The sequence below is a fragment of the Heterocephalus glaber genome, unplaced genomic scaffold (assembly GCF_053883595.1).
Source record: "Heterocephalus glaber isolate CG9 unplaced genomic scaffold, H.glaber_assembly_v1.0 deba00000281, whole genome shotgun sequence".
Taxonomy (NCBI): Eukaryota; Metazoa; Chordata; class Mammalia; order Rodentia; family Bathyergidae; genus Heterocephalus; species Heterocephalus glaber.
This window is the reverse complement of record NW_028258139.1, coordinates 2,572,255-2,644,343: the sequence shown is the minus strand read 5'-3', so window position 1 is coordinate 2,644,343 and position 72,089 is coordinate 2,572,255. Positions and strand designations below refer to the sequence as shown.

The following is a 72,089-nucleotide window of genomic DNA, read 5'->3' as shown; positions in this document are numbered from 1 at the left end:
AGGCCATTTCATCCATGTGTATCCTTAATTACACTTTCAGTTTCTCACACTAGAGAAACTATTCGGTGTTTACACATGTGTGTCCTATTGATTTTACTTAAGAGTATGGCCTCAATATGCATCCATTTAGCTATAAATGTCTGTAGCTTCTCCTTCCTTACAGCTGAGTAGTACTCCATTTTATAAAAAAACCACATCTTCTTTATCCAGTCTCCAGTTGATGGGCACTTGGGCTGTTTCCAAGCTTTTGTTATTATGAACTGTGCAGCTATAAACATGGTGCACATATCTCACTGTGGTATGATTCTTTTAATTCTTTTGGGAAGATACCCAGCAAGGGAATAGCTGGGTCAAATGGGACCTCTAGTCCTAGGTCTTTGAGGTATCTCCATACTGATTTCCACAGTGGTTGCACCAATCTGCACTCTCACCAACAATGCAGAAGGGTTCCTTTCTCTCCACACCCCTGCTAGCATTTGTTATTAGATGATTTCTTATTAGGAGCCATTCTTTGTGGGGTGAGGTGGAATCTCAGTGTTGTTTTCATCTGCATCTCTCGAATGACCAGTGATGTTGAACATTTTTTCATATATTTATTTGCTGTTTTTACTTCTTTGTGTGAGAAATGTCTGTTCATTTCAGATGCCCATTTTTGAACTGGGTCTTTGAATTTGGGAGGTCGGATTTTTTTCAGTTCTTTATATATTCTAGACGGTAGTCCTTTGTCTAAGGTACAGTTGCTGAAGATTTTTTCCCACACAGCAGGTTGTCTCTTAGCTCTGTTGGCAGTTTCTCTTGCAGTGCAGAAGCTTTTTAATAGGATGAAATCCCAGTTGTTGATTGTTTGTGCAAGTTCTCATGCCACTGAGGTTTTTTCATAAAATCTTTTCCTATACCAATATCTTCAAGAGTTCTACCTAACTTATCTTCCAGCAAATTTAGTGTTTCTGTCCTAATATTTCAGTCTTTAATCCACTTTGATCTTAATTTAGTGCATGGTGACAGGCATGGTCTAGTTTTAATCTTTGGCAGGTTGAAATCCGGTTTTTCCAACACCATTTATTAAATAGGCTCTCTTTCCTCCAATGAGGATGGTTGGCTACTTTATCAAAAATGAGGTGGCTGAGCATAACTGTAGTTGTTTCTGCATCTTCTAATCTATTCCACTGATCCTCAGGTCTGTTTCTTTGCCACATGCTGTTTTTATCACAGTAGCTTTGTAGTATAGTTTCAAGTTGGGGATTGTAATACCCCCAGCCATATCTCTGTTGCCTAAAATTGCTTTGGCTATTCTAGGTCTCTTTTGCTTCCAAATGAATTTTTGGATTGTTTTCTCTAGTTCTGTGAAATATATTGTTGGAATTTCAATTGGGATTGCATTAAATCTATATAGCAGTTTTGGAAGTATGGCCATTTTCACTATATTGGTTCTTCCTATCCAGGAATAAGGGCTGTCTGTCCATTTTCTTATATCCTCCCCAATCTCCTTTTCGTTTCTTTTCTTTCTTTTTGTTTTTTTTCAATCTCCTTTTCTTAATGAATATTTTAAAAAAGACATCTGGAGCAGGGCACAGTGATACATACCTGTAACCACAGCACTTGGGAGGCTTAGGCAAAGGGATCAAGAGTTTGAGGCCAGTCTGGGCAACCTAGACTCTGTCTCAAAGAAAAAAAAAAGACGTTCAGATATTGATTTTCAGCTCAGAGGAAATCAACTGCCACTTTCTTCAGTTGTTCCAAATCTAGGTTCACCCAACACCAGTCCCTTTTACCATGTCACCCAGGCTGGACCCAGTGAGATCATAGTCATAAACCCAAGGTGCACTTGTAGCATTGTTGGTGCCATATCTGCCCTGGCCCTCAAGATGGGCCCCTTGGATTTGTCTGGAAAAAGGCTGGTGATGGTGTTACCTCCCTGTGACAGGAAAGCATAGAGATCACGGTGAAACTGCCACTCAGAACAGACAGGCTGAGGGTGAGGCGGCACCTTCAGGACACAGTGGGATTATCACTTTTGATAAGTTTGTTGACATTGCCCGAGGGATGTGGTACTGATCTTTAGCCAGAGAAGTCTCTGGTATTGACAAAGAGACCTTGGGGACTGTCCAGTCTTCAGGCTGCAGTGCTAACGACTGCAATATTGGGTGACATCAACGGTGGTGCAGCGAGATGCCCAACTAGTTAAGAAACATAAAGGAGAGCTGGGGATGTGGCTCAGAGTGCAAGAGATACATGCTCAGGTTGAATGCCAGCTATTTTCTAGGGCTGCATGAATTTTCATTTTCTGTGTTTACCACCAGGAATACCCTTCTCACATTCCCCGTCCTTATCTCTGTATCTATTTGGCCTTTTATCCCTCCTTTTCAGGATTCCACTTATGACTGGTGTACTCTGGGAGGCCCTCACACTCCTTTAAAAGCTGAGTGGACAGTGGGTGAACTCCCTTCCTTTGTCCACACTAAGGAATTTCTATCATTCCTGGAGCAGTTTGCTCCTGTTTCTAATATGGATTGATGAGCTCCTTATAGGCTTGTCTTGGAAAAATCTCTCCATCTTGTCATATTCAAAGGATTGGAAGTGCTATGCCAGCAACTGTTAAGGAAGAAGCCTATCCAGCTTCCCACAGCATAGTGAGCCCATTATCCTTCCCTTAACACAATGACAGTGAATTTCCCTCAACCTTAGTGCTATATAGCATGTTGGCTGTCCTTGGGAACACACATGGGAACATCTCAAAAAAAAAGTCTAGAACTGATCCTAGAATTAACCAACTCTCAACAAGATTATTTCAGGAGAAAAATGTAACTTCAGGTACTAAGTAGATGATGACTATCTCTGTTACTTTTGCCATTGGTGAGACAAAATACCCAAAATGTTAAAAGAGGAGATATTGATTTTGACTCGCAGTTTGTAGGGGTTTCAGTCCATAGTTGGCTGGCTCCAAGGCAGGGTGGCATGGCAGAGGGGCATCACAAAGGAGAAACAGTTCATGGCAGGGAGAAGGCAAAATCAGCAAGCAGCAAATGACAAGCAACAAGAGGTGACTCTCTTTCTGTTCCTTATATCCTATCCAGGCTGCCCACTCTTAGGGCAGATAGCACTCACACCCAGGGTAGGGTAGCCTTAATCCTAGCATCACACCGTGAATCAATCCTAGCATCACACCCTTGATCCCAGCATCACACACCCTAGATCCAGCCACTTTCAAAACCCCCCACCTATGCCCACATGAAGCTTTGCGGCGGCGGGTGTGTGTGTGTGTGTGTGTGTGTGGTGGTGGTGGTGGTGGTGGTGGCATCTAGATATAAGCCATAACAATGAGTTTCTTAGTAAAAGCATTACCAGCTAGCATGGGACATAGCTCACATTAGACAAAAATCAAACATGGACTAGTTCTGAAGTGAGAATAAAATGAAAGTTTATTATGAAAGTTTATTATAGGAAAAAAAACCACAATTCACTGCTGATTATTATACAGACAAAACAGTACCTAACAAAGGGTACATTTCACTTTTATGAAGTCTCAAAAGAATGCCCCTTCCTTCCTTCCTTCCTTCCTTCTCTCCTTCCTTCTTTCCTTCTCTCTCCCTCCCTCCCTTCCTTTTTTCTTTCCTTTCTTCTGTCTTTTCTTCCTCCTTCCTTCCTTTGTACTGGGGATGGAACCCAGAGCCTTCTCACTGAGATACATCCCTAACCCTTTTAAAATTTTTTATTTTGAGACAGGACCTCACTAAATCATTGGGTTGCCCAGAATGGGCTTGAACTTGTGATCTTCCTGGCTCAGCCTCCCAGAGTGCTGGATTATAGGAGTGTGTTATCATGCCAGGCTTATTTATATATTATTTTGTTGTTTTTTAGGAGGGGCAGAGCTCTTTGGACGTGGTAGAATTTAGTTATTGAACAGATGTGAATTTGTGTATGGCCCAAAATGTGCTCAGAAATGTGTTCTATTTCCCTCTGGGTGGAGATCTTACGATGGAAATGTATTACAAAGAGGTTAAATGAAAGAGGGTCCAATTTCGGTCAGACCCAGGGTCCTCTTCGCTTGCACCAATCTGTCTCAGCTAGTTTGCCTGGGGGTCTCACCTGTCTCTGGGACCACAGAGACTTGTTTGCTCAATTGACAGCCTGATTTACTTTCTCCCTCTTATTACCAAAAGTTGCACCAGCTTGCTTGTTTTCTCTCAAACTGCCTCATTGTTCCTCGGCTCAAATATATTTTAAAATTCCTCTATTTTCCCATGACATTTAACTAAAGATAAAACGAAGACCATGTGTTCTCTGTGTGTTCATTTGCAGTTTGCCATCAGAAGAAGTGAGCACACCGGAAATAGCTAAAGCTATTGGTGATCATGTGAAAAGCACGATCCATTTTGAACTTCTGAGAGCACTGCTGAATTAAAGCCCAATTACACGGTGATCAGCAAAAGCAGGTGTAACTGAATAATTATAACAGAATGGCTAAGTGGCATCCATGCTTTGAATGTCCAGGATTGGAATAATTTTCTCTCTAATCTAATTTTTGAATTGCTTTATTCTTCCCCCTTACTCCCAATAAACCAGGAAGAATTGTGTGTGCCATAATTCCTATTCTCTGGTATTTATGACCAATATATTTTGTACGGTACTACCTAGCAGTGTATCCAGATTCTGCAGTCTCTTGGATCTCGACAACTGAGCTGTTATAAAGAGTTTGGAAGCCAGAGAGCCTTCACTTGATATTACACTCCAGGCTACACACATAATATTGCTTTTTACCTGTTACCATTAGCTGGAGAGAACTTCAAGTATGTCACAGATTGGATTTTAATGAGGGAAAAAAAAACTGAAGAAAGGGAACAACTGAATGTACCTTCAAGATTTTATGGAGAACATTTTCTATTCTGATTTGATTTGGTTTATTGCACCAAATGCACCACATCTCAAGCATATTTTGTTCAAATAACATTTAGAAAATACATTTTAATGGATGATCCCACATTGACCTCTAGAGCATTCTTTGTGTGTGAATACGTGTGTGTGTGTATGATCGGTATTTAACCTAGGACCTTCACTCTGCGCCACATTCCCAGACCCTTTTTATTTTTTATTTTGAGAGACGGTCTCGTTAAGTCCCTAAATTCCCCAGGTTGGGCTCAAACCTGTGAGATTGCAGTTCTCCTACCCGAGCCTTCCAGAGTGCTAGGATTACAAATGTGCAGTCTCAGTCCTTTTTTTTTTTTTTTTTTGGTACTGGGGATTGAACTCAGGACCTTGTGCTTGCAAGGCAGGCGGTGGAACCACTGAACTAAACCCCTGGCTCTCATTCTTGTTTGATATGTCCAATGTAATTATTGGCATTTAACACTCATCTTGAGGGTCTTTGTAGATGGATCATGTTTTTGTGACCTGTACTATTATTATTTTGTCCAACAAATGCACAGAAAATGTTTAGCACTATATCAGACTGTTGAGTTATGAAATTGGAAAAATATATGCATGAGTTCATTCATAGGATGCTGAACACTGATTGGCATATGTGTCTTTTCTGTGTGCTTTTGATGATGTGTTTCTGCCTTCAGCACCCTATTCCTCTTGGAGTCTTGGGGTCTAGAGTCTCAATGCTAAATTTAGCAATTCTGAGCCCACCGTCATGTTACATCTCCTGGGGCTGCTCTCTCCCCAGGCACCCAATCACTCCAACATAATCTCTCTCTCTCTCTCTCTCTCTGACTTCCCATTTCAACAAGAAGATACAGGAAAATAAATTGTATTGTCTCCAATATGCTGTTTCACACATCTGTAACTTTGCCTCACAAAACCAGGGAGAAAGAGCTATCAGTCATTCAGTGCAAAGGGCCTATGCATTCCCCCATGCTTTGAAAAAGATCACTGAAACCAGGCAAATGAATATTCAGCTTCTCTTGCAAAATACTTGAATTTGTTCATGCAAATATGGCTCTATCAATGAAAGATGATTAAAGTGCTTATGAAAGAGTATCAACTCTCCCTAACCTTCAAATTAGCTTATCTCCTTTTTGGCATGAATATCTTGATCTATGGACCAGAAAGAACCTTGGATATAGTTACGTAGCAACCTGCTTTATATTACAATGAGGTAAGTAAGTTTGCCCAGAATCCAAAGTATATCAAGAACAGACACCTGGCTAGGCTTAACCAAAATCCATTAACTTAAAACCCCTATACATCAAGGTTACTTTCTTAGGTGTAAATAAATCTAATGCTTTAGAGAAGATAAATACTTCCAATTTTCTGAGCCTTGGCTATATTTTAAACCCTTTCTACAATTGACTGTGTTTGTTTTTTTCTCTTTGTATTTGATCTGTCCAGTGTTGCGTTGATCCTTCCACTTCACGAACATTTGCCCAATCACTGCATCTTGTCCTTCACATATTTGACGCTGGCTTGGTATTCTACGCTTGACTTCACCTTCCACTGGCTCATGTTACTGTCACTTCACACTTATCATTTATTCTCTGAATCTTTAGCATGACTTTGATAATTACTTTAAAAAATCAGCCCATAGGCTGGAGATGTAGTTCAATTGTGGAGCAATTTGAGGGCCTTGGGTTTCATCGCTAGCAGTTTCAAAGCAAAAGCAAAAGCAAATACAAAACTCAGTCCACAAAGATGAAATGCAAACTATTGTAATTTAGTTTAGACTTTTCTGTCCGTTTCTACTTCTCTTTGTGTTTGACTTTCCTGTGAAACACACTTCTCAGATTTCTAAAGGTCAGAGTTAAGCCAGTCCTGCAGCTGGTATAGAGTTGGAAAGAGTTATTAAGAGATTTATAGTCTTGTCAGCTCAACTGTGCATGTCTGTAATCACAGCTACGTAGGGGGCTGAGGCAGGAGGATAAGAGTTGGAGGCCAGCCTGGGAAACTTGGTGAGAACTTGCCTCAAAATAAAATAAAAAAGCGCTGTGGGGATATAGCTCAGCACTTCCTGGGTTCAACTCCCAGTACTACCACTACGAGATCCACAGATCAAGAGAGTGAGAGAGCAAGAGAGCAAGAGGAAGAGGGAGAGAGAAGGAGGAGAGGGGGGAGAGAGAGGAAGAGAGGAAAGCAGTCATGATCTTGTTGGTCCTGTCTGTGTCCTGGAACACACCCTGCGGTGATTCGGGCGGGGCTCCTCCTCATCAGCCAGCTGCCGGTGTTAGGTGAGTGTCCACGTGTGTTTAGGCAGGAGGGGCCTGCAGCTTGCCTTTTTCTGTTCTCGTCAGCATTAGTGGGGGTAAGAATAGTTTACTGGAGGCAAGAGGATTGTGATCGTAAGAGCAACCTGGCCTTTATAGCAAGACCTTGTCTCAAAAACAAACAAAGACAAAAAATGGATAGATGGAGTTACATATTAATACAAATATATAATAATTACACATATTTTTCTCTATTGCCATAAAGCCACATACAATTCTTTTGGTACTGGGGATCAAATTCGGGTCCTTGCGCTTGCACAGCAGGCAGCAAAACCACTGAGCTAAATCCCCGGCCACATACAATTTTTGACAAAAATGTTAGAAGACAAGTTTTGAGTTTTTTGTTTTTACTTTCAAATAATTTCAAATGTTCAGAAAAATTGAAAAATCAATACTTTTGTATAACCTCACAGAGTCTGGCTCTCACTTCATCCCCATCCACAGTACAATTACTAACATTTTTTGAATCTTTTGAGGCTAATTTCTTCTCCCCCGAAACACTTATTTGTGTTACCTAAAAACAAGGACATTTTCCTGCACGACCAGGGAATATCCATCAACACCTGGAAATCAGCACTGACACAGTGCTACCCTTTAATCCATGGGCCTTATTCAAATATCTCATTGCTCTGAGGATTTTCTTTAGGGGGGGTACTAGGAATTGAATTGAGGACATCACAGTGTTAGACAAGTGCTCTACCACTGCCACCGAGTGATGTTCCATCCCTTTTCATACCTAATTTCAAGATAGGGTCCCCCTAAGTTGCCCAGGCTGAGCTTGAACTCATGATCTTCCTGCCTTAGCCTCTAAAATCCTGGGATTATATGTGTACACCACCACAGCTGACTGAAGATCTACATTATTTTATTCATTCATTTATTCATTCATTCTAAAATATCTGAGGGTCTACCATGTTGGAGCTTGGTGGAGAAGGAGTTTCCTTTGTTATTTTTATTTTCTAGTCTGGGTTGGAATGTATTTGAAGTTTAAATACATTTTTTATTTCTCTTTTAAGCTGAAAAACAAATCTTCAACCTCAAAGATTTTAATTCAACAAGTCTAGCATGGGCACCAGTGTCAGTGTTTTCTAAGGACTCCTCAGAAGACCCATATGTGCACCCAGAGTTGAGCCATTATGATTACGTTAACCCCTGTCTCACTAGGAAATCAAAAGGTCAGTATGGGGGTCTGACAGGTTGTGCTAGGGCCACTTCTGGAATGAGTTTCTTTTCTTTGCAGAGACCAATGATCCTTGGAATCTGAATATACCATGGCTGGGGAGCAATTGGACCATTGGTCTCTAAGCAAGGACCCTGGTGCTACTTGCAAAAGTTACTGTTTCTCCCCAGAGAAACCTGGTGGGAGGCTATTAAATGTTATGTGATTTATTTCACATGTAACATGATGCCATTTTGGGCATGGCTTTTTTGTTTGTTTTTTTGGGGGGGTACCGGGGATCAAACTTGGGTCTTTGTGCTTGCGAGGCAGGTGGTGGAACCACTGAGCTACATCCCTGGCCCTGTTTTGTTTTTTTGAGACAGAGTCTCACTATGCAGTTGAGGCTGGCCTTGAACTTGCAGCGATCCTCTTGACTCTGTTTCCCAAGTGTTGAGATTACACGTGTGTGCTATCACACCCATCACCTGATCGGGTTTTTGTGGGAGTAGGTGTAACTTCAACAGGCCACCAACACTGCTTGAACCTGTCCAAGGGAGAGGCACTTACCCTGTGAAGAATAGCAAATAGACTTCACTCACATGACATCCTGTAGGGGATAAAAACAACTCTTAGTGTTAATAGATAGCTTTACTGGGTAGATAGAAGCCTTTCCTACTCAATCTGAAAGAGCCATAAAATATTTCCTTGATTGGGGCTGCTGTGATCACACTGGAGCGATAACAACTCCTCCTGTCTCTCAAATAGAACGAGGAATAGCAAAAGTCCTTGGTATAAAATATTATTTACCCTCAGCCTGGTGACTTTAATCCTTAGGTAAACTTTAAAAAGCCAATGAGACTTTAAAGTGTATCCTAGCTAAACTCTGCCAAGAGACTTCAGAATCCTAGCTCTAGTTTTTACAAATAGCCTCACTAAGAATCAGAGATACTCCTAGTACTAGAATTAATATGACCCCTTACAAAATGTCATACAGCAATGTGGTCATGGACCCCGAAGATGCTAGATCAGTTCTTACACCCATCTAAGAATTTGGGACCCACATCTTGCCTGCTCCTAGTCCCCAGAAAACTCAGTGTCCACCCAGGGGGACCAAGTGCTCCTTAAAATTTTGAAAGAAAGGGCTCGTGCAGGCTGATTAAAACTAAGATGGAAGGACCCCATTTCAGTGACCCTGGCCACATTTACTTCAGTAAAGGTGGCAGGAGTCAACTTCTGAATTCACCTTTCTAGGATAAAGCTTGAACTATGAGAGGCAAGAGAGTATCCAAAAGAAGAAAGCTACTCTGGTAAACCTCTGAAGGATTTACAGATCTCTTAAGAGCAAGACTCCAGCGGGGCTCAGATATAGGTAAGTGGTCATTAATGACCCCTGATTCACCACAGCTTAATGGGCACCTGCCTTGGGACTCCTGTTTTGAATTGGGTCCATAGAGTGGGTAATTTAGCTCAGGCTGTGACTCTCAGGCTCTTGATAGTCTATCGAATATCCCTCTCCACCATGCATTCCTCTTTGAGGGAGCTCGGGAACAAAACTCATTCATTAACTTTGAAGTGATCATGTGGGAAATAATCTCTCTAACTGCTGGATCTGTCATAGTCTGCCTTTTATGATAGAACAAAAAATATTCTGACCTATTCCTTGAGATGCCTTGATCCTCTTTAACCTAACCAATACTACCCACAACTCAAGACCAGTTGTGACATTAGATTTTAAGACAAGTAACTATCCATCCTTTGAGCTGAGCCCACACATAAATTCCTGGGAATCTCTTTTTCTCCTTTACCTTTCAAACAACCACTCTTGTTGCTTGTTCTTGTTGCTCGGCTAAAATATTCTCAATATCAGCCTCCAGTATCACATTACTATTAATATTTCATCAATAGTGGCTCTGTTTAACCAAACCAACTGCTAATTTAATTATGCTCATAGGTGCCTATGTTATTATAGTCCTCAGATGGGACAAACTAATAAGTGCTCTGCCTGGCAGGGGTGACTTCAGTCTCCTGGAAGGCAAGATATGATTGTCCACTGGGCATCCAAGAAATATGGTTTACTAAGCATCATTACCAAGGGAGACTCTTATCCTCGGGTTATAGCGCTGCCATCATTAAGTGAACTCAACTTTTAATCCATCACTTTAATACTACAGCAAATCAGGATGTCTGTAGTGAGTCTTCTTTGCTAGCCCACTCAGACCCTATGGAGTGTACTTTCACCTTCAATAAATCTATACCCTCTCACAAAGAATCAACAACTGGGATCTCATCTTACTAAAAAGCTTTTGCACAGCAAAAGAAACTACCAGCAGAGTGAAGAGACAAGCCACAGTGTGAGGAAAATTTTTGCCAGCTGTTCCTCAGACAATGAACTAATATCTAGAATATATAAAGAACTGAAAAAAAATCAGATCCCCCAAATTTAAAGACCCAGTCCAAAAAATGGGCAACTGAAATGAACAGACACTTCTCAGATGAAGAAGTAGAAATAGCAAATAAATATATGAAAAAATGTTCAACATCACGGATCATTCAAGAGATGCAAATTAAAACAATGCTGAGACTCCATCTCACTCCAGAAAGAATAGCTACTATCAAGAAATTAACCAATAACGAATGCTGGTGGGGCTGTGGGGAAAAAAGAATGCTTCTGGACTGTTGGTGGGAGTGTGGACTGGTGCAACCACTGTGGAAATCAATGAGGAGATTCCTCAAAAAACTTAAACTAGCAGCTCCATTTGACCCACCTATTCCACTTCTTGTTATCTTCCCAAAAGAATTAAGAACATCATACCACAGTGATATATGCACACCCGTATGGATAGAGACACAGTTTGTAACAGCTAAATCTTAGAAATAGCCTAAATGCTCATCAATTGATGAATGGTGTGTGAACATGTGTCAGGGTGAACAGGTGTGTTTTACCTATATTATGTGCCTTGTCTCATTTTTGTGTATTTATAATTTTTTGTTACATGTTTTCTTTTGAGTTTTCTTAGCCAAATTCAATACATTCTCACATGAAAGTCCACTTTCACAACTTTGGGAGGAGGTTGAAAATGAGTTATCAGGTGATTCAGCTACCAATGATGACTTGGATCATGTAAACCAAAGAAGTTAGCAACATATGACAGATAGAGAAGTACAGAATGGAGACCTTGATTCAGATGAGGAAGAAAAGAATAATGTAAATAAATATTTCATTAGTTAAAATGATACAAAATTGTCATATATACCTGAATGAGCCAACATTAGAACTAGGTCAGAAAATGTTATTAGGTTCTTGCCAGGGATGAAATATTGGATGGAATGCCAACACTGTGATTCAGTGTTGGAAATTATAGTGGATAATATGCTACAAGATGATTTGAAATACACTAATAATAAAATAAAAGTTAAACTTTCTGTATCAGTAGTAATATGTAAAAATATATTTATCATGACATCTCATCTGAACCAAAAGCCTTCGTAGCAGGACATTATCATTCTAATGTCAGAATATAAAGGCTTCGTGGAAAAGTGATAGATGTGGCGTTGATATTTTTAGAACAATGAGGACACTCAAGAGATTTGATTTCTTTCAAAATTGCCTGCTTTGACAACAAAAAGACCTGCCAAGAAAGAAAAAAGAAAAACATCTCACAATTTGGAGGCTATTTACTCATTTTTTTTTTGGTACTGGGGATCCAACTGGGGTCCTTGCGCTTGCCAGGCAGGTGGCGGAAGGACTGAGCTAAATCCCCAGCCCTGTTTACTCATTTTTTGGAAAGCTTTGTTTCAAACTATCAAACAATTTACACACTGTCTGAATATATGACAATTGACAAACAATTTGCATCATTTCATGGTTGTTCAAGGTCTTGGCAATGTATGCCAAATATACCTTCCAAATAGGGTAGAACGATGTATGCCCTGATAGATGCAAGATATTTTATACCTTGAATTTAGAAATTTATCCTGAAACTTGGCCACCAGGTCTTTATTAGTGCAGTAATAAACCATCTGACATCGTGAACAGACTTATTGCACCTCTTCCAAAAAGTAACCCAAATGTCGCATTCAAAAATTGGATTGTGGGTAACCCATTGGTGTTACATTTGCTAATAAAGACACCAGTTGACCAGCACAGGAACTATTCTCAAGAACAAAGTGGAGATTCCTGAAAAAATGTTGCAAGTTCACAGTAGAGAAATGCATAGTAAAAACTTTGGATTTTGGAACAGTGTAACATTGGCCTTCTATATGGTGAAGAAAAACAAAGTAGCATTGGCAGTGTCAACATCACACTGTGATGATCAGATTGGTAGTGAAGCCAGGCGTGGAGGTGCACACCTGTATTCCCAGCACTCTTTGGGCTGAGGTAGGAGGATCCTGTGAGTTCAAGGTCAGCTGGTGCTACATAGTGAGTTCAAGGCTGGCCTGGACTATGTAAGGAGAACTTGTCTCAAAAATACAAACGACAAACAAACAAACAAAAGATTGATAGTGAATCCTCCACACAAATAAAGGCAGAAATGATCACATTTCACCACAAATTGACAGGCAGAGTAGATATTGCTGACAATTTTGCAGCAACTATGATGTCACTCAAAACATGAAGCGTTGACCAACGGTTGTGTTTTACTGGATCCTAAACACGTGAGGCATAAATAGTTTCATAGCTGACAAAGAAAATAACAAGCACAAAATATCATAGAGAAATTTTCTTAGTGGATTGGGCCTGGAACTGATAAATGATCAGTTACAACAGAGGAAGAACAATATGTATCTGCCCAAAGCACTCCACAAAAGAATTCTGGAGCAGACCGGTGAACAGGCAGGTGAAACATCATAAGAACCTCCTAAGGAAACAGGAAGATGAGCAAGATGTCAAGTGTGTCCTACCAAAGAAGATGGGCAGCAAAACACCCGTGCTGTCAGTGTAAGTGATACTTATGTATGGAACATGCTGTTCTCATGTGTGAAAACTTCCTTAGGTGTGATAATTGAAGTAAAGATTATTTTTGTGGTAGTTTTATTTGCATTCTCATTGTAGTTCACACAGGAATTTATTTCTGTTGTTACTTTTTAGATTTAGTAAGCAAAAAACAGTTGATGTAGAAATTGTGTTTATTCTAAACACTCAGGATGTATTTGATATTTTATTTTATTGGTATTTCATTTTCCTGCTAAGTACACATTGTATAATATAATAGGAAGCTCCTGATAAAAGAAGAAGACAACAGAGGTGATAAGTATGTGACCTGCCAAACAGGAAAAGAAAGCTAAGCACACATGCTGTCAGTGTGAGCGTGACTTGCGTATGGAACATGCTGTGGTCATGTGTGAACACTGCCTCAGGTGTCATAATTGAAGCAAAGATGGTATCTGTGGTAGGGTTTTGTTTGTATTTTCATTGTCCTTCACATAGGAATTTATTTCTGCTGTTGCTTTAGATTTGTAAGCAAGTAGACATTTGGTTATATTTATTCTACACACTCATTACATATTAAAACTTACTATTTTATTTTATTGATATTTTATTTCCCTGATAAGCACACTTTGTTTAATATAATAAAACTCATAAAATTAAAAATTCATTGATAGAAATACTTCTAAAAAATAAATGTGGACATTATCTAACCCCCATAATGCTCCTTTAAACAAAATTTGGCATTATGTCCTGGAGACATATCTAGTGAAGTTCTTTAACTTTTCTGATCATTTTTGGTTTGAAGTCCACTTTATCTGATAGCTTTCCTTGCTGTTTACAGGGTCCTAGAGCATGGAATATTGTTTCCCATCCTTTTATTTTTAATTTAATTTAATTTTTTGGCTTTTTGAGACAGGGTCTCATTATGTAGTTCAGAGTGGTCTTGAACTCACTATTTAGTTCAGGGTGGCCTTGAACTCATGGGGATCCTCCTGTCAGCCTCTCAAGTACTGGGATTACAGGCATGTGCCACCATGTCCAGCATCCATTCTTTTCTTTTTAATCAATGAATTTCTTTTTGGATTAAATATATTTCATGTATATAGCATACCACTGCGTTTTGTTTCTTGACCTATTCTTCTAACCTGTGCCTTTTGATTGGGGAATTGAGACTATTCACACTGAGATTTATTATTGAAAGGTATTGACTTATTCTCATCATTGCATTACTTTCTTTTTTCTTTTTTTAGACAGGGTCTCATTATGTAGTTCAGGCTGGCCTCAAGCTCACAGAGATACTCCTGCTTCAGCCTCCTGAAATGCTGGGATGACAGGCATGCATCCTCATGCCTCATTGTCACTGCGTTATTTTCTTACTGTTGATTCTCTTTTTTTCCCTTTGGCTTAACTGCTTTTCCTGCTTGCTGTATTCATTCTATAAAACTTTGTCACACTGTTGGTTTCTCATTGTTGGCCAAAGCTGATGGCGATATTCAGTGTCATTCTGAGCTTACCTATGGATAAGCCAGCACACGATGGACCACCCGCTTCAGAGGCTTTTGGGTGCCCTGTGGGTGAGCCTTCAGGCAGAGGACCTCACAAATAAGATCAAACAGCTGCTACCCTGAGCACCTATGACTAAATTCTCAGAAATACATAGTTTCAAGTTTAGAAATACAGGGACTGCATATTTCAGTCCTTGTTAAATACTCACCAGAAATGAAAGTTCTTTCCCCCATCTTTTTCTTCAACCAGCAGAGCAAAGGAGCGAAGATTTATTCAAAGTGATGGATCTCACACCAGTGGCACTTTGTCACATTTCATGCTATCATCTTTGTAATAACCCAGGGAAATTATTTTAATGGTCTACACTGTATATGTGAGAAATGAGCTCAGAAGCGAGCTCACAGCGGAGTCAGGCAGTGTCTACTGCCGATGTCTTCGGCTCAGCTTCGTCCTTTGAAGTCTACTGCATGGCCTGCCAGTCAGCTCCCACCTACCCTCTACTTGGAGATGCTGCTTTTGAATTAACCAGGGTAATTATTTGGTCCATTATTTGGAATTGTATAGAATTTATTATTTGAGATCAAATACATATAGTAATCGCTTAGAAATCTTACTGAATTTGATATTAAATAATAAACATTGTGTGGGTACAAATTACTATTAGGGTCATGTATTTTGGGTATGCGAAGCATTTTTTGAAGGAAATAACTTTAGGACAAAACTTGTCACACCCATATGCATAGACATTTTATTGCTAGGATTGTAATATTCAATAAAAATATAGTTAACATAAAACACTCTTATGTGATTATGTACTACATTTATTCCACTTTTGGTTAAAAAATGTATAAAATATTTTTATTTCATTGAACAAAGTTGTGTGTATTCAAAAGGGCATTATTCAGCCTAATATGGGCTGCATGTCTGTAATCCAAGCACTGTGGGAGGCTGAGAATTGTAAATTTAAGGGCGTGCACTTGGGCAATTGAGTGACTTAGAGAGACTCTGTCTCAACAAAGGCTGGGTATGTAGTTCAGTGTAAAGGCTTTGGTTCAATCCCCAGTACAGCAAGCAAAAAACAAAACAAAAAAACAAATCAAAACAAAACAAAATGCAAGAAAGGTACGGAATATCTGTACTGAATAATTTTTCAGGCGGAGTCGCCCTCTGAGTGCAGGCCTGGAGGGGTGGTAGCCGAGCGCCGATGCTGGAAGTTCACATCCCGAAGTTGGGGCCAGAGCCTGGAGAAAGCCTACATGATCCAGAAACTGTACAAAGTGCCTGACTTCCTGTGGAAGTACCTATCCGACTGGAGGACCAGGAGCCTAGAACAGTGGCAGCAGGGTTGGAGGCCTGCATCCAGGGCATCCTGTACCTGAACCAAGATGTGCCCGAGGAGTTACTGGAATTCCTGAGATTCTGACACTTTCCAGGGGACCTCAAGGCCAGCAGCTGGGGATGAGGAGGGCCAGGGAGTCTCAGTAGCATGTGAGCAAGGAAAGGTTTTGAAGAACGAGCCCCTTTCCTCCTCCCATTGGCCAAGCCCTAGCCTGGTCCTCCCTGCTGAGACCTGACCTCTCCCATCGGCTTTCTCAACCCTGAGAGAGACTGAAGAGAGGCTGAAGTTGGACAACCTTGGTTACCCTAGCTGCCTCCACCTCCGGAACTGGGCTCCTTACAAATAGAAGCATGCCCCCGTGGGACATGAAGTTCTGGGCTCGTGTCTCCACCCCTTCCTCACCTCCCCCGAGCATCCCCAGGTAGCTTACAGAGTCTCTCTTCTTTTCAGCACCCCAGGGAATTCCTGCCTAGCGACAGCAGCAGATCACAGCTGCACCACTGGTCTGTCATCAGCTTCTGCAGGGACCCCTACATTAGTGTGCCTTCTCCAGAGCCTCTGCCCAATGTGGTGGTGAACCATGTGCTCCAGGGCCTCTATGGATTCAGCACCAGCCCAGCACCAGCCCAGTCAAAGGCTGACTCTAACCCTGTTCCTCTGTCACCCACGCCCTGATGAGTCCAGGAGCCTCAGGGCCACCTGTGAGTAAGGCCATGTGCCTCAGTCCTATGAGTACCACTCAAGGAGCAAAGGCTGGGTCATCCTTTGGCCCGGACACAGGACTCTACTGTGCCTTATTTTGTCAAGGCTCTGAGCTGGGGATTCGCTGGCAGTTAGGTGGTCTTAGCACCCAGGGGCCAAGGCAGGGCAAGGAGATGAGGAATAAAGGGAAAGACAATTAAGAGGAAGATGGGAGACATAGGTATAGTTCTTAACCTAGACCAGAAGGGGGCAGGGGCAGTAAGGTTGAGGCGAAGTAGCTCTTGCAGTTTGGGAGCCTGGGGATAGGGCAAGCACCCACTGGCCAAGCAGAATCCTGATATGGTGGGATGATGATTTGGGGTGGGGGCTACCGACCTAAGCCAGCCCATACACAGGTTATATATATATAAAAACAACCCACTTTTTTTATTGGTCAGCAAAGATACCAGTAGATTGTTACAAGATCGGGCCTGTGGAATGTGAGGCAAGTGGACCACTTTGTCAGGTGCGGGCACTGGACCAGCGCAGCACAGAGCCTGGGCCACCTTCACCCTCATTAGTGTTGTGCCAAGCAAGTCGATAAATCACCAAACCCTGGGACCAACGACAAAGTTAAACTGAAAGGAGTTTATTCACGCGCGTGGACTCCACTCCCTAAGCGAAGTGAAGCCCTGAGTCCAGGAACAGCACAGTTTATATAGGGTGTTACAGCAGCATAGCTTTTATAGGTGTTATTTTAAGGAGAGAAGTTCAAGGGGAGGTTAACATGTTTTTGACTAGTTGCAAAAGTATTTTTCACAACTCAGCTATCTCGCTGTCTTGTCAGATTAGGGCAATTTATAGTAAAGGGAGGCACCAGGCACTATCTCTTTCCGAGAAGCGATGAAGCAAGTTTACAGAGGCAGAACAAGCAGTGACAAAAACATCTATTTTATAAGGGGAGGGGCCTGAGGGGAGTTCATCTACAGGCCAAGATGGCGTTTCTGGGTTTATCCCGGTCTCACAACTAGGGCAGGGGGCTGGCACAGGTGGTCATGCCGAGGGCAGAGGTCCTTAGAGCCCTACACCAAGGAGTAGGATCCTGCAACTGGGTGGTCTCAACAAGCTTGGCTGGGCTCTGCCGAGGCCTGGAGATGCAGGCTGGGTTTTTGTTTTGTGAGTTCTTGCTATGTAGCCCAGGCTGGCCTCCTAGGCTCACATGGTCCTCCTATCTCAGCCTCCCGAGTAGCTGGGTGTGGGCTGTTTATGCTTGATTTCCCTCAGGTTAGGAGACATAAACACTGCCCTGAATCTGTGGATCAGGTTCTTCTGAGAAGGGATAAAACCCAGGGAGCCCCTGCCCCAGGGTCTGTGCCGCATCACCAGCGGGAACTGTCCTGGGTCAGCCTCCAGGACTCACCACGCCCTCTAGAACTTTGCCAAACACCATGTGCTTGGTGTCCAGCCAGGCTGTCTTGACTGTAGTGATGAAGAAGTGGGTACTGCTGGTGTCTTCGCCAGCACTGGCTATGTTCACCCAGCTGGGGCCATAGTGTTTCAGCTTGAAGTTCTCATCTGGGAAGTGCTCGCCACAGGTGCTCCTGCTTAGGAAGAGGGCAGAGCAGTTTGGGGAGTGGGGCTGACCCACACTAAGGAGAACTTTGCGGTGAGGATTTCAAGCAGCTCAGACAGTCCTTTGTGTCAGGCTAGGTGTGGGTGGTGCCGGGCCCCACACACTCCCGCAGCCTTGGAGCCACAGCCTGCTGCCTATGACGGGGGTGGGGTGAGGGCGGTTGGGTCTGCCCGGCTGAGGTGAGGAACAGCACACTGGACGGATGACTTTACGGCTTCTGACTAAGATCTGCGGGGCCCTAGCCTGGCTGTGACCTGAGGGATTTGGTGGAGGACATTCTGGGGCTGACTGGCTGGGCTTCCCAAGAGCACAGAAAAGAGGCGCAGCTGCAGCACAGAGATGGGTACAGAGAGGTAGGAAGGGGCCATGGAGAGGGGCTGCTCTTTGAGTTCTGGAGATTCTAGGAATCTTGCAAGGACTGAGCATAATAAAAGGCACTGATGGAACAGCAACAAATAATTTTGCATAAGCAGAGTAACAGATCTTTCTCAGGGTAGGTGATGAGGGGTGCATGTCTGTGGGTATATGTGGTTATACATATGTGCATGTGGGTGCAACTATGTGTGCATGTGTGTGCACACAGGTGTATGTGCTCAGTGTCTCTCCTCATTGGCTCCTCTTATCACAGTTTGTATTTGGGACATTCTTTTTTTTGGTACCAGGGATCAAACCTGAGACCTTGCTCTTGTGAGGCAGGTGCTGGATTCACTGAGCTAAATCCCTAGCCCTGGGTGATTCTTAATATATCATAATCATGCAATCGTATTATATAGATATTAAATATTAAACTTTTCATCCTTATGAAATGAAAACATAAAGAAGGGTAAAAAAATGCTAATAACTATTCTTAACTTGGCTTTGGCTCAGTTTTCAAATCAATCACTCAAATAGTAGCATGTTGTTTCTAACTACTTACTGAAATGATTTCCCACACTGTGTTACCAATAGAGGTCTTTTTCTTTTAGGTTTTTTTTTTTCTGAGACATGGTCTTTCTATGTACTCCAGGCTGGTCTTGAACTGGGTATGTAGCCTAGGCCAGAGGTGAACTTTTAATCCTCCTGCCTCAGCTTCCCAAAGGCTGGGATTACAGGTGTGTGCCTCCATGCCTAGTGGAGGTCCTTCTTTATGCGCTGTGTTTCAGTGTCATGGTGCTCCAACTCTCAGTTACTCTGCTGTTGCTCTCTATTCTCTATTTCCACTTCTACCTGTAGCTCTGTATCTTGGCCTAGTGCTCATCCAGCTGGTTGATTATTATCTTAGTTGGAAAATGCTCTTTGACTGTAACTTTGGCAGGTTTTTCAGGTGACTTCTTGCTTCTGCTCTGTGCTCCCCAGTCTTTAAACCACCAGTTTGAGTAGAACTGCCTGCACCATCCTCCAAATCCTATGGGACTGGCAGCCACACTCATCAAAGGAGAGAGATGAAATTTCAGAGTCCATCGGGCTGGTATAGCCAAAGGGATTTAGAATTTTCTGATTTTGTATTTATTTAATCTTCTGGGTTTTATTCATCGTGAAATTTTACATTCATTTTGATTTTTAAAATTTTGTATTGAAACACTATTTACTTTGATGACTCAATTTGTTTGACACCCTCCCTCTCCTAACTTTTGAGGCTGAGGTCAGCACCTCGCCACCCCAGGCTGGTCCCAGCTCTGTCTGGAATTATTCTGGATCTAAGCCGTGGTCCTCCTACTGATTCCAGCCTTTCTGGGTCCACGAGCCCCTCTTATAATGAATGGAAGCTCTCAACCCCTGCCTAGGCCATGGTGGCTTTGATTTGGTTTGGTCTTTCTGCTTTTGTTGCCCAGCATTTTACCCTGGCAGATCTACAGGTGGCGCCTGGCTCTCTCTTTGTGGCTACAGGAAAGATCTCCTTGACCTCCTTTTGCCATGTTGGTACCTGCAGCAAAGAATGAAACTGTGAGGACCCCAGACAGATCACTCTAAACATGAAGATAGGAGCAAAAAGTGGCTTTCAAGGATGCCGGTGGCTCAGTGAGTGACTCCTGTCACTCTTGAGAGCCCCGAACAGAACTTTCTGCTGCTTTATATATCTTTTTTTACATTTATGAAGGTTAATTCCATTGGAGTTTCCCTGGGAATATAGCAAGAAGATTTATACCAAGCAGAGGGTGGGTGGGTGGGGCAAAGATTTCTGGCAGGGCTTTCTGAGTCCTTTATGCTGGTTTGGTGACAGATTACAGAAATTGTCATGGCTACTCAGGTACATTCTACAAAGAACATAGTTACCTGGTTAACCTATAGTTGCTTAATAACATAATTAACTCATAGTTGCCCAGTTTCTTTCGGAGGGGTGGCCTCCTCTCTCAGCAGTACTAGTTAGGTATCAGCCAGAAAAACAAAACAGTAGGAGGTAGATATATTTAAAAGACTTCTGAGCCAGGGATGTAGCTCAGTGGCACCGCTCCTGCCTGGCAAGTGCAAGGTCCTGAGTTTGATCCCTGGTACCAGAAAAACAAAAAACAAACAAACAAACAGAAAAACAGAGTTCTTGTGAGGATATGGCTTATACAGTTATGGAGCTGACTAGGCAAGTTCAAATCCATACAGCAGGCTGTCAGGAAGGACAGTGGGATCTTCAGGCATGGTGTGAAACTGCTGTTCATAGACAGAATTCCTCTTCCTTAGAGAAGCTTCAGCTTTGCCCTTTTAGAGGTTTCATCAGGCACACTCATGATTTAGGTTAATCTCCCTTACTTACAGCCAACAGTTTATGGTCTTAGACTGCTGAGAGCTATAGCTTAGCAGGGTTGACATATAAAGCTGCCTGTATTTGTCCTCATTGATTTCTGGTTAGGCTGGACCTTGTGTGAGGTTCCTCACACAGAGCAATCACTCAGAAATCAATATAAATTACTAAAAGATGCTGGGCATGGTGGCACACGTCTGTGAATGCCTGTGACCCCAGCCCTCTGGGAGGTTGAAATAGGAGCATTGAAAGTTCTCAACTTAGTGAAACCCTAACCCTAACACTGTCTCAAAATAAAAGACAAAAGTGGTGCCGGGATTTAGGTCAGTGGCACCGTGCCTGCCTTACAAGGGCAAGGTCCCGAGTTTGATCCCCAGGAAGGCAAAAAAAAAAAAAAAAAGAAAGAAAAAGAAAAAGGGCTCAGGAGGTAGCTCGGTATGCTACGGGCCTGGGTTCAACTCTCATTACCGCTAAAAAAAAAAGAAAAGAAAAGAAAGAAAAAAGAGAAAAGAAAAGAAAAAAGAAGAAAAGAAAAGAAGAAAGACCAAAAAGTACTTATTCTCGTCCATGATTCTACTGGGACATGCTTTACGTCCCACTGAAGAGCCTTACATGTACTGTTTGTTTTCGTAACAGTGCAAGGTGTAACACTAGTATGTCCTGACACTAACTTAGTTTCTTGAAATTTAGAACATATTTTTCACACAGAAAAACAAAAATATAAGAGAGAAAGGGCTACTATCAAAATCCATTGATAGGTCAGAGAGCCGAACCTCTTCGCGGGCCAGGGAACAATGAAACCGGAAGGATGAAGGTGACAGCGGTCCTGCTCCCTATGTCAGACCGGCCCAGCCCAAACTTTAAAACGTGTTACAAGTGACCCTCTATCGCTCCTTTTCATCTTTCTGCCCACGTTGGTGCTACTGGCACCTCGGTTCATTAACTTAATTCTTTCCACGATTCTGGCCGCATACCAAATCGGACAAGGACCTGGTCAAGTTTCCCCAGAAGGTCAACATTGAAGCTACCCGGTGAATCGGATTCCGTTTTCAGGGTACCATGGATCCATGTCGGGCATCGCCACTAGGGGCCAGACCACAGCGACGAGCTTGCACCCTGCTCGGCTTGCATGCGGGGAACAGGCCCCGGGGTTTGCTGTTGAGATTCCTGAGACTTCCCGTTCTAGTCCCGCGTCCCCCCCCACCCCGACGTCCCCAGTGCACCCCACATTCTGGAACTCTGGAGCCCTCTTTTCTGGGTCCCTCACCTTCCTCTTCCTATTCCCCAGCTCAACTCTCCGATTTCCTTCCTGCTCTGCGCCCTTCCTGGTCCTTGGATATTTTAGTGTTTTGGGTGAAAAATAAAACTCTTAGCCTAAATGACCTGCCTGGGAGGGTCACTCAATCTCTACCCTAGCTGTGTACCGGGACTAAAAGGCAGGCCTTGTTTGAAGTTGAATTTCTCTTGAGAAATGGGGCCATCACAGCAAGACAGCTCATACTAGGATAAAGGTACTCAGTGCTTTTTTTTCTTGACAGGGTCTTACTATGTAGCTCAGGCTGCAACCTGGCCTGGAACTCTTGATTACAACGCCTGGCTTCAGCCATTGATAGATTGACAGGGTCTTGCTATGTAGTCCAGGCTACCCTTAAACTAGCTATGTAGCTCAGGCAGACCTGGGTCCTGAATCTCAGCTCTGCTACTGACACTGGAAGCTGCTTAAGAGGTTTTCTGTGGGGGGCATTAGTGCTGTTTTTTAGTCTGTAAGGCAGAGAGAACAATATTTACCTTATAAAATTGCCTTGAAGATTAAACAGAACAGCACAAGTTAAAATATTTCCCACACACACACACACAAAATATTCCACATAGTAACTGTGATTGTCATGAACGTTGATAGAGGCATCCAAGTCCTTGGAGTATGCAAAGTATTTGGTGAATTTTCAATTAGCTGTGACTATTTCTTTTATTGGTAGAAATAATAACGTTACTCCTAGCAGTACAACTAATATTGTGGCTAAGGGAGAAATTCAAGGACACAATGTGCAGCTCATGCTGATGGCGTGTCGTGATGGAGGAGTGGGCAACTGATCTGCTTGTGAATACCAAGGCCAAAGACATGGGCACTTTGGAGGGTCTGGTGCTGGGTCAGGAAGGCTGCGGGTACCGCTGGTGAGTTGAGTTGTGAGTCTGTCTTCAAGGCCCAGTGAAGACCCGTATTTGAGTCCCTTAAAATTTGTATGGACTACTTTTGTTTTCTCAGTTGTTTAACAAAGCCAGTTATGAAACCAGCAGCAGATTGACTCTTATAGAATATGGAACAAAGCTAAAACAAAGACACTATGGCTTCCAGTGTATCTGAAAAGGGCTCGCCAAAAACTGTGGCCACTTGTACCTGATTTGAGGCAGCGAAACAAAAGGCAGGAATTGGAGAAGACTTAAAATGAAGACTGCTGAAATCGATAGTGTGTGTAGGTCAGCGAAATCTGGTGTGACCTCAGGCAGAACTTGTTCTCTGCAGGGCAACAGCTTTCTGCCTGTGTGTGTCTGTATTTGCAGGAGGGTGGGAGGGGGTTTGGGGGAATTGATGGGAATCAGTTCCACTTGTATCAGTGAGCCCATCTGGGACATGGCAAGGACACACGGAGACTGCAGGAACTGTCACATGGGGAGCACTGTGGCCCAGTCATGATCATTTGAGCCTGAAGTGCTGTGTAACTGCTGAGAGAAAGCACTGTAGCAGCAGGAATCTCTTTTCCTGGATGGGTCTGTTGCATGTAACCCGCTTACACTGCAGTTTACACAGGTCACACCTGATACAGGTTGATCTCCAAAGCAGCATTCCATCACCTACCATATGCTACTCACTTCCCCTCGCCCCGTCAGTTCTTTTTTTTTGGTACCGGCCGATCAAACTCGGGACCTTGCACTTGCAAGGCAGGCGGCAGAACCACTGAGCTAAATCCCCGGCCCGCCCCTTCAGTTCTTAATCCTTGGGGTGAGATCTATTTCTAAGGAATCCAGTGTGCCCTCGGAACATCTAGGTAATAATCACTCCGGAGTAAAAGGAAGCAAAATTAGGAGGCTCCTTTGGAGTTAGCAAGAATCACAATTTGCTCACAAACTGCCTTCCACCTGTAGCTCAGGCCCTCCCCTGAGCAGCTGTGCCCCTGAACAGCATGGCTTCCACTTCGCCAAGGTGCATCATTCACCAGCTGTCTTCTCCAGGAATCATCTTCTTTGACTTCGCTGTAGCATTTGAGTGTTTCCTATGAGATACCTGCTTATTTGGTTTTGCACTCAGACACCCTCCCTCCCTTGAACATTCCCTCCTATCTGCCTTTCAGAGTGAGGCGCAAAGCACACCTCAGTGCTTCTATCAACCCTCACTGGGGGAAAATCACTCCTCATGATGCTAGGAACCAGCTGCATACACATAGCTCGCCAAGTGCACCCCTAAACGCAACCTAACCCCTTCCCTCCACTCACATAAGCTCTTCCCAGCTTCCTTTGCCTTCAGTGACATTCTCCTACTTCTTCACAGGCTCAGGCCTGAAGCGCCACCTGTGATTTCCTGCCATTAACACCTCCAGGGGCATTCTCTTTCACAGTTCTCTATATGGGCATCCAGTCAGCCTTGAAGGCATTTTTTCTTTTTTTAAAATTTCATTTTTGTATTTTGAGGCCAAGTCTCATATGTAGTCTAGCCTGGCCTTGAATTTATGCAGCCCAGGCTGGCCTTGAACTTCTAATCCTCCTGCCTCAGCCTCCTGAGTGCCGGGATTAGTTTTGCAAGGTACTCAATCTTAAATTTCAAAAATCCCCTGCTACCTCTTCCTCCTTACTTCCTGCCCTGCCCTTTACCAATTCAAGGCTTCTAAGTCACCTTTTCTCAGTCATACTCTTGCTTCCTATTGTCATAGATTTCCATGTTGGCAGCTCACGGGTGAGCGTTCTATCATGCACCCTGCCTCTAAGTCTCTGCCCTCCACGTGAGCCTGGAGTGTGTGGATTTTTAGACACTGCAGAGCCCCTCCTCCTGCATGGCCATGCTTTCGCCTGTACTCAGCACAATGCCTTTTGAAACAGGCACTCAACTAATGTCTGTGTAACAAATGGGTACAAAAAGATGCACTTGACAGCCGCCACTTCTGAAGCACAAGGGGAACCGAGGTAGACAAAGATTGCAACTCCAATTTAAAAATGCTCTTCTGCTGAAAATGAGCACAATGTTTGAGCTGTAAATATTCTGCCTGGATAATTAAACAGAACAAAAGATAATAATAGTTAGCATAAAATGCAATCACATTTTAATAGATTCTGAAAATTAAACAGGTTTTCTGACAATAAATCTTAAAACATTTCCCTTATCCATATTAGACAACCATAATTTCTGGTGACTCAGAAATGGCCCAGTCCTTTGAATTACATTGTCATTATTACCATGGAGCCTGGAAATTGTATCCTTGGTATTATAGATACAAACATAGTCCCTTTTTCTTTTGGTACTGGGAATTGAACTCAGGACCTTGCGCTTGTGAAACAGGTGTGGCACTGAACTAAATCCCCAGGCCCATAGTCACTCTTAAATATCAGATGCTGTTGTATTTAGCATTTGATTTTACCCGGCTTACTAGACTTGTAAATTATCCTGTTTCTGTATTATAAACCCTGTCAGAAGACACAGGACTCTAGGCCAAAGCACAGCAGGTACATGACTGACCCTGGTTCCCTTGTCCTCTAATCCCAAGGGGATGCACAGCCCAGATGGGTGTCAGCACAGAGGGTGAGCTCTGTTACAGCTGAGCGAGGGGAACCCCACAAAGAGTCTGTTCCGAGGGATTCTCCACCCTTCAGGGCTGTGAAAATAAAGAGAGTGAGGGCTTTGCATTCTTGACAGACTCAGTGAGATACAGCAAGTTTCCTGGGAACCATGGTGGATTGGCTTTGCCAACATATATCAGATGAGAATCCATATTTGAAGGAGGCAGGATGTCAGTCTTATCTTTCTGAATTTAGGGTATAGACTATTAGGATTACTTGCTCGGTGAATGACCTTTACTCAAGAAGAAACTCAGTGGGCTGGGGATTTAGCTCAGTGGCACTGTGCCTGGCTGGTATGATTCCTGCTACCAAAAAAAGAAGAAGAAGAAAAAAAGGAAATTATTCCATCCCAGCTTGCTGTGAAAAAAAGAAACTCAGTGGTTATTAAAACCAATATTTATGAACAAAGGAAAAGTTATGACATTTTATTTCAACAGGAATGTTTTTCATCAATGCATGACAGTAAACCAAGTGAAATTCTTTTACTTTAGCAAAATTTGAGACCTTAGGAATCAGCCTTTTTCATGCTGTTAGTCAGCTTTCCAGCACTGTGACAAAACACTTGAAATAATCAACTTATAAGAAGGAAAGATTTCCTTTGGCTCATGGTTTTAGGGATTTCACTCCATGGGCTGCTTGACTTTTGCTTTGGGATTGTGGCAGCACAGCGTGTCATTTGGGCTGTGCCTGAGTTGGTGGGAGTGAGGGCGTGTGGCAGAGCCCTGTTCCTCTCACAGAGGCTTGGAAGCAAGGAGAAAACAGGAAGGTGCTGGGGCAGCAATATCCTCTACAAGACATTCCTCAAGACCTGACTTCCTCCAGTAGAACCCGCCTCCTAAATGTCCTACTCCCTCCCAGTAGCTCCCTGGGCTGGGGACCAAGCCTTCTACACATGGACCATAGGAGGAGATTCAAGATCTAAACTGTAACACATGCTGTGTGTGATTCTTCTTTAAAGCTATAATGTTGCAGCAGAATCTGACATACAGTGGAACCTTGAGTTAAAACTGGCCTGACATATGAACAACTTGGGTTACAACTGGAATTTTTGTTTTAAATAATGAACAAAGTCTGGAGTTACAACCCAAACGCCACCCACTTGTGCTTCTAGATGGTCTCAGATACAGATTTAACTCTTAAAAAGTTCTGGAAGGAACATTACAACATCCTTTCCAGTGTGGGATTAACTGAGAAACCCTGGGCCAATATCTCTCTAAGGGCACTGAGATCCGCCTGTATACAGGAGAGAGACTTTGAAGGCTGTGTAGAGGAGCCTGAACCTTCAATTGTCCAACTTGAGTTACAACCAGCCCTCATGAACGAATTGAGTTTGTAAGTCAAGGGGCCACTGTAACTTTGAATATTATTATTAATCATTGACAACAAATATTATTTTTGACAATAAATATTATTTAACAATAATTTATTAACTAACAATTAATACATGATAAAATAATACATAAATAATTTATTCAACACAATATATCCAGAATACTATCATTTAAAATGAAATCACTGTAAAAAAATAAGGTATTTTGTACTCCTTTCCTTCATAGCAAGTTCAAAATCTGGTGTATCGATTCCCCTTCTTGCATCTCTCAGATTCCTAGCACATTTGAAGTGCGCAGGCCTCACAGGGTTCCTGGCCATCATCCCAGCCAGACAGCTCTACAAGAGGAGTGCTGGAGAGGTTCAGGGAGGGGGAATCAGTAAACCCTGAGATAGGAACATAGCAAGGAAAAGTACAACTGGAACTTTTTTTGAAGTAATATTAGAGTTTATAGAAATTTGAAGAAGAAAAACAAATATGGCCAGTAGGTTTGGCTATTTCCAGGGGTCCCTACAGGTACCCTAGTCAGGTTGTCCTTGATGGATTTGTGATGTTGAAATCTGGCCCCCAGAAACCTAAGTGTCTAAATATAGTGAGTTCTTCTCATAGAGGCAAATGGCTAGTAGCCAATCTCAAGACAGGGATGCATGAATTGGCTGGGCTCAAACTCATGATCCTTCTGCCTTGGGCTCTCAGGGTGGGACTATTGTTGCATGCCACCACCCCTGGCTGATTTTTTAAAACCCTTTTTTGTTCTTTTTTTACCCACTCTTTTTTTTTTTGGTACCGGGCATGGAACTCCAGTCCTTGTGCTTACGGGGCAGGCAATGGAACCACTGAGCTAAATCCCTGGCCTCTACCCACACTTTTTATTGGTTATAAAGTTTAATGAGTTTCATTTTGGCAGGTGAGTATAAACAAATAACATACTTTGATCATCTTCATTCCTTCCATTACCCCAAGTTTCATATTTTTGGGGGGTGAACTTCAGTGTGTACACTATATTTTTGCTCATATCCACCCTCTTTTAAGAGGACCAATTTTTAATGAAACTTTTTTATTTTGAGATAATTGACATAAAGTTACAGAGAGAGGCCATTTTCTCAGTGTCACCCAATGGTAACATCTTGAAGAACTGGAAGACAATATCACAAACAGGATCTAGACATGTATGGGGTCAAGACATTGAGCAGTTTCATTGCCCTCTGATCTTTCCTCTTGCTCTTTTGAAGTCACACTCCCTCCCTCCAGCTTCCAGTGTCCACCTTTTTGGGAACCATTTTAATCTACTTCCATTTCTATAATTTTGTCATTTCAAATATGTTATATAAGTGAAATCATACGTTACGTAAGCTTTTATACTCAGTGTAATTCTGAGAGTCATTCAGGTTCTTGCTTGCACCTATGAACGGTTAGTTCTTGGTTCTACTTCTTTTGTACAGATGTGTCACTCTTTCACCCATTGAAAGACACCTGGGCTGTTTCTGGGGTTTGACTATTGCAAATAAAGCTACTACAAACATTCATATACGAGTCTTTGGGTAAACATGTTACGATTTCTTGGGAATAAATATTTAGGAATGGAAAACTGGTTATGTTATGTTTAGTTTGTTGTTGTTTTGTTTTGAGATAGGATCTCACGATGTAGTTCAGGCTGGCCCTGAACTCATGGTGATCCTCCTGGCTCAGCTTTTTGGTTTTATAACTTCTTATTAGGAAACTAAGGCAAAACAACAGAATTCCAAAAAATTAAAATACAGAATTCTAATTTTAAATCTAAAACACATATGAAATCTACACCAATAACTAAAAATCAGTTTATCAATATTTACGAATAAAGGGAAATGGCTAAAATGCATTCACATTGCTTTTTCTCCACTAGCCTCAGGTTCGCCTTTTCTCCTGCTTCGCTTGTATGATATCTACCTATCTACGGTCTGTAACTTTAAAGGAGCTTTTGTCTCCCTACATAATTCTTCTTTGATCCTCAATAAAAACCTGAGCCCCTGCCCAGCTGAGCCATGCAGGCAGAGATGAGTTCATCAGAGGTCCTGTGCCTGCTCAAAGGAGCCAAGACACCAATCAATAATCAATAAATACAAATTATTTACACAGGTATAAAGTCATACAGCATTAGTTAAGTATAGATAAAATATAAAGCTAAGAGCTAGGATTACAGGTGTGCACCAGCATGTGCCAGCATGGTGGTGCATACCTGTAATCCTAGTTATTCAGGAGGCTGTCTGCCTCAGTTTTTTGGATGCTGGGATTATAGGTGTAATCCACCTGGCCTGTTTAGTTTTTAAGAAACTGCCAGTTTTCCAGAGTGGTTATACATTTGACATTATCGGCGATGTATGAATAGCCTGGGTTCTCCACATCCTTGTCAGCATTTGGTATTGTCATTATTATTTATTTTAGCTATTCTTTATGATATGTAGTGATGTCTCATTGTGGTTTTAATTTGCATTTCCCTAATGGATAAAGCTGTTTAACACATTTTCATGTGATTATTTGCCATCTGCCTATTCCATTCAGTGAAATGTCTCTTCCTTCTTTCAACCACTTTCTAATTGGGTTGTTAATTTTACTGTTGAGTATTAAGAGTTCTTTACATATTCCAGACACTCTCCTTTCTTTTGATATATAGTATGCAAATATAGTACTTTCTCGACATCTGTAGAAGCTTGTGTTTTCATTAACTTTCACAGAAAAAAATTTGCAATTTTGTGGGTCTATTTATTTATTTATTATGGTAGTGGTTATTTATTTATTTATTTTTATTTTTTTGGTACCAGGGATCAAACTCGAGTCCTTGCACTCGCAGGTCAGGTGGTAGAACCACTGAGCTAAATCCCCAGCCCAATGGTAGTGGTTATTGAACCCAAGACTTTTGTACTGAGCTACATTCCCCATTCTATTTATTTTTTGAAACAAGTTTTTGGTAAATTGCTAAATTGCCTAGGCTTGGTTCCAATTTTAAATCCTCCTACCTCAGCTTCCCAAAGTGCTGTAGTCATGGGAAATATGAAATATTATATCTCCCAACCTGTTAACTGTGTGATACTCCAAGTTCTTGTTCTCTAGAAGCAATGATTAGGGCCTAGTTTTCCTGTCTACAAGCCTAATCATGATTTAATTGTGAAATGATTTTTCCCCAAAATCATGTAGAATTGCTCCCACGGTATGCTAATAAGGTAAAACTCAATGTATGGTGTTAACCAATGAACCTGCTATATGTGAAACTCTGGTTGCTGGGCCTGTAAGTAAATGAAGCAATGAAACTTGTAACTTTCTAACTGATGAAATGATGTTCCTGTAATCCCCCCCCCTTCCCTAAGTGTATAACAATCCAGCTCTGGCTGAGTTGCCCAGTCAGCTTTTTTGTGGAGAAATCCCGGACTGATCCGTTGACGTTAATAATAAAGCTGTACACTTTGCCTCCGAGATTCCTGGGTACATCTTCAATTCTCCTGGACTACCCACCTTGAGCCATAAAATCTGATGCTGTAAGACTAGAGCTGTAAGCTCTGGAACCCTAACACTAGAGCTGTATATGCTGGCTGGCACTTTGCCGCTACACCATGACTGTAAAACTTGCTTTGTTCTAGGAGCTTTTGGTAGATTCTTTGACCTCTTATGTAGATAGTTAGGTCATCTAAAAATGGGGTTATTTGCAGTATTCTTTCCTCCGTCTGATCTATAGTCTCTTCTATTCACTTTTCTTGCTGTATTAAACTTCTTATAACTCCTAGAGCTGAGTTGGATGGGATGATATGAGCAGATATCCTTGCCTTGACCTTGATCTCAGGCAAAAAGCTTTCAGTCTTTTTGGGTAATGCTAGATGTAGGAGTCTGTAAGTATGTTTGACCAAGTCAAGGAAGTTTTCTTATATTACTATTTTTTTGAGAGTTTCTATTATGAATAGGTATTGAATTCTGTTAGATGTCATTTTTTCTTCCAGTTAATATTTTGTTTTTATTGGTACATGTTTGCAATGTATAATGATTACATTCCTCGTTACAACTTCTGATTCCTGATTACAGCTCTCACGGAGAGTTGGTGCATGTATATTTCACATCCTAAGTCTTTCCTCACCCCCTTCCCCTCCCTTTCCTCATCCCACCTCCCTCCATCTTCTGGTGCCCTTCCCTTTTACAAAGATGCGTCTCCCTATGTCCTACTGTCTATCTTTTCTTTTACTCTTTAACTTTGGAAGGGGGTACTGGGGATTGAACTCAGAGCCTTGTGTTTGCGAGGCAGGCACTGGAACCACTGAGCTAAATCCCTGGCCCCTTGTTTTTTAATTGCTTATGCTTTGAATTTTTCCAGATGCCATTTCTGTATCCATTGATATGATCGTGGCATTTTTTTCTTCAGCCTATTAATTTAGCACACTACATCATCAATTTCTAAGTATTGAGCAACTCTTGCATCCTTGTGATAAAAACCAAATGGTCATGGCATATAACCAATTGTTGTGACAAAGACCACCTAACATAAAATATACCATCTTAATTTTACTATTTTTTTTGAGACAAGTTCTCCCTATGCAGTCCAGGCTGGCCTTAGATTCTCTATGTAGACCAGGCTGGCCTCAAACTCATGGCAATCCTCCTGCGTCAGCCTCCCAACTTCTGGGATTATAGGGGTGAGCCACCACACCTGGCTATCTTTTTTTTTTTTTTTTGGTACTGGGGATCAAACTCAGGTCCTTGCGCTTGCACAGGAGGCGGAGAAACCAGTGAGCTAAATCCCCGGCCCCACACCTGTCTATCTTAATCAATTTTTAAATGTACAGTCCAGTAGCATAAAGTATATTTACACTGTTATGAAACAGATCTCCAGAACATTTTCATCTTCTAAATTTGAAACTCTATATCCATTAAATAACAACTCCCTTTTGGCATTCCTCTCAAGACCCTGGAAAACAGCATTCTTCTTTCTGTAACACGAATTTGACTAATCTCTAGATATAATAGGAAATTTTATGAATGAGAATCCCAGAAACATTCATATTAGGACAAGTAACTATATTATGACACGTGTATCAGTGCAAATCTGAACTAGCCTATGTGCATCATCATGAATAAAAGCCAGATATAAAATGCTGAGTAGAAATATAAGTATGCATCACAGCATATCTTTTTTTTTTCTAGCCAGATCCATGGAGAATGCTAAAGAGAACAAAAAGAAGGCTCTTTCTCTGTCAAAACCCCTCTTATAAGGCAAAGGAATTTCACAGGGCTGAAGATAAAGTGCCTGAGAAGTTTACCTAAAAGATGTGTTGAAGGGTAAGGAGAAAGTTTGTCTATGAAAAAGCCAAGTACTATTGTTGTGGCAAGGGAGTTGAAATGACCTTCTAGAGACAGTAGAGTAGAGAAAATAAAAACGTTTATTGTCAGGCAGGACACCTTCAGGAAATGAGTCCTTCTAGGCTGACCATGAGTTAAGACAGTTTTTCCTTTTCATATCTCTTACAGGGTAGCTTAAGTTGCAGTTACATAACAGAATGTGGCAGAGATGTGATAAAGAAGCATTAAGTGGCAAGGGTAGCTTAGATAAACACATTTCAAGGCTGGTTTTTAATCTCTCCAGGAACAGGCTGCCTCACGAGAGGGGGAAGACCCACCGAGAGTTTTCCAACAGGGACAAGTTTCAAACAGGGTGTTGGGGTAGCACACACAATGTACATAAGCCCACACAAAGTATACAAGCAGTACATTACTAAAGCTGACACAGAGTTCATGAACAAATATCCCACAATAATTATCCATTTCAAGTTATGTTTGGCAGTTCTCTTCACCTCACTATTACAAGGAATATAGACAGATATACAGACCTGAGATGTGAATGGCTTGGATGGCAAGAAAAGCTGGCAACTTCCATGTAGCTGCAGAACCCAAATTAGTATTTTTTTTCCAGTACTGGGGATCAAACTCAGGACTGTGAGCTTGCGAGGCAGTCATGGCACCACTGAGCTAAATCCCTGCCCCCCAAATTAGTATTTGTCATATGGATCAGAGATATCAGTGGTGTGAGCCCAAGGACCTAAAAAATGTTGCAGCCACTGTGCCTTCACAGATCTTCAATAGCACCTTTATTAAACTCAGCAAGGCACTGATTATTATGCAGAAAAGTGTGGGGCCAGATATTGCATGGGGGGATCCAAACCTGAAGTCAGTAAATCCACTAATCTACAAGCATGGTTATGAGAAAACTGACAGGAAGTGAATTGGCTTGACAGTTAACATTTTGCTTGATTTCTTGGAAAATATGGCACCATCTACTTGGAAGTTCAGGTTCATGTGATCTGTTGTAAAATTATCAAAGAAGCAGACAACTTCCTCTGGCCTTACAAATTTATCTTCTCTGTGGGATGGGATGAAAAAAAAGACCACTCATTTTCTAGGAGAGGTACCAGCAAGAGGGAAAACCAGATCAATAGGGTCATGAGAAAGATGAACTAAGGTATTTGATTACGGTATCTGCTCAGTTAAAAAAGTGAGCTTTCAAAAAAAAGATTTATCCTTTTAGAACATTTTAGGTATATGTTATAATATTGTTAACTGTAGTCAAATTGCTGTACATTAGCCATGTATTACTAAAGAATTAACAATAATTGTTAAATTTAATTCTTTAAATTTATAAGATTTCTCCTATGCAAATTTCTGGGCAACAAGATATTTTTAGAATTTAAAAAATAAAATTTATATTCCTTTAATAGTTCCAGGCCATCTAAATTATTGATTTCACATTGGGTGGCTTGTGAAGCTTCTATTTTTGAAGAAGCTTCATTTAAGTTGACAAATATATGTCTTGTTATCCTTTCCATCCTCCTCCTCCTCCTCTTCCTCCTTCTCTTCATTTCTTTTCCTCTTTTCTCCTTTCCTCCTTCTTTTCCTCCTCCTTCTCCCTCTCCTCTTCCTCCTCTTCCTCCTCCTCCTTCCCCTCCCTCTCCTCTCTTTCCCCACTTTCCCCATAATGCTCTTCTTTTACCTTCTTCTTTCCCTGTGGTGCTGGACCTAGGGCCTCAGCCATGATAGGCAAGCACTCTGCCATGACGCTATACCTCCAGACCCCCTTGTTATTATTTTGATTTCTTCAGTTTACAGTTATACATCCTGTTTTATTCCTGATATTCATTAATTGTGCTTTTCCTCTCTCTCCCTCTCACTAGTCCTGCTAGAGATTTGCCCATTTTATTGGTCTTTTCAAAGGAGTAGTTCTTTCTTTCATTGATTTTCTGTGTTTTATTTGTTTCCAATTTCATCATTTTATGTTTACAACCTTATTGTTTTCTTCCTTTGACATTCTCGATATGTATTTTGTTGATTATTTTTTTAGGTTCTTGAGGTAGAACTTGGAGATTCAATTAACATTTTTCCTTTTTTCTATGGTAAGCATGGTGTGCTATGCTTTCTACACTCATTTAGTTTTGTTCCACTAATGAAGATATATTTTATTTTTATTTCCATTCAGTATATTTTTCACTTTCCTTGAGCATTGAAACTGTGGATTGTTTAGAAGTATGTAGTTTTGTTTCCAAATTGTATTAGCTTTCTTCTATGAGTAAAAGTTTGTATTCACAGTTCTGGAGGTTTCAGCCAATGATCTGTTGGCCCCATTGCTTTTGTGTCTATGGCAGTACATAACAGTAAGAATGTATGGTGGAGTAAAAACCACTCACATATGACCTGGAAGTGAAAGAGAAAGGAACAGACTGGGATCACAAGATCCTTTCATAGGCATGCCCCTAATGACCTAAAACCTCCCCCTAGGCCCCACCTTTCAAAGTTCCAAACTGCCAAAGCACCAAGCTGGGGACTAAGCAACAAACAGGCTGTTGGGGAACATTTTCAGATCTTAAATATAGCATACGTGATTGACAATTTTACTGTAATTGTTTGCCATTGATTTCTAATATATATTCATTGTTATCAGAGAACACACTTTGTATGACTTCAGTTATTTTAAGCCTATTGAGGTTTGTCTTATGACCCAGGAAATAATCTATATTGTATGATTCATGGATTTTAAAGAAGAATGTGTATTCTGCTCTTGTTGGATGGAGCATGCTATAAATATTAATTATTAATTATATCTTATTGGTAGGTGATGTTGTTGAGTTCATTCATGTCCTTGGTTGATTTTCTGTCCACTAGTTGAGTAGTGTTGAACTCTCCAAGTGTATTTGTAGATCTGTCTATTTAATTCTTTCAGTTTTTTCAATTCTTCCCCCACAAATTTTGCAGCCATGTTGCTTGCTGCATATATATTTATAATTACTATGCCTTCTTGATGGATTTACTCTCTTATCAATCTATAATATCCCTTTCTGTATCTGGTAATTTTCTTTGCTTTGAAGTTTACTTGATCTAGCATTAATGTGGCCACTCCTACTTTCCTTTGATTAGTATTTGGATGCATATCTTTTTCCATGCTTTATTTTCAATCTGCCTGTATTATTATATATGAAGAGAATTTCTTTTAGATGGTAGTTTATAGTTGGCTTGCTCAGTTAAATCCATTTAAAAAATATTTTCCTAATTGAAATATTTAAACTATATCATTTAATGTAATTGTGGATATGTTAGGATTTAAGATTTCCATTTAATTAATTTAATTTTCTTCTTTTTAATTTTTTGTCTCATTTTGTTTTGTTTTGACTTTTATTAGTACATGTTTGTAGGACATAATGATTACATTCACTATAGGGGACTGGTACATGTACCTAACACATTTGAATTCCCTTCTTTTTCCCCCTCCCTCCATCCCCCTTTTATTTTTCTAGCATCAAATTTATTTATTTATCTAAGATCTTATAATGTTAATTATCATATATATAGACTGGAAACCAGACTAATAGACCAAAGAACATATAAAATAAGTAGGACAATTATAGTAAGGTACACTTTTAGATATATTGTCTGCACTTGATTACAATACCAGTTTTCTTCTTTTTTCAATTTTTTTAAGTTTTTGAGGCAGGGTCTTGTCATGTAGTCCAGGCAGGCCTCGAACTTGTGGCTATCATCTTGCCTCAGGCTCCCGAGTGCTAGGATTTTTCTCTTTCTCTTTTTTCCTATTATCTGTCATATATATATGGCAGTGATACCTTGACATATGAACACTTTTGTTTGCAAACAATTTGGTTCACAAACAAAAACATTTAGCAAAATTTTGTTTATGTTGCAAACTTTGCATCAGGTGACAAACATGACTTCAGCCATCTTTCTTACACAAACACAAATGTGGCCATCTTTTCCATAGAACAAATTAAGTTTATGAATATATACATCCATATATATATACACACAGACATATATATATATATATATATATATATATATATGTCTCACCAGTTTACATTCCCACCAACAATGTAGCTCTTCTTTCTTGATGTTCTGTTATTGTTTTCCTTCTATTAACCAAACTTTTATTTATTTATTTATTTATTTATTTATTTATTTATTTTTGGTACCGGGGATCGAACTCGGGTGCTTGCTCTTGCGCAGCAGGTGGCGAAACCACTGAGCTAAATCCTCAGCCCCTAACCAAACTTTTAAAGACTTCTTCCAGGGTAAGTCTGCTGGCAACAAATCCTCTTGTTTTCTTGCATCTGAGAACACTTACATTCTCTTAATTCCCAAAGAATATTTTCACTGGATATAAGATATCTTATTCTTTTATTTTAGCATTTTAAAAATGTTGTGCAACTTCCATCTGGTGTTTGTGGTTTCTAATAGGAAATGTGCTATCAGTAGCACTGTTTTTGTATGTAGGGAAGCTGTTATTTCTCTCTTCCTTCTATAAAGTTTTGCTTTTTGCCTTTAGTTCAAAGAAATTTACTATAACTCAACATCATTGGGCTTTTTGACTTTACTCTCTTTGGGTTCAGTTAATTTCTAGACTTTTTTTTTTTTTTTCAATACTGGGAATCAAACTTAAACCTTGCGCTTACCAGGCTGGTACGTTGCCACTGAGCTACAACCTTGGCACTTCTAGACTTTGTAGTGTATGTCTTTTGCTGAATTTTGGAAGTCTCACCTACTATATTTTGAGTACACTCACAGCACTGTCCTCTTTCTCCTATCTTTTTGGGATGTTGATGATAGGAATGTTGATTTTTAATTTTTTTGATCCAGTCCCCCTTCTCTGTAATTTTTCCCTGTCACACACATTGGATAATTTTGATTACCTTCCAGTTCACTGATTCTTTTCTTTTCCCCTCAATTCTTTTGCTGAGCCCAATAACTGAGTTTTTAATTTCAATTACTATTTTTAATGGTAAATTTTTCTCTTTTGTTCTTCTTTATTTCTTTGCCAAGATATTCTGCTTTTCCCCCCCATTTATTTCAAGCTTTTTGGGGCATTTTTATCAGGGCTACCTAAAAATTTTTGTCAGTTAATTCTAAACTCATTCTCATCTTAGTGTTGGCATCTACTAATGAATCTTTGCATTCAGTTGAGAAAATTTTTGGTGATGTGACTTTTCTTTTCTTTTTTTTTTTAATTGAAGCCTAAACATTTTGCTTATCATGCCATGAGATTCAGGATCTCACTGAAGTCTTATTTTTAAGCTGTCTTCCTCTGATACTACATTTCTTATCAAGGGACAGCACCTTTTTACTGCCAGGTGGGAGGAAAAGCCCAGGCTCTCCATTCAGTCTTGATGTTGAGATCTGAAGTGGTGTTCACTGTATCTGCTTAGCAGAGATGGGAATTCTGGATTCCTATGAGGCCTTCAAGAACATTCCCTTGGGTGACAGGGGCAACAGTGCCTTTTCACTGCTTCCCATGGAGCAGAGGTGGCCTCATTAGTACTGAGCAGTGGTGCAAATCTTGATTCTCCACCTGGCCACATCTGACACCAGCCTTAAGGAAGGGAGCAGTTGTTTTAGAGCATGAAAGTCCAGGCTCCCTATATTAACTTCTTTGACACCAACTTTGCAGGGATGGTGGCCTGGGACATATGGTTGCAGTCTAGTGAGGGGAGCTTTAAGATTCACGTGGATGGGTGGGTGGAGCCATGGATTTTTTTCCCCCTGGTGGTTGGCTATAGTAGGGTGGTTATTGTATAGAAGTTTTCTGCCCCTTTTGATATGGGGGAACAGATTTTCCCTGAGGCTTTTTTTTTTTTTTACCAGGGATGTAACCCAGGGCCTTCCCATTGAGCTATATCCTCAGCCCTTTTTATTTTTTATTTTGAGATGGGATGTCAGTAGGTCACTAAGTTAAAATCAGGCTGGACTCAAATTTGTAATCCTTTTAAAAAAAATCTTTAATCTTTAAAATATTCAAATTTTTATTAAAATATTTTTATTCAGTTTTAAGATCATAGTTAAAGTGTTTACTTTAGCATGTTATACACATGACTTACATGTGCAATTTTTAGAAATATCAAATTAGGTATAAGATTTTGAAGAAAAAATTATATAAATGTGTATACTTTTGCTACATATACAACTAAGGAAACAATTATCTGTTGAATGTGTAATCTTTCTGTCTCCACCTCCCTGAGTTCTGAGATTATAGCCATATTCCACCATGTCAGTCTAGGTCCACTGGCATTTTTGGGTTGCTGGCTTCTCTGGTATTCAGTCTGAAGTAGATGAATAAAAAGAAAATGCAAGGAACTCACTGCTGTGTTGTTGCTCAGGTCTCGGGCTATCTCATTTGTCTGTTCTTTCTCTTGATTTTTCAGGGCCTTCTCATATTCATTTATACAATGGCCGAGGTTTTCAGTTACATTTAGTGGGAGGAATAGAGAAAAGTGTGTCTATTTTATCTTCTAGAAAGGGCCAATTCTGTGACAAAAATATAATTGTCATGGCGACCAGAAAGTCTAGTTTGCAATATCATTGGTGATGTATTCTCTTCCTGTGTTTCATCTTACGTGGGAAGACAAATTATAATCAGGAGACTGTTGGGTGCATTTGGAATCAGGACACGGGTTGTTGGATTAACTGCTAAAGTTTAAAGGCATCAGATTCACGAAGCTGGACCCAGGCATCTCTCCAACAGAGACTATTTCCCAACATTGCATCCTTCCTATGCTCCTACCAAGAGATAGGTACATGCACTATGGTATGGTGAATAAAAGTGTAGCTTGGGGCCAGACTGGTCAGCCCCAAATCACGGCTCTGTCACTTATACACTCTGTAGACTTGGACAGGACAGTTAGCTTCTGTTTGCTCATCTGTAAAATGAGCATAACAAACCAAGTACCTGCTTTACGGGGTTGCTTTAAAAGTAAAATAGTTAAAACATGTAAAGTATCCAGGGAAGTCTCCAGCATGAACCAAATGCTCAATAAACGTTGTCTCACTGAAGCTTACCAAGTTTCCTGAAAGACATACTTGTTTATTAACTATGTTGATAGAATCACATGATAGTCAAGTAGTCTTATTGCACTTCAGGATGCCTTTGGCTCCTTCTTCTTCGATTCATTTAAGTTGATTTTCAGGCTGAGTATCTAGAAAGCTGTCTATCTCCCTTCAGTGACGAGTCCTGTGAGGAGGCTCCAGTGCACTAACAATGACACTTAGAGAATTCCAGAGAACATTTCAGGAGAGCAGATTAGAAGGGGGAAGGGAGGCGTTGGTAGGTGGTTGGGGCAGGCAGTGACATACAGCTGTGTGTAAGTTGTTGTGCTGTGAATGATGCAAAAGGGTGTTATGAAACAGGAAGGGCCAGATTATCACAAAATTTAAAAGCCGGGTGAAAAAATTTGAGTTTTGCTTTTGTAGCAATTGGAAAACCCTGGGAGAATTAGTCTACAGCAGAAGTGAATATTTTTGTATGCCAGTGTGCCCTTTGTTAATCTAGCAAAGTTCGTAGGCTCCCTTTTAGAAAATTGTCTTAAGTGCATAAAATGAAGTGGAATTATAGGGCTGGGGATTTAGCTCAGTGGTGCTGCCGGCTGCCTCACAAATACAAGGTCCTGAGTTCGATCCCCGGTACCGAAAAAGAAAAAAATGTAAGTGGAATTATATAGGAAGTAAGTTATAGTGAAATACAACTTCAAATATTAAGAGATAAATGTGAGAAAGTACTAGATGTGCTTTATTGTAACATTAAATAACAAGATCTATTGACTATAATTTCAGGTAAGTATTACCTTAAGCAACTATTATAATTTCAATGTACTGAGATATATAAATAATAGAGATATTCACATGATGAATGTGTTATGAAAATATCAGTGATTTCTGTTGGTGGGAAATCCACAGGTACTGATAACACTACTGTCATTTGTTGCCTACATGCACAACTGAGCAAAATGCTAAATCTCAGTTACAGCTAAGTGAAAATTAAGTTTTCTTTCCCCCCCCTCCATCTAAAATAAATTTATGGCTGTGTATCTTATCCATGGAGTTCTTTCAGTTCTGTTTGCCTCAGGTTAAAAACTCTGGCCCTTGGCAATTTGGTTTGACATGTCACGGCATATTAAGCCCAAGAAACAGTGAAGACCTGACCCAGATCAATATCTGCCACACATTTGCCCCAGCAGCTACCCATTGCCTTGAAGATTAAAGAAGTGAAGGACACAGACAGTAAAGAGAGCATAATGCTGTCTCTCAACTGGATGCACACAGGCTACGAGGCATTAGTAAATACACAAGTATGAAATTCTGTAGGGAATATTTTGATAACTTGATTTCTTTAATTTTTTAAGCACATCACATTTAAAGGTAAAAGACAAAAGGATGAAAATATATGACTCAAAAAGCAGACCTAAAGCAGACAACCTATTTATACTAGAATGAAATAAAGAAGTGTCTACCATTAGTAATTGTTAACTCTGTGCTTGGTACTCAGAGATGAAGGAAAAAAGATGCATTTTGAAACACAGATTAAGCAAATGAATTATTGAATGACTCACAGTAAGTCGACATCCCTAGCTGTTGCTTTGACACCCGGATTCTAAATTGATGGTGATCATCCCCTGGTGACTCAGAAAACTTACATAAAGCCAGAATCAAGCAATTTAGCCACTTTGAGGTAATATTTTCTCCGAAAAGATTGGATATTTGTTTATTTAAGACATCAATTCTCTGGCTTTGTCTCCCTCATTTATGGAGCTAACTCCCAATTGAATCAATAAGAGCTAAATGTATTTAAAAGCTAGGGGAATAAAATTGTCTAAGAGTGGTCTATATGGTTTATGTATATGCTATTTGAATAGCTTACAAGTTTTATCATAAATAGCACATTGTTGAGGGCTTTCCTACAGGCAATGTCCCATGCATACATTCACAAGTGAGTGTAAGTTTTAGTGTGGAGCCATCTGGTTTCTAGACACTGGATTCCTATTGCCAGGCAATGTTCATTGAACTTGATATATTCCAGGTACAGTTTGAGGTACTTTACAGACAACTGACTTACTTGAACCTCTCAATAACATTAATTTTTTTTTGGTACCGGGATCGAACACGGGACCTTGTGCTTGCACGGCAGGCGCTGGAACCACTGAGCTAAATTCCCGGCCCCAATAACATTAATATTATTATCCTGTTTTACAAAAAAGACAGTTGAGGTCACTGATGGCTCAGTAACTTGCCAAACACAACTGGTAAGAAGTGGACCTGAAGTTTAAACCCAGACTCTGAAGTTTGCACATCTACACAACCACATAACTACGGTGCTCTCTTTTTCCCTCCCCCAAACCCTCCCCCTTTCTCTCTGTGTCTCTCATTTAGTTTTGGTGATGGATCTTGCTGTGTTGTCCAGGCTGGTCTTGAACTCCTGGGCTCAGACCATCTTCCTGCCTCAGCTTCTTGAGCATCCATGAATGCCACTGTGCCCAGCTTCATTGTACCCTCTTGCCTTCTTAGGTAGGATTTAAATGTTGAGCACAAGCTTGTTTCTGTTGTTTTCTGTAATACAGTAACTTGTGAAGCTGGAAATAATAGGTAAGAGTAGATAAGAAAATATTTAAATATATTTTCCTCAAAAAACCACTTCAAAGATAATTAGATAAAAAGTACAGATTGCAGACATCAAAATTCAAATAATTATTCATGTAAAGCTACAAGTTTTGGATACCTTGGATTGTTTTACTGTCAGTTAAAACATTTCCTTTCATAAAGTCACAACTAATATGTCAGAGATTAAAGAAAACGAGTTAGCTGGTGGGATGGCGCACTCCTATAATCCCAGCACATGGGAGGCTGAGGCAGGAGGATCATCTTGAGTTCAAGGCCAGCCTGGACTACACAGTGAGACTATGCCTAAAAAAACCATTGAATTTCAGTCAAGCTGAGCATTTTGTTAAGCAGAAAATGATCAATATTTGCAAACTTGAACTTTCTTGCTTTCGTGTTTGCTCTTTGCTTTTTGGTTTGTAACCTTCTGGAGCACAGAGTTCAGCTAATAACACTGAGATCAGGGACCACTCTCTTCGCCCGTCTGTGCAGTTCTTTTGGCAGATTTCTCCCGTTTATACCTTGCACCCTCCCTTTCTGTTCACGCTCTCCTGTGTATACAGACTCTAATGTGCTTAGTGTCCTTGGACTAACATGCACCTTGGAAGGAGAAATATGTTTTTTATATATGGGTTTTTTTATTTGCATGAAAAATGTGGTGCCTGTTTGTGCTGCTAAAACAAAATATCACAGACTGAGTAATTGATAAAGAATAGAACTTTATTTCTTCCAGTTCTGGATGGGAGGGAGCCCAAGATGAAACCCAACATGGGTGTCTGAAAAGCTGTTCTGTGCTTCCAAGATGGCGCCTTGTTGCATTCTCATGTGGTAGGTGGTGGGAAGACAAGAGGCCAAGGTCTGTGACATCTTTTTATAAAGGCCTTAATGCCATTCACTAGGGCTCTGCCATCATGATTTTGTCATGTCCTACAAGCCTCAACTTTTAATATTGTCACGATGGCAACATAGTTTTAACATATGAGTTTTACAAGGGCCCAAAACATTCAGACCCCAGGCAGTATAGTAAATCTGTTATGTGTTTTTCACACAATACTCATTTTAAGATCTATCAGTGTTGCCAAATGAACATCTGTATTACCGTTTCTGACTGTAGCATTTAATCATAGCAGTTCTGGATGTTTATCTGTGTCACGTTTGTCCCAACATGGATACCTAGGTTGCCCCTATGTTCTCTTACCAGCTAGTTTCCCCTGGTTACATACCCAATGGTGGGATTTCTGGGTTGTAGGAAGCATTATGCTTACTTCTTCTGAGCGATGCCAAATTGCTCTGCAAAATCACTGTTTACACTTCCATTATCAGTACATGTGAGTTTCATTTCTTCCCATTATTACCAACACTTGGTTTTAGTTTGTGTTAGTCAGCTTTCTGTTGCTATAACAAAATACCCAAGAAAATCTATTTAAAGGGAGGACAGGCCTATTTTGGTTCACAGTTTTAGAAGATTCAGTCCATGATTAGTTGGTTCTATTGTTTGGGGCCCATTGTGAGGCTGAACATTATGGTGAGGAGCTCATGGCAGCTGGGAAGCAGGGTGGGTCCTGGGGTCTCAATGTTCCCTTTGAGGATGGATCCTCAGTAACCTAACTTCCTTCCACCAGGCTCCACTTCCTGAAGGTTCTGCTAGCTCTCAATAGTACCACAGGCTGGTGACCAAGCCTTTAGCACATGCTCTTTGGAGGATGCTCCCAAACCATAGCATTGTAGAATTTCTAATTTGTGTCAATCTTCTAGGTAAAAACCAAATTGCTTTAATTTTTTATTTCTCTGATTGGCAGAAAAGCTGAGATTATCTAGAGTTTACCTTGTAAGTGTTACCTTTTATCTTTTGACTATTTCTATTGTGTTTTAATATATTTTTCTCTTTGAATTGCAGAAAGACATTTAACTTATGTCTATTTTTCACATTTAAAAGAGCTATTTATTAATATTTGTAGTTTTTTGAGACAGGGTGTTTCTTTGTAGTTCAGGTTGGTCTTGAGCTCACTATGTAGCCCAGGTTGGCTTCAAACTAGCAGTGACCCTCCTGCCTCAGCCTCCTAAGTTCTGGGATTATAGAGATGTGCCACTTTGATTAGCTCTGTGGTCTTTTCAAAGTGTAATATATTTTACAGCTTCCTATAACATGGGTTTTTTGAAATATAGTTCTTCCAAAACAAATTTCATTTTTAATATTACTAAGGTAACTACATATAAACTATTCCTCTGATAGTCACAGTTTCCCAGGAGACATTGGTTTTTAGAGATGATAAAACTTTTGAAAATTTTAATTAGTGAATTAAAAATGAATACATATCATAAGTAATCTTTTCCATTGCAGTTCTCTTTCCAGATGTATAGTATATATTTAGTCAAAAAAGAAATGTGTAGTTTGAACTCTTTAGAAATGAAGTATATATGCATATACAAATCCAAGAGAAAATATATTGGACTTTTTACGTAACAGCTTCATTGAGATAAGATTTATAGACCATGCAAAAAAAATACCTCCGTCTTAACTGGGAAAACATTTTAATGACCCAGCTACTCAATAGTACCAGGTGGTCGGGTACTGCTACATTGAATCATTTATTGATCTCTTGAGGTTTCTTTAACCAGGAACTTAAAAAAAACTGAAAAAGAATTATTTGATGTGCAGAATTTTAAAATATTTTAATGGTCAAATCTATTGAACATTCACTTTGTAATTTCTGCCTTTGGAAGAATTTCTCTGAATCCATCACCATAAAATATTCATTTATATTTTCTTCTAGTTTCTTTATGATTCTGATGTTTATATTTACTCCCTAAACTTTTAAAAAACCATTCAAAAATATATACTTATGTTCTAATAAGAGATAGCACCACTTAGACAAGTTAAAATCTTTTTGGTTATGCATATAAATACAACTTAATTGGGTATTATTCTTGACCATAAATGTTTTTCTTAGTGTTCTGTAGACTGTAATCCATTTTCGTCTTGAATTTAGCATTGATGAGAAGTGTGCAATCATCCTGATTATTTTGCATCTCTTTTATCTGCCTGGCTGCAAGTTTTCTATTTTTAATCTTTGAAATGACAATAAAGGACAGAAAGATATAGTACTACACGATGGCCTCTTTCATTGATTTTGCTTTGAGCATTATGAGAACTTTAGATCTGAAAACTCAGATATTTTGACTTTGGTAACTGCTTCTCTAATCTAGCTTGAATTGTGTGATAGAAGGGCTGAATTAGGGTCCCTGTGTTTTAAGGAAATGATTTGTTTTTTATTTTGTTTCTGTTTTTTTGAGACAAGGCCTTGCTATTTTGCCCAGACTGGACTCAAGTGACCCTTCCAGTTCAGCCTCCTGAGTGTGTGTGTGTGGGGGGGGCTGCAGGCACGCACAAGTGCACCTGGCTGTTCGAGGGAATTATTTGAGGAGGATGAAGAGAACATATACTAACCATGATTCATGCTTACTAATGATAAAATGATCATAAAACGTATGAAAGTAAGTATGTTTATTACTGGTAAGTGTAAATAAATAAACATATTATGAGTGAACGTGTAACCTATGACTGTCGGTTTATCTTTACTAAAGATCTAAAGAATATTTATAGTCAAGGTCTTTGTCCTATTTTTCTTTGAAGTGTATTTCACTTCTAATTAAGAGCTCGCTGAACTTTTTTGTCTTTTTTTGAGACAGGGTCTCACTATGCAGCCCAAGCTGCCCTTGAACTCTCTGTGATTCTCCTGCCTCAGCCTCCTGAGTGCTGGGATGACGGGTATGCCACCATGGCTGGCTCTGACTTCTTTTAAAATACCAGTTTAGCATCTGTGGCAGGTATTTCCTCTGCTAAAGTATTAGTGATTATTGCTGGAATCCTTAATTCATTTATTAATTTAAAAAGCATGAATCATGTTTCTCCTGTATTCTTTTAATAAGGTACAGTATTTGGCTCTCAAGGAATTCACAGTTTGGCCAGAAAGCCAGACATGTAAACATGGGAAACAAACCACATCAGAACCACCACCTTACTTTATTTTTTATTTTTTATTTTTTTGGTACCAGGGATTGAACTTGGGTCCTTGCGCTTGGGCAGCAGGCGGCAAAAACACTGAGCTAAATCCCCGGCTCCTACCCTACTTTAAACTACTTTGGTATTTTTTCTTCTGATTAGGAAGAGTAGAAAATTAGCATACATATACATATATATAATTTCAATCTAGAACTTTAGAAGAATTAATTGTGATTTAGAATGATTTTAGAGCAAAAAAATTTCACAAAAGAAAAAGAGGGTGGAATATCTGTATCTATATCTATATTTTTGGTACCAGGGATTCCACTCAGGACCTTGCGCTTGCAAGACAGGTGCGGTGCCACTGAACTAAATCCCCGGCCCTAAAAGCATATTATTCTATTTATTTTCTCAGTAAATTTGAATGGCTACATTTCCTGAGGCTCTTGAAAGTTCTGGACCATAAAGATGGCAGAGAAATCCTGTTCAGTGTAGTCCTCCTTTTCAGACTCCAGCCTTCTCCCCTGCTCCAGTCGGCCTGACTCCAGCTGCCTGCCTCCCACTGACTGCACCCACAGCCTGGATGTCTGTGAGTCAAGAAGCAGGACCTAGCAGACATGGGATGTGCTGGTGCCTTGACTTGAACTTCTGGCCTCCAGGACTGTGAGAAATGAATGTCCACTGTTTACAAGCCACCCAGTTCTTAGTATTCTGTTATAGCAGCCTGGGTTAAGCATGGGTTAAGACAATGGCTAACAGGGAAATGGATTCAGCACAAGGGAAAAGTCTGCTGTGTCTTTCAGTCTGACGCGGGAAATTGTTGGAAAGTCAGAGTTGTTTGGATGGAAAGTGTCTAGAATGGACACTGGAGCTTGGCTGTGGGATTGAGCACAATGACATTTCTCAACCGGAGTTCACACTCGGGTCCTGATTATTGGTAGTAGAGGGGAGAGAAACATTTGGCATTAGATATCAAAATGAACTGAAGATTGCTTTTGCTCTTCTGGGTCTCTTCCGGTTTCATATAAATTTTAGGATTGTCTTTTCTAGATCTGTTGGTATTTTGATTGGGATGGAGTTAAATCTGCATATCAGTTTTGGAAATACAGACATTTTGATTCTATTGGTTCTGCCCTCCAGGAACAGGGGATAGCTTTCCATTTTCTGATGTCCCCCTTGATTTCCTTTGCAGAGTGACAGAGGATGGAAAAAAAGACCAGATGAAAATAGAGCTTTTGGAACTAAGAAGGGGACCAACAGTTGAAGGAGAAGGGTGGAAGGGGTGAGGATAGGGAATGAAAAGCAAACAAACAACAAACAAACAAACAAACACAGAGAGAATTAAGGTGTGCTATGTACATGTTTCAACTCCCTGGGACAGTTATAGTCATTATTCACTGCAAACTTGTACCAATAAACTTAAAAAATGAATTCAAATTTTAAGTGAATTCTTTTCTTTGCAACAATTATTGTAATGTGTAATTTGAAAACTCCAAATATGAAATTCTATTTGATGAAATAAGTCACCTTTCCAATTAGGATACAATCTAGAAAATTGAATCAACTAAAGAAGAAATTTATAATTTATTTGTACAGTATTGTTCATCATCCTTATGAATACATTTCACACTCATTTTTGTTTTGATGATCTCTAAACAATGCCCAATATTGCTTGTTTACTCTGAAAACTGAACTAGTAGAATTTTGTATTAAACTTCTCTTTCTCTCCCTCTCATGTTTTTGAGACCAGGTCTTGCTAGGTTTCCCATGCTACCCTTGAACTTGCAACTCTCCTGCCTCAGACTCCTGAGTACTGAGATTTAACTTCTTTTCATAGTAAGTAAGAATATAGTGCTTAATATTGTGGAAGAATAGTTTCAGATAAGAGAGGCATACTTTTAAACTTTTATTGGCTTTGTTTTGGTCTCTTATTTTTGTCTTAGAAGTGGACACACAGAGAATTAAAATAGTGCACTGTGACGACCGCAAATGAATAGACACGTCACGTCGTAAACAAGGAGAGAACCAAGATTGACAGAGGAAAGCTGAAAAGGATGTTTTTAAAGGTCATCAGTTTGATTTAGTTTATTGCACTGTAAGTGACCCAGAAAATTCCTAGAGAAAGCCTAAAAAAATATAAAACTAGACAGATACCAAACCAGCCTCACACAAAAATGTTCCATAACAGGTACCAACATCTAATGGGTAAGAGAAAAAAATTAAAAATATTTTTCCTTTCAAACCCCAGTACCAAAAAAAAGGGAGGGAGGGGAGCGATACCAAAAAAAAAAGTAGTTTTCTTAGCAAAGCAGGTCACGGGGATGTATGTGTAAAAATGATTATACGTTATGTATGAATCTGTCAAAATAAAACCCACTAATCTGTATAACCAATACAAAAGAGAGGAAAATTATTTTTCTACTTTTGTGTTTGAAAAACAAGCAGGTAAAGATAGCATTTTAGAGAAGTTAGTCAATGTATTACACTTATTTATATGACAGTTCAAAAGTACTGAGAGTTTGGATCTATCTCTGAAGAAGTATACCTGTTCTCCAGCAACTTAATTTACATAAAAATTTTCACAATCCAATGAATCAAAATATTTGGTGAAGCTGCATAAAGAAACAATAGTGGTTTGAAATTCCTTTTAGTGTTCCTTTCTAGTATTCTTCTTAGTAAGTTCCAAAGAAAACTGGGTCAGAATTCCAAAGTTTGCATAATTATTAAGTGCTCCTTGTTTTCTCAGGGAGGTAGCCATTAACAAGCTAATTTATTAATTTAGAAGGAGCCAGGGGCTCTGCCAACAGTTGAGGTACAGAGTTCCTGGAATGAGATCTGGTTTCTGCCTCAAGGGACCCCCAGCTCCACTGGGATTGGAAGGCATAATCAGGCACAAGTAACATTATTTTGTGGTGGAAATATTAACATAATTCTAAATTTTATTTATTGTTTATAAAAATTTTTCTTCTGTCTTAGGTGTCATTTTTATACTTCCAACACCAATATGTTTCTTTATAAAGCAGCCCTCTGTACCCATGTATCCATTCAACCAACCTCAGATAAAACATATTCTGAAGAAAAAATTGTATCTGTACTGAACATGTATACATTTTTGTTTTCTTGACATTTGTCCCCCCCCAAGCAATATAATACAAAAACCAAGTACATAGCATTTACATTGTACTAGGTATTATAAGTAATCTGGAGGTGATTTAAAGCATCTGAGAGGATGTATATTGGTTACATGCAAATGTTTTAGTATTTTATACAGGAAACTTGAGCATCAGTGGGTTTGGGCATCCACAGGAGATCTTGGAATCTAGCCCCTGAAGAAACTGAAGGATGACTATATTTTTGTTTCTACCATCAACTTCATCATAAAAGCTTTTCCACATTTCATACGCATCATTTCTAATTCCTCCTAAAATACAATTGAGATTATCTCAGCCTATTCTCAAGAATTTCAATGGCTCCCCGTTACCTTCTACCTTAAATCCATGTATCTCAACTAGCACTCAATACTCATCTATTGTATCCCAGCTACCCTGAACTACTGACTCGCTTCCCCAAATGTCTTTGTCATGCTCTCTCTTTTTTTCATTGCTCTTTGTGGAAGTTCAGTGAATCTTTAACACCTCCTCCCCACAATATACAAATTTACCTGTTCATCTCCAAGCACCCTTCCCATCAGGGGCCGAGGGGATGTTTCTTAAAGTAATCCCTATTTATAACACAAAGATATTGTGTTTCCCTGTTTTCTTCCTCTTTTTTTATGGAGACAAGCACACAGTTTTCATGGATTCTGTGTTCTTTGAGAGAAATTCTACTTGTTCATACCTTCATGCACACAGAAAGAAGCTCATGCCTCCAGAAGCTCACTGAGGGGAAGAGACAGGTACAGAGCAGTGGGGGGTGGTGGTGGAAAGCTTTGTAGGTCAGAAGTCTCTTCAGGAAGGAAAAGCCTAACAACAAGTAAGACTGATTTGAATTTGGGTATAGGATGGGATTTCTGGAAGAGTCCACTAGAAAGTAACCACTGTGTAAACATTTAGTTCACCAGTAGATCTTCAACCATGCACTGAGTGGGCAGTCAACAAATATTTCCTATATGAATGACTGGGGTAGAAAGCAGCATGAGAAAACTATAAGCTTTTTGGTGATGTGGAAGGCCGAAGGGAAAGGGCAGAAGCAGTAACAGAGCATGAGTTATGGGTTGAGTTTCTGTCAAGGAAGCAGTAGCTGCTGGGTTGATTTCATAGCTGATGGTGCACCAGGGGAGGGTGAGTGGAACAAAGTGATGAAGGAAGAGTTGGGTATTGTACTGATGGCTCTGGTACTCTGTGAAGGAAACAATTAAGCAGGAGAAGACTGATGGCAGGAGAAAGACAATAAAATTTTTGTAAGCTGGATACAGTTGCACACACCTGTAATCCTGGCTCTTAGGAAGCTGAGGCAGGAAGATAATGACTTTGACTTTGAGGCCAGCTTGGGCAATTTAGCAACTTAGCCAGACCCTATTTAAAAAAGGAGTAGTAGACCAGGCCTGAAAACAGGCAAACCAGTTGGATTTGAGAACATGGACATGTTTTGACAATTGATTAGACGCAGACAAGTAGGGGGAGAGCAAATTGATTATTAAAATTGTGGTTTCCTTAAGAACAGAAAACAAAGAGCACATTTACCAGGCAGACAATGAGTGTACCTGTGGGGATACATTGAGGGAGAAGGTCAGTAGGCATTGGTGATAGAGACTGTAGTGATAAAGTCCTGGGACCTGTTTCAGTCAGCTTTTCATTACTATGACAAAATACCTGAGATATTTAACTTATAAAGAGGAAAGAGTTTTTCTGGCTCATAGTTCTGGAGGGTCCAGTCATTACCAAGCCAGGCCTATTTGCCTGCCTGCAGTATGTCAATTACAAAAACAATGAGTTTTGCAGAAAAGAAAGAGGTTCTTCATAAGATAGTCAAGTGGTGGAAAAGGGAGAGCAAGTCTCAAATCCACCTCCCTGAGGGTAGAGTTCAGGGTATTTATGGAACAAAGAAGCAGGATGGTCCAAGGTGTGGGAAATGGTGAGTGCAGGTGGAGTAATCAGGGGTGTGCATTTGTGTAATCAGTCTGCATGGGTCTTTATAGAATACATGGTCATAAAATGGTAGCATTAGCATGATTTGAGGGCAGAAAACCTTAAATCATTGATATCGAAAGGTCACCCATCGTACACTTGTGCAGACTCAGGTGAAGAGTCAGTGGCTTCAACCAAAGTAGCCTTCAAGTCTCTGAAAAGTAACCTAGGTAATCATTGTCATCATGGTAAACATTTTGGAAGTGCTACAGGGCAAGGGTGGTGGAAGACAGATAATATATTTCTTGGTTGTATGATCTCCAAAATTAGTGAGTTTTGAAATCAACTAAAAGCAAGTGAATGAAGCCAGAGGGTTTATTCTGGTTTTCCTTTGGTTTCACAAACCATGATCAAGTTGTTATCACTTTAGGGTTCAGGTGAGGCAGCAGCAACTCAGCCTCCTGAGTGCTGAGATTACAGACATGTGCCACCACTCCTGGCTAGCTACCACACTCATTTTTTTAAATATGTCCTACATAGGTCTGGAATTTACCAAAAATAAGGAATTTATAATTTCACTAATCAGAAGACAATAAGCAGAATTTAAAACTAGGCAAAAAGTTTTAAACAGACAAGTCACAAATAAAGATATACAAAAGGGCAGGACTGGAGGAGTCCAGCTTGAAACTGTGCTGGGCAGGCTATCAAATGTTATTGAATTAGCTTATAGTTTGGCTATTGATTAAAACTATGAGTCTGTCCTAGGCATAAATGACTTTCTAGAAGAGCCTTCAGCTAGCATAAGGGAAAAGAATTCCCTATGCCAACAGTCACAGTTGAAATCTCAATGACTGATGATACTGTGACATCTCTGATAGCAAGATGACATTGCAGCTGGGGGTTTATGACTCTTGTGCAGCAATTCCCCCAGATCAAACATTAGCTAAGGATAACACGTGTAGCTTGTTAACTACGACCTGTCCTTTGTGAGAAGGCATCATTCCTCCTTTTTACAAGCCTGGTTCATTAATGCCTTAGTCCCATTGTTCCTTACATCTGCCTTTACGCCCCCTGCTATGTTGTGTGATCAATAAATACTGACAAGTCTGAGGCTCGTGGTCTTAGCCAAGAAGAGCTAAGGTCAGGTCCTGGCCCCCTGTTTATGCAAACCTTTGTCTCCTGCATTGCTATGATTCTTTATTCTCTGCTGTACCCTCAGTCAGGAGGTCAGGCAGCCCTCGATACAGTACTTGGCTGAAATGAGGTTGCAGGCTGATAGGCTTCTGCACAATTGAATTTGAAGTGTGGTCTGTGATGTTCATTGGGGTTTCCGTTTATCTGTTTTGCAAATCTTAGCATTCTGAGCATTTCTGAGCAGTTTGTGGTATCTGTTTCTAGTTTCAATCTCTGCTTCTGATCATTCTTCAGCTAAAGCAAAAGGTTTGCAATGTAGGGGAAGAGCAATCAAGATTCATATCGTTACTCAGGAAGAAAAGGTCTAAAGGAGCAGGGGAAGTGGGAGGGGTAGGGGGAAGGGAAAAAGGGAAAAGAAAAAATATGAGAAAAGGAAAAAAATGGAAACAAAAGTCTTTGCAAATAGGGAAGGGTGGAGGGGGTGAAGGGAGGGCAAGGGAAGGGGAAAAAAAATAAGAACCAAGAGACTCGTGTAATGGTACAAGATCCCAATGATGAATGTAACTGTATTTTATACCTAAAATGGACCAATAAACTTAATGGGGAAAAAAAAGATTCATATCATTACTTGGTAGATTATGAATGTTTGTCAGCCTCTTGACAGTAGAATTTTGAAGTCTTTATAAAGCACTGGGCATTTTTGCTCTTTATTCTCTGATGATCTCTCATTGCATCACCTGGCCCCACTGGCTGCACAGCAGCATTTAAGACTCTGGAGATCACATATTTGGTATCCACAGAGGACAGAAACTCAGACAAGAATTACAGTATCACCCCCGCCAGCACACAGGAGGTGAGCTGCTCCCAGCGCAGAAGAGGAGACCCCTGGGCCACTGTACCACCCCCGCCAGCACCTAGCTACCACACTCTTTTTTTTGTCTGTTTTGGTACTGGGGATTGAACTCAGGACCTTGCACTTGCGAGGCAGGCAGCGGAACCACTGAGCTAAATCCCCGGCCCCTACCACACTCTTAATAACTTTTGGTAGCGTACAGTTCATTGCAAGACAATACAAGAAGAATTTAGGAAATAAACCAGTGAGGCTATTAGAAATTTATACAATTTTGCAAATAAGGTTTGAATGATCTACTTGCATCACTTTTGGGTAAAGCATGCAACTAGGTGAAATATATGCATGCAGGTTTCATCACTGAAATTAGTCTTCATGGTAATGACTTCATGTCTTTTCAAGATTTGGCATAAACATGATATAAGAGGAATGAGTCATGTGCATTGGACAACCAAGAGAATGCTGGTTTAAATACCAATTTGCAGGTAAAAATATGTTATGCTTTGTAACAATATTTTAAAACACTAAAAAATTTATCTCATAGAAGTAGAAAGTAGAATAGAGGTTAACAGAGTGTGCAGAGAGCTGAGGGAAGGTGGGATGGGCAGGGGTTGGGCAGTGGGTACAAAGTTACAGATTGCAGAAATAAATTCTAGAGTTCTGTTCCACAATAGGGTTAATGTCATTATATCAGGCAGTATTTACTACAGAAACAGATAAAACACAAGATATACAAATATATAGGAATTACAAGATTGCCTTACAATGGCCACCCACAGAGTCGGACGAGGAAGTGTTCAGAGGGTCTGTCTGCACTGAAGGTCTGGAGTTCTCTGCAGTATCTCATGCAAGTCCATATCAGGAGGCTGATGCGTCTGCAATAGAAGGCTGAAGAGTCTATGCTGGCAGTTAGGAGATGACATCCAAGGTGAAAAGTGGAGTTCCTCCAAAGAAACAGGAGCAGATCCATCTCTGCTCATTTCCCCTCTATATCAACGAGGTGTCAAGTGGTGGATCCTCCACACCCCAGGATCGGAGCTGATTTAGCTAAGCTTCTCTTAACCAAACCTCTCAATTTGACACAATCAACCATCACAATCATTAACAATAATATACTGTACATTTAAAAAAAATAGAAGAGGAGATGTTGAATGTTCTCACCAGAAAGAAAGGATAAATATTTGAGGTGATGAATATGCTAATGACTCAAATTTCATCATTAGACATTGTATTCATGTATACATTGTATATAATATCACACTGCCTTTTATAACAATGTATAATTACAACATATCAATCAAAAACTAAAACTTTTTAAACTGATAGAAAAAAATACCAATGCATGACAATATTTTGTAAATTGTCTAATCTTCTCCAACCTTTATGAGGAAGTTAAAAATGACAAATTTCACCAACTGGTTAGTGTGTAAACCAAGACTGAAAACTGGATCTCTTATCCTGTGTCTTCACTATTTTTCAACAATGGAGTTTATTCCTGGTATGACCTCTGAACTCATTTGCAAGCACATGTCTAAAGAATTACTTCTTTAAAAACTGTAAATGCCTCCCTTGCTTTGGCGGAATAACCTTTCCCTGACTAATGGATATAGCCAAAATGCAGCTTGACCATGGCTGCTTCATTTTATCTGGCCTCATCACTTGCCTCTCTCTCATTTGGATTCTTACCTTCTAGTGAGGTCCAATTCCTCCCAAGTGCCTGCATGTCCATGCTTTCTCTGACCTTCCATATTTCACGCCCTATGGATGTAATGCCTTTTCTGCTTACTCTAGAGTCTTTGCCCTTTGAGGTTCTATTTCACCTATAGCTCTCACATCCTTTTCCAATCCCTCCAGTCACAATCTCTGAGCTCCTCCAGGCTCTGGCAGTGGTTGCCGACTGAATGGATGAACAAGTGCTCTAGTTTGGTTGAGTTGGCCCGTGTGTTGAAGACTTAATCCCAAGCAGTTGTGCTACTGGGACATGGTGGAACCTTAAAGAGGTAGGGTCTAGTGGGAGGTCTTCCAGCCACGGGGACCAGGCATGCCCTTGAAAGGGACACTGGAGCCTGGCTTCTTCTTCCTCTCCTTTACTTCTGATCCTAAGATGAGCTCCTTCTCTGCTACACACTCCCACCATAATGTGCTTTCTTGCAACAGCCAGTAAACAATGGGCCCCCTGACTGTGGACTGAGACTTCTAAAACGAAGAGCCCAGATAAGCCTTTCCTCTGTTGAAATTTATTATCTTGGATATTTTATTACAGTAATTTATCAGTGGACTAATGCAATGAGCTCCAACACGGAACCTTCTTTTTTCTATTTAATCATGTGTGTGTGAGTACATGAATGTTTTGTGCATATACATCTACGGAACAGAAAAACTACTGTACCCATAGAAGTGGCTGCATTTAACATGCATAACTGTCTATAAGGTTGACCTCTTATGCCCATTTTAAGGATGAGGGTACTGAGGCCTTTCTCTTAAAACCATATTATTCTTTTCTTTCTACCATAACTCAACTATGTTACTAAACAGTGACTGAAGGGAAAAAGCAGCTTTTTTCAAGATCAAAAAATAAATTATAGATTACAAATTTTAAACCATAAGAAAAAGGGAATGACTCATTACTTTTTTTTACATTTCAATGTATCGATTCCTTGTCCATACAGTTTGCTACCATGGGTACCTACAAGTGGTTTTCACAAGTGACTTTTGAGATTCAGGGAAGTGTGGTTAATTAATTGTCAGCTTGGGTGGGGAACGCCCAGCTGAATTGAGTCAGCACTGTTCTGGGCGTGAAAGACCCAGTTTAAGGAGAATTGTTGTCTGAACAGTGTAAAAGGAGAATGTGAGGGAAGGTTTTCAGCTGATTTTCCTCTGATTCTGAAGAGCCTCGCTGCGGCTGATTTTACTTGGAGGCACTTGGGCTGTTATCTCTGGAGGAGCTCTGGTCTTCATCTTCACCTTCTCCTTGGGAGTCTTCTCCTGGCTTTCGGCCCAGATTCTTCAGCTTCCTGCACCGGCCTTTCGGCCTGCTGGTGTAGAGGTGCAGGCTCTTTATCTTCTAGAGCTGACCCTTCAACCTCCCAGGGGCGCAGACCCTTCCGTCTTTCCTCGCGGATCCTTCGGCCTCTTGATGCAGGCTTGCATGGGACGTTGCTGTGCGCTCCAGGCGTTCAGCTGGATCCTTCAGATCTCCAGTGCTTGGACAGATCTTTTGCATTTTTCTACATTTGACTCTGTGGGTGGCCACTGTAGGACAATTTTGTAAATGTCTGTGTCCTACATTAAATCTGATTCGGATCAAGTGCAGTCTTTTGAGAAGCCTTGCCCCAGCCCTGCAAACTCTTGTAAGCACTAATACAGTGAAGTGTGCGCTCAGAGTTTGTTGACATGACTTTTGCTTGGCTTTAGGCAAAGAGTTGGAAAGAAAGACTATACAGTTATAACCAGAGAGGTCTTTTTCTTCCCTGATCCTAAGCTGGAGTCAGGTTGTTGAGTCCTGGCAGAGCTGGGTGTCTGCCGGTTGCTTGTCTCAAGGTTGCTAAGAGATGATGAAAGAAAAAGAAAAGAGTAAGCATCAAATCTGAGTTCCTCATCTTTCCCTTGAAAACTTTATTTTTGAATATATGATTTTCCTCTCTTTTCCCCCACACTTCATTTTATATACTTATCACAAAAAACACTGAAGAGATTTCTGAATGCTCTTTTTTTTTTTTTTACTATAATGGAAATATAGGGATTCATTTATTACTTTTTGGTGTACAAACAAAGGCACTCGATAATGCTTCTATTTTTTTTTTTTTTTCTTTTCGGTGCCAGGGATTGAACTCAGGACCTTGCGCTTGTGAGGCAGGCGGTGGAACCACTGAGCTAAATCCCTGGCCCAATGCTTCTATTTACTGCTTATAAAAGAGTATTAGTTTACATTAATTTTTTTAAAAAAATTCTGAAATAAATTCCTGGAGACACAAAGAAAGGGGGAAAATGAAATCTTTTCCCTCCCTGCTTCCAAGCTTTATTTACAGAGATTCAAAAAATAATCTATGGCATCCTGAAGTCAAAAAATAAAAGAAAACAAAACAACAACAAGAAAACTCCACAAACCACAGTGCTGTCTCAGCATTGAGTTTTAGGACATATTAATGTTGCTAAGTAAATTTAAATATGGTCACAATGACATCACAATTTACAAATACATATACCAGAGCTAAGAGTAAATGGGGGGCACCTCAATGTTTTAGAATAGCGTTTTATTAAATGAATTAAATTAAATAAATTTATTTTATAGGTGATACAGTTAAATGAGTTTGTGGAGAAAACACAGAAATATACTCATTATCTAGCAAATGACACAAACATAGTGGATTTCCAAAATCTTTAAATTTGACTTAAATCCAAAATCTAGATGGTATGGATTATTAATCTATAGACTTATTATATTAATTTTAGAACTTAATTTGTTCTTTACCTTTCTTTCACAACAGAATTCCAAATGCACAAAATTAATGCAGTGGTCCCGGGACCCTACTAGTTACTATTTCTTTAAATTCTGAGGACAATATAGCGGTTCAGAAAACAAACTCTCTATGTTCTCACAGGCTTGCATGAGTTGTGCCCTGATTCTTTTGTAAAACACAAATTGATCTGACTCTAGTTGTTTGGCAGGAGTATAAAATCATAGAAATTTCAGCGCACTATGGAAATGTATTTGGAGGTAGGTGCTCAATGCGCATTGCACAGGCCACCTTCAATCAAAGGCTTCGTCATTTATTCCACTGTCACACACTCTCATGGTCTCTCACACCTCATACAAGATATGGTCCTAAACCAGAGGCTTTAGTATCATTTCAAAGAATATACAGATATTTACATAAATGTTTCTTTTAAGAGAATGTTTAAAAGTTTTACTACAGAAAATCTATCTTCAACATGGAAGCATTTTTTCTTTTCAAGATTATACATCTGCATTTAATTTTTCCACAACAGCAAAAGAAACTTCTTATACATGACATTTAAACTGACAAAGAAAATTAGGATGAAAAGTTGTGTGTAATTTTTTTATATTGTGAATTGACCTCTTTAAACATATTCATGATACACTGCTAATGATTTAAATATAGTACAACTTCATTAGAGCAGTGGTATGCTGAATGATGTGTTAAACCAAATGTATGTTAAAATAATAAACTATTTATTGAGTTTTAAAGGGAATTATAATGTCAAAGTATTCAATTCTCTTGCTATAACTTGTTTCTATATAATGCGTTTCTTTCTAAAGCTAAAACCACATGCAGAAAAAATAAGCGATATCTTCAAACTCATTCAACAGTTTGCTTCTTTATGTGGTATGTAAATAAAGTCCTTTATTTAATTTTATACACATTATGCATTTTTTTTCTTGAAGGAATTCAACTTTCAGTGTCAAAATTAGTATGTGTTTATACACGAGGATATTTTCTTGATGTCATTACTAGCTGCAAATACATTCTTCCATAATAATGCACTTTCAGATATCATCTGAAAGACAGTGTGGGCCTTTTTAAAGTCCTAAAACAATATTTATAAAGGGAAGAAAGCACAAAAGTCTCAAGAAATCTTCTTGTTTCAAAACATGAACACAATCTTGTTTGATTCCCAGTACCAAGGCAGGGGGGCATGAACACAATCTCACAAGATTTTTATTTTATCAAAATTTGGACAAGAAAGTTTATTCCTACTCTTTTTGATGTTTAGTTTTATTGATATAGATTTTCAAACCCATTGAGATTCAATAGGGTCTTTAATATATAGCCTTCTGATTATAAAAGCAACTGATTATACTTACAGAAAAATGATATGTACCAGGCATTTAATCAGAAAAAGAAAAGTGAAAACATATTTTTCATGTTTGGTACCCCAAATAACTTACAGAAGGAAGTAAAAATAGTTTGGCTATAGTTTTAATAAAACTAAAACCCACTACAACTGATGAAAAAAATCAAACATTTAAGGATCAAGTATCTACCCACTCAGCTAACATTCTGTCCAAATAAATTCTTTCCATTGCACTGAGTATTAGAATTATGTGTTAAGGCGTTTTTAATTAATATGTTCCAGAATTGCACAGTTATACTGGTCAATGTTCCTATTTCCCTATTCTTGTCTTTATCTAACCTTTTTCTCTCCGTGGATCAAAATGTTGAATCATAACAATAATGGCTCTTGTAGACAGATTTGAGCTGGCATACAACAGCATGTTCACTAGGTTTTATGAGCATAAACATTAAGATGTTACATAAAATGTACCAGGTTTTACTCTACGCACTGATCTAAGATGGTTTAATGTCTTGACAAAAGTTGAGATGACTTAAGTACATTTTACATTTTGTGCATTTAGACCACCAAGTGCATAGATGTTCTAACGCGAGATTCTGGGTCTTCAGTATCTCAGTGCTGGACGCTCTGAAGTGTGACAGAAACTTGTAACACAGACTGACCACAAAGCACCAGTTGTTTCTTGCCATTTGTGACCTTGCAATAAACATGCACCGGATCAGGATCTCAAGGATAATATTGAAACCATAACGTATGTTCCGCAACTTGTTCAGATGTTTTCTAGCTGCAGGGAGGCCAGACATTTCTACATTTAAAATATATTTCTTAGTTCCCATGCAATAGTTTTCTATATACTCTGCCCAATGTAATTGTCCTACATCAATACTGAAGGTCTTTTTATCTTCAGGGTTCAGTTGATACATTAACATATTGACACTATCAGTATGCCAAACCCAAGAATTACTTGTGAAATATTTAAGAAACACCATAGCTTTGTGAAGATGAATTATTGTTTTTATCATCCGTAGGCTTCTTCCAGTCATCCTGAGGTAGATATCATACAGGAATGCTGGGGCCTTATGGCTTACAGCAATCCAGTAATGATATAAAAGGTGATTGGACATTAAATTTACATTGGGTGGTCTGAAAGCCTGTTCAAGAGGATTCCTCTTGAAAGTGGAAATTACATGGTATTCAACTTTGCCCCAGTGGAAAGGATTAGTACTGCCCATTGTAAAATTATACACCATGATGTTTCTTGGTCTATTAACTCCAGAATACCAGGCTGCCGTAGGTCTTGTGTTGACAACTACATCTACAGGAACAAGATCTGCAAGGGCGTTGTTGGAGGTGCACCTTGTTCCAAGAATTCCTCTCCCTGCCACAATAAAGAGACCACTTGGTCCATTAAAGTTATCAATCCATCCACGAAAAGATTCTTTCCAGCTGGCACCAACAATTGACGGCCTTACAATCTCCACATTTAGCTTTGCTCCTTCTTGCTGTGCAACATATTCTGCCAAAGCTTTTATGTATATGTATGTATTAGGTCTGTCTCCTATTAATTTTGGTGTGATATTTACTAGGTCATCATCTATCCTTTCTAAAGAATCAGCTTCTTGGGATCTACAGAGGGTGGACAGACTACTTCATCAATATGCTTTCGATTGCAGTCGGCATATGCTGTTGAGACATGCATGAACACTTCCAGATTCTTCATTTGTTGTGCAAGGAGAATAAGCTGTCATATAGCAATCACATTTAACTGAAAAGCATCTCTTAAATTTTCATTAAACCGTACTATAGCTGCACAGTGGAATATAACATTGGTAGAATCTATGATGACTTCTTTATCTTCTTCACTAAGAGCCAATTTATGCTGGGTGAGTTCACTGTTGATTGTTACAATTTTCTCTCTAAAATCTGGATTTTCATCTCAATCTGTCAAAGAGCTTGCCACTGGCCGGAGGTGTAGCTCAGTGGTGCTGCACCTGCCTTGCAAGCAAGGTCCTGAGTTTAATCCCCAGTACTAAAAAAAAAAAGCGCACCACTAAGGTCTTCTTCCACTCGCTCCTGGGGTGTCTGACCAGCTTTCTGCCTCACCAAAACATCCACTGAATTCACCTTAGAACAAGACCTCAGCAACTTTTCCAGAAGCACCTTTCCTAGAAAACCACCAGTAGCTCCTGTCAGACGAACATGATGGGACTGAAACCATTTTGATCCTTCACAGCCTCTGCGTGGCCTCCCACCCTCGGTGGCACCCCGGGCTCTGCACCACTTAGCCCTGGCCGTCCCTGCCCCGGAGGGTGGTGGTCCGGCCAAGCCGCGCAGGGACCACCCGGGCTTGGCCGAGGAGGCACCCCAGCTCCTGCAGGGGCAGGGCCTGGATGCTCTTTTTGATGTACAATCCATATGTTCTCATCCAGTACCCTAGAATATGATGATAATTGTATTGGAGATGGGACAATTAAGAATAAATGAGGAGATGATGACAAAAGAGATGGAGGTGACCATCAGCAAGCCAAGGAGAGGCCTCAAAAGAAACCACCCTACTGACTCTTTGATCTCAGACTTCCAGCCTCCAAAGAGTGAGAAAATACATGATTACCTAAAATTCAAAACCAGAGGAAGAAAAGGCTGTCATTAGAGTAACATTATTTTTGAAAATATAGAGAAATTATTCCACAAATGTGCAGTTTTATCTAGATTTACTGTAATGTTTTCAATTTTAAAACTATGAAACCATATACTAAAATGAACATTGGTTCAAAAGACTCAAAACTGAACAAATACAGAGAACAACAGAAGTGATATACTCTTCAACAACAAATTCGTCAAACTCTAAAATGAGAAACTGTGCTTATGAATGTTATGGGATTATTGAACATTCTACACTCTGCGAGACATAAACAAAAAGCAGCTTTCTTTTTCTCTAGTATTAAACTATTCTTTGTTTCTCCTTACTGATATTTTGGATAGATTTTTTAGGTTATGGCCATTTTTGAGTCATTAACAGTCCAGCTGGTCTTTCCTCTCATACCTAACTCAAGGACTCCTCTTTCCATTCTTCAGCAGGGTCTGTGATTTGAGAATTTAAGATAGAGGAGGGAGTAGTTCTTTTTTTATTGTTGGAATCCAAAACATCCTCCAAAATTGTGATGAAGACTTGATTGCCAGCTGATGGCCTTTTGGAACATGACTGAATCATGAGAGCTCTAACTTCATGAAGTAGATGAATCCATTGTTGAGTTCATTAGCTGAATGGGCCTAGTAGAAGTTGGCTATGACTACATGAAGCAGGGCCTTGAGGGAATGGCTTTGAAGAGTTTGTCCCAGGCCCCTTCTCAGGCTCTTTCCATCGCTGCTTCCTGGCTGCCTTAGCTTTACTCCACCACATGCCTTCAGGCCTAAGAGCAGTGGAGCCAGCTGATCATGGACTAAAACTTCTGAGAGTTTCTTCCTTGAAGTTGTTTTCCTTCAGTCACAGTGACAGAAAGATAACACACTCTTTAACTCTGTTCTTCCCCTTTTCTTTCTTAGTAAGAGGACGTGTGGAAATGCTTTTCTTCCTCCTTCTATTGGAATCTCTATCTGCTATATTGAGGCAGATAAAAAAGAAGAAGAAAGGGGCAAATATCTCCTATTTACTTGCCCTTTCGTTGGGATTGCTGACTCTCTGGGACATTCTACCTGGCCATGGGGCCCCTCTTGGCCAAACGCTGGCTTCTTGTGGATTATACCTGTAAATTCTTCTGAGACAGGGCAGGTATCTCTGCTTACCCATTTCTCTTATCTGGATCTACTTGTTCCCATTCTTTCAATGTCCTCCCTTCCCACATTCTGCTCCTTCAGTGAATTTAAAGCTTCTCACTGTTGATTTCCTGCATGACAGCCTTTTCAGACAGTGAAAATAGGTGAAATGTAGCCATTTTTTTATGGCATCCATGGAACTCTTGGCTATGCCAGGGAGTGCTGCTGCAGCTGTCCCTGGGACCCCTTCTCTTTCCTGTCATTTCCTCTGGTTCTCCTGTCTTGCTATTGACATAGAGATAGGCCTGATGGAAAGTTCACCTTCTCAGAAAATATTAAGTCAAGGAATAAGGCAAGAGTGTCTCCTTCCAGCGAAGAGCTCTGAAGTTTACACTCGATTCCCCTGGAGTCCTCCTCACAACTGTCTCTCCTCACTCCTGCTCCAGAGACCGGGAAGGCCGAGTGCCACTCTCAGGAGCGGTGGTGGGATGGTTACGGGAAGACAGATTCTGCCTTGGGTTAGTGCATCCTGGAGAGAGAGTCTGACTACAATGCCTGACTGTTCTAGTTTAGAATATGAGGTTCTAATCCTGTTAGTTTCTTTCTTTCTTTCTTTCTTTCTTTCTTTCTTTCTTTCTTTCTTTCTTTCTTTTTTTTGTGGTACCAGGGATCAAACTTAGGACCTTGCGCTTGTGAGGCAGGTGCTGTACCACTGAGCTACATCCCCGGCCCTCCTGTTAGTTTCTTATATTTGGGCTTTAGTCCAAAAAAATTACTATTTAAGATTTTTTGTCACTGCCTTTGTTTATATCCTTGAATAGTGGATGATTTGTACTCAGGTTTCTTGACGTGAACTCTGAAGAGCAGAGGGCCATAACAGTGTAAGTCCTTTGAGTTGTGCCCTGAGACTATGGCAGGGACCAGGAGTGTGCAGTGATGCACAGTGGGTGTCATGTGACAGTGAGGATGGTGGCCTTTGTTGCAAGTGCCCTCAGATGAAATCCTTGACCTATCCTCTTCTGCAATCCAGAACTCTTCGGTGTGAATTTTGATACATATAAGAAGGAATCAAGTGACAACTCAGTTTGAAGTGATGGGAAGTATTGATAACTGAAGAGTTGATAATTAGAAAGCATAGGTCATGAGAGAAATCTCCGCTATATTGATTCAGTATCCCAGTTTTCAAGGTTGTGACAAATGAAGATGGATTTTTTTTTTCCTCAAAGGGTTCTATCTTGAGAACGTGAGGTCTAGAGGTGAAGATATGTCTTACTGTGAATGTTTGGATCATGTTTGTTTAAACACAGTAATACACTATCATATTAAGTCTTAACATGTTTCATTTTAATTAAAGACTTTTGTGGCTTAAAAAAGTCAACCACACCCAAAGAGTTTGGTGACAGTAACCTCATGTGAAGACTGACCACTTTGGGGCAGGGTGGAAGGACAGCCTACAGAAGGGCACAGTAGAGTGAGGGAGCAGGGCCAGCCCTTCAGTAGTTAGTAATGGAGGAGTGTGAGGTCTGCACTGGAACAGGGAAAAAGGCAGCCTTCTAGTGTCAGAAGAGCAGTTACATGGGAGGGATGGAGCAGTTAAGAAATACACAAGGATATGCAAGCCAAGTGTCTTACTGTTGGAGAATGAAGAGGGAAGTACATACAATTAAAAGGGCAACAATAACAACAACAACAACAACAAAAAGATAATTAAAAAATTGGGGGCTGAGGATTTAGCTCAGTGGTTCCACCTCCTGCCTCGCATGCTCAAGGACCCGAGTTTGATCCCCTGTACCAAAAAAAAGACACTTAAAAGGGCAAGCTATAACTCATATGTCTTCTATTGCACTTCAAGGTGACTAAGGTTAATAATAATGTATTTTATATTTCAAATTATTTTAAAAGAGAGGATTTAAAAATATTACCACAAAAATTATAAATAGCTGAGGTGATGGCTATGTTCATTAGCCCAATTTAATCATTCAATGATACATACTTGAATGGAAATATCACATTATGCCACATAAATATATATAATTAGTATTTGTCTATTAAAAGTAAGAAAATTTTTTTTAAAAAGGAGAAAGCTAGGGGCCAGGGATTTAGCTCAGTTGTTCCTCCGCCTGCCTTGCAAGCACAAGGAGCCGAGTTTGATCCCCGGTACCAAAAAAAAAAAAAAAAAAAAAGGAGAAAGCTAAAATAAACTGCAGTATCATATTAGAAATGGAGCAATAAGCATGAATTTTATAGAGATAGATATAAGTAACTTGGTATGCAGATACAAATATAACTACATGGTTTACATACATACATGGAATGTAAAGGTGTGTGTGTGTGTGTTGTATATGTATATTTCTGAACCTCAAGAAGACAAGGAGCAACCTCCACACCCCAGAAAAATGAGCTCAATTTGCAAATACTCTTCCCCTACTAAATATACATGTGTGTAGTACATAGTGTTTACATTTCTTGTGGGTAGTTGGTATGTATGTGTGTGTGTATATATATATATATATATATATATATATATATGACACATCTTAATTTTTTTTAGGGATTGGAAAAAATGTTCACTGTCCCCATTATCCACCAAAATTGCTGTAATCACCATTCATACATGGAATAACTGATAGAGCAAGCATGTGATAATACTGATCTAAATCCAAATTGTGCATTTTCCCTTACATTTTTTGTTTTATGTTATTTTTCAAATTAAGGTATTTTTTGTTGTTGTTGTTGTTGTTGTTGTTTTTTGTACCAGGGATTGAACTCAGGACCTTGTGCTTGGGAGGCAGGGGGCAGAACCACTGAGCTAAATCCCCTGCTCAAATTAAGGTTTGTAATACTGAGATAGTTGTAGAATCACATACAGTTGTAAGAAATAAGGCAGAAAAATTCTATGTACCCTTTATGACCTTTCGCCTTGCAAAACCATAGCATAGTATCACAACCAGAATTTTGAGAGTGTGTGGTTAAGATATTGAGCAGTTTGGCTGGGGATTTAGCTCAGTGGTGCCGCTGCCTGCCTCACAAGTGCAAGGTCCTGAGTTCGATCTCCAGTACCAAAAAAAAAAAAAGAACCTGAGCAGTTCCTTCATTCCTTCATCACAGGGATCTTTCATGCTCCCTTTTAAAGCCCTTCCCATTTCCCTCCTGCCCTAACTGCCTCCTTAACTCCTGGTAGCTGCTCATCTGTTCTGCAGCTCTATAATTTTGTCATTTCAAATATGTTGTACAATTCAGTCTTGCAGGATGTAATCCTGTGAGATTGATCCTTTTTTATTCAGCACAGTTCTTCAGAGATTAATCCAGATTGTGCATGTATCCATTGTCTGTTCCTTCTTGTTGCTGAGCAGTATTCCTCAATGTGATATGCAGCTTACTTTGCCACTCACCATTCAGGGACATCTGGATTGCTTCTGGCTTTCATCTAGTACAAACGAAGCTGCCATAGACACTTGTGTACAGATTTTGTGTGACTCTAAGTCTCATTTCTCTGAGATAAATACTCAAGAATGCAATTCCTGGTTGTATGTTTATTGAGTGTTTTAAGAAATCACCAAACTGTCTTCCAGAGTGGCTATATCATTTTACAGTCTCATCCCAAAGTATATATGGTTCAATTTCTCTGCATTCTTAGCAGCATTTGGTGGTGTCATGATTTTTTTTAACTTTACCATTCTTATAGATAATGTAGTTATACGCCATTGACATGTTGATTTGTATTTCCCTAGTAGCTAACATTGAACATATATGCTTATATGTCACTGTATATGCTTTTTGGTGATGTGTTTCCTCATATCTTTTGCCATTTGTTTGCTTTTTACTGCTGAATTTGAGAGTTCATTATCACTCTTGTCTTTTTAATATACGAATTTGCAAATATTTTCTCCCTTTAGCTTGTATTCTCATTATCTTCAAAGATGTCATAGAAATCAAAAAGTCCGAAGCTTTACATTTTGATAAATTTTTCCTTTTATGGATCACTTTTGGTGTCAAATACAAGAAACTTTCCCCACATTTTGATCTAGAAGATTTTATGCTATGTTTTTTCAAAACACATAAATCAATGTAACAGAGAATAAACAATTTTACATTTTCATTTCCATCTATAATGATCTGAGTTAAATTTTTGTAAAATGTGAGACTCAGGTTGAAGACTTTCTCCTCCTCCTGTACATCCTCCTCCTTTTTGTTCTTCTCCTCCTCTTGGTCCTCTTTTTTGCCTGTGACGTCCAATTGCCCTATCTCATTTGTTGAAGGAGCTATTTCTCTCCCTTGTTTTTCATGTTGTCTATAACCAGTTGGACATATTTGTGTGGTTCTGTTTCTGGCTTCTCTGTTACATTGATTTGTGTGTCTATTGATATAACAATGTGAAACATTCCTGATTGCTGTAGCTGTATAATATCTTGAAACTGAGTTAGACTGATTTCTCCTACTTTATTATTTTTCAAGACTGTTTTAGTTCCTCTTTTGCATTTTCATATAAATTTTATAATCTTGTTGATATCTGCAAAATTCTTGTTGTGATTTTGGCAGGAATTATATCAAACCTGAATATCAATTTGAAGAGAAATTATATTTTTACTCTGTTGACTCTTTCAATTCATGTGGTGATGTCTCTGTTTTTATGATATTTGATTTCTTTCATCACTGTTGTATAGTTTTTAGCATCAAGTCCTGTACATATTTTGTTGAATTTATACATAAATATTTTTTCTTTTTAAGCAATTGTAACTAGTATTGCATTTAAATTTTTTGTCTATGTGTTTATTGTTAATATGTAGAAAACCAATTGGTATTCAATATTTACTTTGTATCATGAGGCTTTATAAAACTCTGCATTCTAAGAATTTTTTAGATTCTTTGAGATTTTCTGTTTAAACAAGCATGTCATCTGGATACAGGGACAATATTATTTCCTTCTTTAGTATCTATATACTTTTTATTTCTTTTTCTTGTCTTATTGTATGTGTAGAACTTTTAGTACCACATTGAACAAGATGTTGGGAGTAAACATTTTGCTTTGTTCTTGATCTCAGAGTGAAAGCATTCAGTCTCTCATGATTAAGTAGGATGTTAGCCATAAGATTTTATAGATGCTTTTGATCAAGTTGAGGAAGTCCCCTTTTATTCTTATTTTTCTGAGAGTTTTAAAGAACATTTTGAACAGGTGTTGAATTTTGTGGAATGCTATTTGTGCATCAATTGATAAGATCACAGCATATTCTTCTTTAGCTTTCTAATATGATTACATTGATTTTTTGAATATTAAACCATCCATAGAATAAACCTCATTTGGTCATGGTGTATAATTAATTTAAACATGATTAAATTCTGTTTACTAATAATGATTAAGGATTTTTGTGTTTATATTCATAAGAGGTCTTGGTCTATCATTTTCTTGTTGTATTTTTTGTCTTTTTTGTTTGGTAAGGACAATACCAGCTTCAAAAACTTAATTAAGGTAACATCCCTTCTCTTGTATTATTTTTTTCAGTTTAAAGGTTTCTTGTTCTTAGTATGGCAATTAATTTTTTGTTGGAAGCTGAACATTATGTTATTATGAGCCTGCGGATCTTATGTAAATTTCCTGTTTCAGTATTTATTGATTTGTTCATTTGACATTGCTTTGGCAAAAGGAAGGAGAAGGGCCACCTGGTAACCTGGTAAGTGCAAAGTGGAAGTCACAGTATAGGTTCCTGTCTTGGACTCATTGACTCCCTAGGGGCAGCCTGTTACTGATGGATGGATGGGACAGCCCTGATGGAGGCACAACACTCCAGTGGGGAGGGGGGCCCTTTGCTGCTTCTGGGTAGAAGGCCTCCCCTCTGGTCTCTGGAGACTCTTTTGGGGATTCTCATTACCAGCAGGCAGGGGTGTGGGGGACCACCTTTGGTTTGTTGTTTGGTCCATGCCTGTTTCCAGGTTGTTTATGTCTTTGGCCTTCAAATCTGGGATATGTGAGGTGAGATGCAAACCCAGGACCTGAGAGTGTGCTTGCTTAGCATATGTAAGTTTCCATGTTTGATCTCTAGGCCCTGCTCTACCCCTAAAAAGTTCAATAGAAAAAGAAAACTCAGAATTCACCACCACGTTACTTTGCAAATTTTAATGTTGCTAGCTGGTTTGTTTCTGGTTTGTTTTTAAGTTTTCTTATGTTTGTTTCACATATAATGTCCAGGATTTTTAGTTTTACTCTGCTTAGCGAGGGTAATATACATTTATTACATTTTCCCAAAGTTGTAACTTCCTTTGTCCCAAGCAACTTTTGAATTCCTGTCCTGTCCATAGTAGGTTGGGACACATGCTCAATCAGTTCCATGTTCTTACCATTGAGACTTGTGGCTTCTTGCTGATGTGGCCAATGGGAGGCTCTGCTCAGAACCTTGCTTAAAAGTGAAGGACTTATTTTCCTAGTTACTGGTAGTGATGCCTACAGGTGCCACTCAGCCCTCCAGCTCTTCAGCAGGTCTCTGTTTCGCCCAACGTGATATCTATACCCATATCCATAATTGTCCTTCCCTTGCTCCAGTTGATGACAGATGACTCCAGCTTCAGAGCTGCACAAATCCTCCACAGAAGCCAAGTCAGAGCCCAATTTCTCCTCTTCTGAGTCCTTCTTTCTTCCTTTTCCTTCTCAGTGAGATTCCTAGAACACTCCCCTGAAGATCTCCTACCTCTCTCAGTGTCTCCCCAGGAACCCAACCTTAAGGGCCATGCATCCTCTTTGAGCCATTCAATCCTCTTTGAAACCAACTAGACTTCAGTCTGCTTGGTCTCATTAGGCCTAGTCAGGAGCACCACACCTACAGATCCTGGAGGGGCTTTCTCCCATTCATTGCTTTCTCTCTGCCATACCTTTTACTTTCAACTGCAGGAGGCATCTTGAGCTGATCTGGCTTCAGTGGGACAGCTACGGCAGAGTCCTTTCTTCATCTGTGCCATTCCATAAAATTTAAAGAATTTCATGGGCTCTATACTCTTGCTTTGTTCTTTTCATGGAGGCTCTTTAATTCATTGTAAGTTTTAATAGTAGGTAGGAAGGCATAATTTTAATTTTATCCTCTCTCCAAGCCTACATTTTAATGGGTTTTTGATGTTTAAATTTTTTTTCTCAATTTTGTCTTCTTATTTGGATAAAGAAAAGAAGTCTTTCAACACTGTAAGTATCCAAATTTCTAAAATATCTCTATTTCTCTTCATTGCTGTTTGAAAACTGGCAGTTTCTTTTGAGCTTCTGTCATTCTTATAATCTTTTTGTCATTTACGGTCAAAAGAATTTAATATGCACCTTCCAACCTTCTCTAGAGTCACACTTCATTAGGTACCTAATCTACCTTTGAAGTTATCTTTTTTTTTGCCAAATAGTTGCCACTGCCCGACACAGTTTCCTATTTTCTGACTGCTAAGCTACTGCTACTGACATTTAAGACATTTGTGAGAAAAGTACCCAGATTTTGCTACCAATATTTTTATCAGTGAAGATAAAGTTGGTTATGCTTTGGTACAAGCAACCCCCCAAATCTTAGTGACTTAACACAGCAAATATTTCTTTTTTTGGTACCGGGGATCGACCTCAGGACCTTGTGCTTTCGAGGCAGGCAGCAGCACCACTGAGCTAAACCCCTGGTCCAGCAAATATTTATTCCTTACACACATATAATCTGTTCTGTTTTTCTGGTGTGTCTAAGATAATACATCTCTTTTTGATAGTATAGCATGTCCACTCCACTGTGAAGATTCTTCAGTGACAAGCACAACAAGGGATTAGAGAGCCCAGAGAATTATGTAGCAGCTGTTCAGTGCTACAACCTAGACTGGACATACATAACTTCATTTTTTAGTGGATCATTGGGCAGAATGCTCTTTTTATTAGTGTATGCTTGCAATACATAATAGTTATGTTCATTTTATGGAATTGGCACATGCATATAATACATCTTTGTATAATTCTTTGATCTTTTTACCCTTTTCTCCTTCACTTCCTCAGAACTTTCAGCTGCCCATGTAAGTAGAAGGTGAATAGAAAGTATTATTTTCTCCTTTGTGTCCAAGAAGGGAGAGAGAATGAATGCAGTGAACACCCAGTAGAAGAACTAGAGTCATGTTGGACACTGTTGTCACAGGTGGAGCATTCTGCTAGACTCCACGCTGAACTCAAAAGTTAAATAAAAATTTTCATTTGCAGTAACAAGAGTCCCTTGATCTAAAATTTGAAAATAGTTATATATAGCAAAAGAGGCCAATTTGAAATGTCCTTGAATCATAGACTATGTCAAAACATGCAAGACTATGTCAAACCATATTATCATGTGAAGGTTTTAGAGCGTGTTCAGGAAAACTTGCAAGCGACATTAGAATTCTAATCTCTAAGTCTTTCGGCATTCTGAAAAGGCTGTCATGGGTGCAAATTTGTTATTATAGTTATATTCCGAGCAGAAAGCTTTAGAAGAAAGTATATAGTTTGGTGATCTTTCTAAACTCTATATGCATGGTAGTAAGACTTGGTGATGTGATAGTTCAGAAACCATATTTTTAGAAATAGAGTGCAAGGTATTTTATTGAGTATTTTAGGATATATGATTGTGTTAATGACCCATTATTGTTAAAAATATCTGAGATAATCAACTTGAAAAAAAAAGTTTATTTTGGCTCATAGTTTTGGAGGTTTGGACCTCCAAACCTTGTTGCTTTTGGATCTGTGGCGAGGCAGCACATCATGGTGGGAGCATTAGAAAGACAATAACCTCAGGGCCAGAAGGAAAGAGAGAAGCAGGGACCACGGTCTCACACTATCTTTTGAGAGCATGCACCCAATGACCTCACTTTCTTCCCCTAGACTCTGCACGCTAAGGTTCCATCACCTCCCAGAAACAGCATAGTCTGGTAACCAAGCCTGTGGGACTTTGGAGTTCACTTAAGACCCACATTCTAGCAATAGTGGTATTTTATTTAAATTGGTATAAAATATTTCACAGTATTATTACCACCAGAAGGGATAAAAAAGGTATTTACATACGTTTGCATTCCCCAAGTACACACTCACTAAATGGACAATAATGTGGCTGGTATTGTCAAGAAACTGCCCCAGGAAATAAAATTGGTCACTGATTAGGTACACAATAGGTAATCTGTGAACTCTTAGGGAGATGATGACTCTGATGGCCAATGAAAGAGTATGGTGTGATTTTGAGCTACTTACCCAGTGATGGAGATCC

General features: G+C 39.8%; 1 pseudogene; it reads right to left on the bottom strand.

Annotated features, from left to right (window-relative positions):
- Positions 1-17,336: 17,336 nt before the first annotated feature.
- Positions 17,337-61,530, bottom strand: LOC101726321 (fatty acyl-CoA reductase 1-like; annotated as a pseudogene).
- Positions 61,531-72,089: the final 10,559 nt, after the last annotated feature.